General features: G+C 32.5%; 4 protein-coding genes and 1 long non-coding RNA gene across 19 annotated transcripts; 3 read left to right on the forward strand and 2 right to left on the reverse strand.

Moving 5' to 3' along the window:
* Nucleotides 1-12,552: 12,552 nt before the first annotated feature.
* LOC112280041 (uncharacterized) lies at nucleotides 12,553-21,388 on the forward strand. Of its 11 annotated transcripts, XR_016502360.1 has the most exons (13): nucleotides 12,553-13,307; nucleotides 13,810-14,157; nucleotides 15,119-15,745; nucleotides 15,928-16,048; nucleotides 16,280-16,376; nucleotides 16,520-17,012; nucleotides 17,285-17,454; nucleotides 17,885-17,986; nucleotides 18,120-18,268; nucleotides 18,452-19,450; nucleotides 19,776-20,017; nucleotides 20,300-20,840; nucleotides 21,037-21,388. XR_016502360.1 is itself a non-coding variant. In XM_024514976.3 (12 exons), exons 2-12 carry the CDS (start codon nucleotides 13,970-13,972, stop codon nucleotides 20,302-20,304), a joined length of 3,207 nt encoding a protein of 1,068 aa, XP_024370744.1. In that variant the 5' UTR covers nucleotides 12,553-13,307; nucleotides 13,810-13,969; the 3' UTR covers nucleotides 20,305-20,868. The 11 variants fall into 11 exon arrangements, 10 of the variants coding, with proteins under 10 accessions (XP_024370744.1, XP_024370738.1, XP_024370742.1 ...); XM_024514976.3 differs by lacking the exon at nucleotides 21,037-21,388 and having other exon boundaries at nucleotides 20,286-20,868; XM_024514970.3 differs by lacking the exon at nucleotides 21,037-21,388 and having other exon boundaries at nucleotides 20,300-20,868.
* Nucleotides 21,389-38,977: 17,589 nt separating this feature from the next.
* LOC141045249 (uncharacterized) lies at nucleotides 38,978-42,821 on the reverse strand. 2 transcript variants are annotated; one of them, XR_012217248.2, is made up of 5 exons: nucleotides 42,683-42,821; nucleotides 42,326-42,388; nucleotides 41,874-42,179; nucleotides 39,940-41,576; nucleotides 38,978-39,699 (listed from the first exon to the last, which is right to left on the reverse strand). It is a non-coding gene; the product is annotated as an uncharacterized LOC141045249 (long non-coding RNA). The 2 variants fall into 2 exon arrangements; XR_012217249.2 differs by having other exon boundaries at nucleotides 39,940-41,633.
* Nucleotides 39,652-45,757, forward strand: LOC112279879 (uncharacterized). Its single transcript, XM_024514610.2, has 7 exons — nucleotides 39,652-39,804; nucleotides 39,946-40,225; nucleotides 40,560-40,681; nucleotides 40,949-41,023; nucleotides 41,285-42,005; nucleotides 42,132-42,195; nucleotides 42,295-45,757. Exons 1-7 carry the CDS (start codon nucleotides 39,652-39,654, stop codon nucleotides 42,863-42,865), a joined length of 1,986 nt encoding a protein of 661 aa, XP_024370378.2. The 3' UTR covers nucleotides 42,866-45,757.
* LOC112280633 (sec-independent protein translocase protein TATC, chloroplastic) lies at nucleotides 43,348-45,833 on the reverse strand. 3 transcript variants are annotated; one of them, XM_024516319.3, is made up of 5 exons: nucleotides 45,512-45,833; nucleotides 45,186-45,277; nucleotides 44,511-44,833; nucleotides 44,110-44,400; nucleotides 43,348-43,859 (listed from the first exon to the last, which is right to left on the reverse strand). In XM_024516319.3, the coding sequence occupies exons 2-5, from the start codon at nucleotides 45,205-45,207 to the stop codon at nucleotides 43,623-43,625; spliced, it is 873 nt and encodes a 290-aa protein (XP_024372087.1). In that variant the 5' UTR covers nucleotides 45,208-45,277; nucleotides 45,512-45,833; the 3' UTR covers nucleotides 43,348-43,622. The 3 variants fall into 3 exon arrangements, with proteins under 3 accessions (XP_024372087.1, XP_090105462.1, XP_024372086.1); XM_090249336.1 differs by having other exon boundaries at nucleotides 45,505-45,833; XM_024516318.3 differs by lacking the exon at nucleotides 45,186-45,277.
* Nucleotides 45,834-48,191: 2,358 nt separating this feature from the next.
* On the forward strand, nucleotides 48,192-51,404 carry LOC112279881 (pectinesterase-like). Of its 2 annotated transcripts, none has more exons than XM_090249337.1 (3): nucleotides 48,192-48,525; nucleotides 48,872-50,032; nucleotides 50,131-51,404. In XM_090249337.1, exons 2-3 carry the CDS (start codon nucleotides 48,925-48,927, stop codon nucleotides 50,826-50,828), a joined length of 1,806 nt encoding a protein of 601 aa, XP_090105463.1. In that variant the 5' UTR covers nucleotides 48,192-48,525; nucleotides 48,872-48,924; the 3' UTR covers nucleotides 50,829-51,404. The 2 variants fall into 2 exon arrangements, with proteins under 2 accessions (XP_090105463.1, XP_090105464.1); XM_090249338.1 differs by having other exon boundaries at nucleotides 48,196-48,427; nucleotides 50,131-51,131.
* The last annotated feature ends 20,685 nt before the right edge of the window (nucleotides 51,405-72,089 follow it).

Genomic DNA, 72,089 nt, shown 5'->3' on the forward strand with positions numbered 1-72,089 from the left:
ACTTAAAGATGGAAGATTGTATGCCAAGATCGAAAAGTATGTATTCCATACTATTCAAGTTGACTTCTTAGGATACATTATTTTAAACAATGGTCTAATAATGGATTCTAAAAAATTTCATACAATTATAGATTAGAAGATTCCAAAAATAGTAAAAAGATGTAAAATATTTTTTGGGATTTGCCAATTACTATTGGATCTTCATCAAGAACTTTTTTCAAGTTGTAGCACTACTTATATACTTAACTTGTAAAGACAAATTCAAGTAGAATAAAAAAGCATAAGCATCATTTGAAGCTTTGAAGAAAGCTTTTACTTTTGTATCAATCTTCCATCACGTCGACTTCTCTAAAGTATTTTTTATAGAGACAAATGCATTTGATTTTGCCTTAGGTGCAATCTTATCACAAATAGGAGTAGATAACAAACTTCATCTAGTAGCTTTTTATTCAAGAAAATTTTTAGCAGTAGAGATTAATTATGAGATCCACGACAAGGAACTTTTTACAATCATGGATTCTTTTCAAGAGTGGCATCATTATTTAGAAGGTACTTCAATATAAATGCTAATATATGCTAATATGAAATACTCAAGATTCTTGTGATCTATATATATGGTAGATCACAAGAATCTTGAGTATTTCATATTAGCATATATTTTGAATCATTACCAGGCTCGTTGGAGCATGTCTTTGTTAAGATTTGAGTTCAATATCACTTATCGACCAAGAAAATAAGAAGGTTTGTCTCATGCCCTTTTTAGACGTTCTTATCTTATACCAAAAAAAAAAAAAGTAATTTTTGATCAATAAAAGATAATCTTACTGAAGCCAGAACAATTTTATCTCTGAACAATGAAATCAATATTGACTATTGATTTGACTTTTCTCAAGCAAATCCAAGCAAATATGTCTTCACATCTTCTTGTTCATAATATTAAAAATAATTCCTCTAAGTCTCAAGATACTTCCAAGTTTGAATTTAAAGAGAACCTTCTTTATTTCAAAGAATGCTTATATGGTCTAAAAAGAGAAGCATGATTATGTGTTCTTGAAGCTCATCACAATTTTCTTGCAATAAGATATTTTGGATATAATAAGACTTTAGAGCTTATATCCAAAGAATTTTGGTAGCCTAAAATGTGGAAGGCTATTAAAGAATTTGTGCAAATATGTGAAGTTTTTTGAAGATCAAAAACTCCTCATCATCATCTTTATGGACTCTTGCAACCATTACCTATACCAGAACAATCATGATCTTCTATTTCTATGGATTTTACCACAGAACTTTTAATTTCAAGTTTATATGATTCCATATTCATGATTGTAGATTATTTCACCAAGATGGTACATTATGTACTATGTATAAAATTTAGCACATGTGAAAAAATAGCTAAATTCTTCTTTGACAACATTTATTGCTATCATGGATTATCAAAGGATATAATATCAGATAGAAGAATACAATTTTTATTGAGATTTTAGAAAATTCTTTTCAAGATATTGAAGGTGGATATAAAACTATCTCCAGCTTTCTACCTTCAAACTAATTCACAAAAAAAAAGAATAAATCAAGTTTTAAAGTAATATTTGAGGTGTACCATCAACTATCAACAAGATGATTGGACAATTCTTTTGCCATTGGCAGAGTTTACTTATAATAATTTGGTACATTCTTCTACTCAACAAACACCTTTCTTTACAAATTATGATTATCATCCATAATTTGACATTTTTGACTTTTCAAAAGTTGATAATCTTGTGACGGAAGATGTGACAAAGTCATTGTTGGAGCTGCATGTAACAATAAAGGCACAATTAAAAGAAGCTCAAGAATGACAAAAAGCCAACATATATGTTTATCGCAAGGAACAACCTCAATTCCATGTGGAAGATAAGGTATGGTTACTTTGTCATAATATTGTAATTATATGTCCTTGTAACAAGCTGGATTATAATAGGCTTGGATCATTTCTCATTTGTAAACAGATCAATCCAGTTGCTTATTGATTACACCTACCGGAATCTATGAAAATCCATCATGTGTTCTATGAATCTTTACTTCAGCCATACAAGATAATGGATATATAAAGAAGGAGACAAATGCCACCACCTCCTATAGAAGTGAACAATAATGAAAAATCTGAGGTGGAAGAAGTTTTAGATTCAAGACAGTACTGAAATAGGTTAGAATATCTAATACATTGGCATGGATATGACATTAATGAATACGCATGGGAGCTATCTAAGAATCTAGTAAATATATCAAAAAAAATTAAAGCTTTTCATCAATGACATCTATTAAAACCAAGATGAAGAGTGAAGAAATTATTTACTATAAAGCAAAGCAAGCCTAATGGAAATTTTATTCTATCTTATATCATTGTTTCTTTGGATTTTTTAGTGCTTAGGAGATGGAGAACCAATAACTAGTAGATTCAACTCAAGAGCTATCATTTAATGAGCTATTAGATAAAATATTGTGACTATCATAACCTTTGAGATGGCAAAATCAAGATGAAGATCCTCAAGAATGACATGTTCATCTTTGAATAGATGGCAAGATACAATGTGTTTGGTACCACGACCTTGAAAAGAACTCCCAGTATTTAGTGATACTTTTGGAGGTAGGAACCACTTCTAATGGTATTACGAATGTTTTATTTGAAGGAAGTTATGAAGGCTTCAATAATGATCAAATATCAGGGTGGTCTTCTTCTCTAATATGAAAAATTATCGATGATTAAAAGGACCTATCAACTACCTTTGAAGGATATAAAGATCACAATATGTGGTAAATATAATTTAGTACATCTTAGACTTCATCAATATATAATCATCGCTCCTTGTGAAATTCGTCTCTAAAAAAGAGGGTAATATCACGGATATACATATTTATCCTAATAATTATCTAGATAATAAGAATATGTAGAAGTAAGTCAAAATAGATAAATATGATAATATCTTGTGGAAAACTTCCTAAAAGCTTTATAGACACTACTTTGCCTTTATACATGTCTATAGGTGATTGATAGGTTGAAAACTTAACCAACAAAGAGGCCATGTGTCGACATGTTGACCACTTATAGTACAAATTGGATATGTCATACATCTAGAAAACTTCATTACAAATTAGACATGGGTCTTGCAAGTTGGACATGTATTAGAGGTCTTGTAGCATGTTGCCATATAGCTCTTAGTTAAGTAGTATATATAGAGGCAAGAGTGAGGCCTTCTTCATTCTTTTCAACTCTTTTCTTGCTTTTAGTCTAGTTTCAAGAATCTTATATTTTTTAGTCTTTGACAATAGTCATTCTAGTTCTTTCTTAAATATACATACTTTCTTTTATTTTTTCATTTTTTTTTTGACATAGATTCCACAAGTTTATGTATCTTCTTCTAATTTGTATCTTTGATACTTTTGGCAATAGCCATTCTAGTTTCTTTTTTGAATATACATACTTTTTTATTTCTATTTTGACATCTTTCTTATGAGAGAAGTGTCACTTCTTTATTTGCCTTTATCAAGTTCTTGTCCTTGATAGTAGTTTGATATAAATTTAAGAAGATAAGCTTATGATTCTATGATTTCAAATAGAAATCAAGAAAACTTTGAATTATTTAATATCAAAAATTTAGTTGATTAAAGAAGAAAAATTTCCATAGGAAAAATTAGTTTTTTTTTTTTTTGGTGTCTTTTTAGGTATTGATAAAAGTAGAGCTTGTTTTGCAAGAAATTTTTTTAAAAAATTAGTAATAAATTAATAAAAATTATATAACTATATAACAACTATGCTACATGATTTGCTTAAAGTGAAACATCTACCAAAACAAGACCTTAATTAAAAAAAAAAAAACAATCTTCATTTATAAATGCATTGACATCTATATTCAAACCTTTGATAGTAAGATTAGTCTTAAAATCTACTATCACATGCATAAATCTATTAAAGATATTAGTTATAGTAAAATTCTATAGAAATAATATATTCTTATGATATTTTAAGAAAGAAAATAGATAGATCAAAGATAGTTATATGATAGAAATTAGAATATCTATTAATAGATATAAAAAGACTAAAAGTTCTTAAAACAAGGCTTAGAACAAGAAAGACATTGACAAGAGTGAGGAAGGCCTCATTCTTGCCTCCATATATACTATGCAATTAAAAGACTATGTCGTGACATTCTATAAGTCATCTAAGATATATATCCAATTTGAGAGATACATGTTCAACTTACAAAATAAGTTTTTAACATGTGTATCATATGACCAACTTATATAATAAGTGACTAATATGTGCAACATGTATCTAATTTATAAAGCAAGTAGTCAATATATCTGATACATGGCCAACTTATTCACAATTTTTTCAACCTATTAATTACCTATCAATACTTAAAAAGTCAAATCTACATCTAAGAAGCTTTTCTATAAAATATTATTGAATTTATTTATTTTTAACTAATTCTTCTAATCTTAGTAATTATTAATATAAATATTTATATTTATAATAAAAATCTCTCTAATTATTATCATTTATTATCAATCTTATATTATTTATATTAAATTTAGTTCTACTTAGCTCATTGCTTTAAAGCCACATGCTAAAAAATATTAAATTTGGTGCTATAAATGGATAAAATTCTATAATAAAAATTATATTTTTGAAGCTTTTTTTATAGAAGTGATATAATTTGAGGTTTGGAATACAATTTTATGTCACATAGTATTATATCTTTATAGAATTGTTAAATTAGACTCATTATTTAGTATGAAAATTAAAATATTTTGGATTTCTAAACTTCAAGGTGCTTGTATAATTTTTTTGTTATCTTTCTTTTAGATAGATATATATATATATATATATATATATATATATATATATATATGACATGGTAGTTTATCTAAAATGCATGCAATAATCTTATGGCTTTTGAGCTTGTAAGTGTATTTGGAAATATTACGCCAATTGAACTACCATAGAATTATTGAAAAGAATATTGTATAAGAATCATGGATATGTTTAATAGATCAAGCTTTGGTAGAAAATGTTGCAATAGAATAATTATCTAACTTCTACATGATATTAAATGAATGAAAAATCTAAATGGATCATTTTACCATAACATTGTAATAAATCTTAAATATTTAATTTTATCTAATCATTTAATAGTTTTTTATTTTTTTATTTTTTTATTTTTCAAAAATCTCAAATCTTTAACTATTACCTCTCTACTAATATTTTAGGAACTTTTTTTTTTTTTTTTTTTAAATGACTTTCTTACGAAATCTAAAATAATTATCCAATATTTAGATTTATAGACAAGTAAGAAAAAAAAATAGATGAAAAGAAAAAAATCAAAGTACAAGATATATAATTATTTTGTAAAATCATATTAATATAATGGAATAGGTGAGATTTATTTTATTTAACCAAGAATAAGCCTCCTATTGTATCTTAGTGACTAAAGAAGCACATGTTTTCACACAATTTTCTTAGACCTAGAAATTTTGATTTATGTGCATTGTTACTTCACGTTTGTAAGAAATGTAGATATTTTTGTCTAATGAGATTGATTTTTTTGTTAATTTTATTATTGAGAACCAACATGCATCTTTGAATGAATATTGGAAGGATGTTGATAGATATTTGTTTAATGTAAAGTACAAATTGTGCAACAATCATCAAATTTCTTGATTTCTTAAAAAATTGATTATCTTTTAAAGTTATAATTTTTTAGTTTAATCTTAATATATAATCTTTTATTTTTTATTCTCTTGATATTAAATTTAAATGAATAATTTAAAGGATAGAATAAAAAATAAAAAATAATATATCTATTTTACATATTGAAAAGAAATAATGAATATTTTTTAAAAAAAATAAAATAATTTAAATTCTTCAATATATATATATATGTATATATATATATATATATATATATATATATATATATATATTAGTAATATTTCTGGATTTTTGAAAGTTTTTTAAAATGTTGTATTCAATGTAAATTTTAGTCATACTTCTTTCTTTAGATCTTATATTTAATGCTTTCTAAATAAGAATTAATTTTAACGTATTAACATGGATATAGTTTTATAAAAAATCCTTGCTAATTTATAATGTAAATTTTATATATTTAAATATTTAAATATTTGATATTTAATTATTATTAGTTTTTAAATATTTTAAATCGCTCAATAATACCAAGTCTAAGCTTATATCCTATATTTTATTTTATCTTCTCTTAGTTTTTGTGTTGTAATATTTTAAATTTTTACATACATATTTATATATACATAAAAAAATTTAAAGATCAATATTGTGGTGGTTATTAGGGTATATTTCTGTTAATAGATTTAAATTTTGTTTTTTGTATTATTATAAGATATTTTTTTATATAATTGATATTCAAAATAATAAATTTATATAAAAAATGAATCAAACATAGTAAATTAATTTTAATGCCCTATTTTGTATTGGTTACTACACATGTTATAACTTTTTTTGGTTCCTTCTTGAAATGATGATACTTGTTCTTCTGGGTTAGAATTCCTTGGTACATTTGATTTTTTATTTTTATTTTTATTTCAATTTTTACTATAGGTTCTTTTTCACTATTAATTATTTATTTAAATAATCTTAGTGTCTTATAAATTATCTATAAAATATATATATATATATATATATATATATAATTTATTATACAAATTTTTCATATATAATAGACTAACTTTTTCCAACTTAAACTTAGAATCACAGTAATGTTTTTCTAATTACTCCAATTTATTTGGCTCTATATGTGTTTAACTTCTTATTTTGTATATTAAAGATTATGAATATTACTATTATGCTTGCAATTGTTCTTATATTGTAAGAGATGCTAGTGCATGCTACATCCAAAAAATCATTATTTTTATTATTATTTTATAGATCTTTGAAATGATCAAATTTTAAATATCTATTTTTGGGAATTTTTGGTGTTTTATTTTAACTTGATACTAGGAATTCCAAATAGACTAGAGTAGTTTCCAAAAGCAAAGCTGGATAGTAGAAATGTTTATGCTCATAACAGATAAACGAATTCTTCTTCTTCTTCTTCTTCTTCTTTACTTTACTACACTACAGAATGAGTTAAATTTTTGAGAATGTTTCTCTTGAGATTTTTTTTATATTTGTAGAGGATTTTGGTCTTAGTTTTTTTAAGTGAAATAGTATCAAATAAGATGATGTTTGGGAATGGTAACTTGAAGAAACATATTTTTCCATCAGTGCAAGCATGTGTTTCTCCTATATTAAGAAATTAATTCTCATCATGACAAAAACATTTCTATTTCATAAGTTCCACATGCTTATATTTTTAGAAATGGGTGGTTTCTCTTGACCCTCTACAAATATATCATTGCCAAAAATGTGAAAGATCTAAAGCCCCTGTCTCTCCCTGTGGAGGGTATATCTTGTATTGCATCACTCCCTTAATGGAGGACTTGTGTCTCTACATTTACAAGAGTAAGAGGTTAGTATTCAAGCCTAAGGTTGGTAAAATGGTGAAATTTGATATCCTCAACTTGTTGATTCTTCTTCTTTTATTCATGCCACATTGTATCTCATTCAAGGCATATTCTATCTATTCCATTCTTTGACTACTTCCACTTCATGTCATCCTACAAGAGCTATATGTACCACTGTAGATCTGACAAGCCTAACCTATAATCTAAAAACCAGCTTGCCAAACAACAAAACCTGTCACAGGTACAAATAAATCTTTCACTTCACTGTAGAACAGAGAGCACATCCCAAGGACATGATGTGAATATATAATCTACAGCTAGGGATATGGGCAATAATACACACACTGTCACAACCTAGAGACAAACTTGATGGAAAGTCTTGAAATCACTCAGGCTTTGTTTGCAAAGTTTGTTTGTTTCCATCTCTAGCAAAACCCACATCTCTACTGAAACACACACTTCTAAACTGTGTGAAACCTCACTTACTGTACTTAGACCCCTAGTAGTGCCTGTGTTTTTTTATTCTTCTTCTTTCTTCTATCTCCTGTGTTTCAGATCCAGCTACTCTAATGTCTTTGTCAAAAGAAGGAAGCATGAATGCTGTACCACAGACCTAAGTGGAACAACATGAAGGTTTAGAACATTTTTTTGAGGTGATGAGGGAGGCAGCTCAACTGTATTCCAACACAAAGTGTGAGAAGCAGGAATCGGGTACAAAGCAAAAGAGGGAATGCAGGGCTGGCATTATGAGGGAGATAAAGGTTGAACAAACCTTGGGCTTTGAACTGGTAAAGGATTCTGTGCAGAGCACAGCCAACTACTGTTTACAGGGGCTCTCTGAGCTCCTTTTCTGACACTCTCAAGGCCATCAAAATGCACAGCCAATTCAATGCCGTAGACTGACCCCTCTGGATATGACTTGCATTGGTGTCTACAGTGGCAGTGGATTTGAAGCTCACAAAACTTTGATTTGTTGTGTTTATTTTTATTGATTTTATTGATTTTTTTTTGCTTTCTTTCTCAGATTTGCAGGTAGTGCTCCTATTGAGACTTCATGCCATGGCGCTGCTAAGTCATGGCACAGTTTCCTGATCCTGCATCTTTTTTAACATAATTTACATAAATGATGTTACAAAAGTCCATAGGGTTGTTGACTTTGCTTTTGGTGATGAAAGCTTTACCAATTTTGTCAAAAAATTTGAGTTATCTTGCACCCAAAATGCAATTCTAGCACTTGATTCAAACAGACTTTTGATATGGCATCCTTATGTAAAGATGTTCTGTGTGTGTGTGTGTGTTTTGTTTTTGTTTTTGTTTTTTTTTGTTTTTTTTTTTTTTTTTAATATAGAAAGAAAGGAGAAAAGAAACTACAAGAGGTTCACAATTTATTTATTTATTTATTTTAAAAACTATTACAGAGTGAATTATGAATGTATGTATGTATGTATGTATTAAAAGGTCATATTGTTAAGGTACAACTACTATCCTTAGTCTGAACAATAAAATTTGATGATAATTAATTCACAATTTACAATACACTTTTACAATGCTTGAAGGTTTTAAATTCGTGGATAGTAGTTTATTTTCTAACATAAGATAAAATTTTAAATTGAGGTTACAAGACAAAAGATAATGAAAAAGGTGTTGTGAGTAAATGCTAGTTAAAGTTTTATTCACCATTGTTCACCAGAATAAAATCGTTTGAATCTGAATTCAGATTAGAAAAAAAAATTAGTAATAATATTTTTTTTCCACGTTTGGAAACCAAACAATGATAAGTATGCAGGTGAGAACTTATATGAAGATAGGATGAACCAGTGTTTGCATGAGAAAAACAAATAAAACATGATATTTTCAAAATGAAAAAAATGAACAAACAAACAAGTATAAATATTTAGTATGTTTAATAAAAATAGTTGTTCATTGCTCACATCACTAACAAAAAGTTGGACTGTTTCTTTTTCACAGAGATATGCAAGGCACTAATCATTCTTCTTAAAGATTTATACAACCTCCAAAGACAGGCTTTTCTTCAATTTAACATAAAATTCATATTTTTAGTAATTTTCCTCTTTACATCAAAGATTAGTTTTAGTATTTTTTTTCTTTAGACTAACACTCTTTCCACATGTAATGGTTCAGAGTTGTTAAATATGAAACGTTAGCATGTCAACAAATGGCAAAAAATTAAAGTTTTTCTAAAACTATTGGCTTCTCAGCACAGAATTGGACCTTGTGTTCTAGTCCAGCTGACCATTTGACTCCTGCAATCAATGTTTTATCCTACTGTTCTTGCTTATATCTTGAATTTACTGCTTCATTTTCATGCTTTTAAATCCCACACTCAATTTTTCATGAAACATGTAATATTTTTAAAAATAAAATAACATAAAAACTTAGAGCACATAAAATTATTTCGGGCCCATTTATTGATAAAGAGTAGGAAATATAAGGTATTCTTACTTGATGAGCAAAACAAAAAAAACATCCATTTAAAATATCTGAAATGACACTGAGAATTTGCACTTAAGATGGCAAGAATCAACAAGTTTTTGCTTTGACATAATAATCTAAGCACCAGCCTTTGCCCCCCCCCCCCTTCTCCCTCTCTTTTCTATTCTTGGGAGATACAATCCAGATACAAGCTTGTGCCTTGCTTCATCTTTGCAAAATCCATCCATTCAAGGTACTACTCTAAATTTTGTCCAGATTAGTATAAATATTGTGGAATTCTAATTCAAAGTCATCAACTTGAAAGGCTAGTGCTCATGGGTAAAGGTTTCATCTACTTCAGATAAGTCTTAAGTTAAATTCTAGTATCCACCACAATGTTGTATAATGTGAATTTAATTTGAGAATATATTGGGCATCTAATTGTGGAAGGTTTAGACAATTGTAGTTGGATTTACAATCAAAAATCAATGTATAATGTATTTAAAAATACCTTGTTTGCAATCTTAAATAATCTACACAAGTTTCAAAATATCCTAAATACATGTTATTTGCCTAAGAGAAATCTTAAATACAACTTAATAAACTCTAAGTAATTCGAAATAAATCCTAATTAATCATTACTAAATCCTAAAATATATCCATAAACTTTAAAAAAATCCTAAATAAAACTTAATTAAATCCTAATAAGTTCTAATTAAATTGTGACAAAATCTAAATTAAATCTTTGATTAATCTTAATTGAATCCTAACAAACTCTATTAAAGTTTTAAATAAATCTACTTGAATTCTATCAAATTCTAATAAAATTCTTAATTAAAAAAAAGATTCTAATCAACCATAATCAATTCTAAAAAAAACCTTAATTTAACCACCTAATTGACCTAAAATTTAAATCATAAATTCAATATAATTTTTTTTTCCAAACTTTTAATTTTTTACTTATAGATTTACCACAAAACTCATAAAATTCTCTAAATTATAAACCTTTCTTTATTTCTCTAAAATAAAGTCACTTAAATCTAATTAAAAAACTTTATAACTCTCATAGATTTATTACAAATCTAAATTGCCAAAAACTAATACATAAAAATATTTAATCTCCAATCTTAATCTTTGATTGATCAACAAACCTTATAAATGTCATATACACGTGGTTTTGTGCCTTGGGATTTGATTTCAATCTAGGTTCACAAATGATCTTTCTTAGATATTAATTTAAGATTTTTTTAAGTAATATTTTTTAGAAATCATCCTTGACTTTTACGTAAAGATATTTATAGACTTAATTTTGCTAATCTTTAAGGCCCTACAAAGACTAAGTCTTTAGTTAAGCTCTTCTATAATATATGTCTTGTTATTTATTTATTTATTTATTTATTTATTTTTATACAATAACTATGTTATAGTACAACATTGATTGACTTTCTCATTTTGGATTTAAGTTTTGATCCATTTTTTGTGCTATTACTTTGTTTTAGCTCTCTTTTATTTGTCTCCTTGTCTTTGCTCTCTTTGGTGTAAGATCCAAGTTTCTTGGATAGGTAAAATATAATAAAGATAGATAAATTAAATTAAATCAAAAATTACTTAACATACATATATAGATGAAAAAACTTTATTTACTATAGTAGAAATTAAGTATCTATTCCTTTGCAACCTTGCTCTCTAGAAAAAAGAAGGAAAAAAACATAAAATGAAAAAAATAAAAATAAATATATAACATCTTTATATCTATAGATTTGTATAAATAAAGGTGCATAACATAATATATAATAAGTTTTATTAAGTAGTTGTGCTTATAGATTTTGAAGATCATAGAGAATAATTTTATAAGACGTAATTTAACTGTTCCATTTATATACATTGTCTTTGCTGATTCTAGTATTTTTCTATCCATTTATGTTTATTATTATTATTATTATTATTTTCTTACATGTTTCAAAAATTGTAGCTAATCCCTAGTTGTTTCCAAATTTTATCTTCTATTGATCTCTAAAAAATGTTATTGTCTTCAATCATTTAATTTATATTTGATTTCTTATTCTTATATTGTAGAACTTAAGTTCATCAATCTAAACAAAGAGTTTAGTAGCTTGGAGGTTTATAATAGAATCATGGTGGTTTTAGATTTAATTCCAACCAATGTATGGTATATGATCAATTATGCTACATAATGTTTTAATAGCCCTCCTCCTTGGCTATCTCCACTTTGCCTTACCCTATCCAAAGGCCCTCCGCCTTAAGTCCTAAATTATAAATTTTAAAAGAAGACATACGCACATGAAAAAATTGTTAAAATTACCCAACATCCACTTATTGATGAATAAGAAAAAAATTACAGTAGTACAAGCTTAACACCTATTCCTCTCTAGCCCCCAAAATCCAAACAAAGGCATTTTGACATGCCATGTCTAGAAAGCATAACCCTAGAATATGTCCCCAAAACCAACATGGATACAAATAAAAGGACGAATGATTTTCATCCATATGTCTTCATCCGCTACAATTCCAACGCTGTCCTGTCAGAAGGAAGGGCTAACTAAGTAGCTGGAGATGCACCGTCACAGTGGACACAGGCAGAATAATAATTGAGAACTAGGTGAGTCGTGAGACTGGGACAGGAGTGTAGAATCGAGAGGTGAAGCTCGGTAATGATGTATTAGCGAAGGGAGGATGAGAACGACGTTTGGTGTCGTGAGGAGTCGAGTATTTGACAAATATCAGTGTGATATTTTGGAGTCTAGAGAATCAGGTAATGGCATGCAAGTGATTGGAGTCGAGTAGGTGGTTGCCTAAACGAGAGTCGAGGATTTTTTTTTCCATTCTGCGACTGATCATGTTGGTGAGGATGAAGGCCATCGCGTTGCATTAAGAACTGCAGAGCCATAGGAAAAGTATAATAGATGACATCTGAAGTTTTGAGAAGGTTAGTGATAACCGAGAGATAGAGAGTTTTGAACAGGAGTTAGTCTGAGAGTGATTTAGGTGCAGTAGAATCGGACTGAGGCTTGCGAGAGTAGTTCTCAAGATAGTGACAAGTAATGTTGGAGTGAAGAGTAACAAACTGGTGAAGTGTCGGACTACGTTCTCGCATTGGCTCCTTGGCATTCAGAGATCAGAGAGTGAAGCAGAGCTAACAGAGGACACTTGAGCTTTAGCAAAAAGATTACATCTTCAGGGTTCTGCTGTTAGGAGCTTTAGGAGCCAATACTTGAGCTCAACAATGAGCCTAAGGTTCCCGCGGAAAGGGTTGCTATGTTGGCGATTCGTGAGCAATTCAGACAGTTGCATGAGTGAGAAGTTTGAGCAACAGAAAATGTATTCGTGTGTTCTCGGTACGTGTTTGCAACTTACGACGTCAGGAATTATTTCCAATCAACACATTTCTCTGGCAGTCAGTCCACACTGAGACACTCTTGGTACGAATGATGCACTGAAAGAATGTATTCTGAAATGATGATTCCAGAGATAAGTTATATCAAAAAACGCAATGTGAATCCTCGGTGCTGTGACCTGGGGTGTTGGACTGTTCTAATTTAGGGTAGTTGCAAATCCGCGAGGCTTGGAGAGGTAGGGTTGCGCGTGGGTTGCTTGCGAAGGATTGTGAATTACGTTGATTTTCTTCGAAGAGCGTCTGAAACCTTCGACAGTAGTGAGGTTGTTGTCGTCCGGGATAGATTAGTCTGTACACCCTTGGAGTGCCTTCTTTTCTTCAAAATACTACTACAACTACAATCGAATTCTCTCGAATTACTCTGCTACACGTTATGCTTTTGAGGACTACGGAGACACTAAATACACCTTTTGAGAAATGATTTGATTTGTTTGCGATGGCAGTTCGTGGTGTTGCAGGAACATCTTTTTCGCATTTTTGTGTTGGGATTTCAGCTCGAACTCTATCAGGCTCACTTGAGAAGATTGCGTTCACACCGTTTTGACACCTGTGAAGATTTGAAAATTACAAATACGTTTGTCTGTGGAGGGCTAAGTGTTTTCTATGAGAGTACTGAAGAAGGCCACAAGGGAGAAAGTTGTGTTTCTGCCGCGATTTACGATGAGGAATCCCGTCTCGAATGGTTTGACTTGTCGTCAAGTAGTCGCAAACGACGGCGTTCAGTCCAAGTCTCCAATCTGCGACAAGGACATGGAGGAGAAGCGCTCTCCTTCCACACTGTATTCCATGAGGTCTGCTTTCTTCACAACTGTCAAAGACGAGGAAAGATATTTCTTTGTTCAATACTGTTGCGATTTTCCCTTAATTTATGGTATAATGAAGAAACAAGTTGGGTCTGTATCAATGGGAGGGGAATATAGTGACTACGTATGACGAGACTACTGCTGGAACATTCTAAAGAACTAGTACATGAAGTGAATGGCCTACTGCTTGTAGGAACGCGTAGATACAGGGGACAACCTGATTGCTGTCGGCTCTAACACGTCCAGTGAGATTATGTCATGTAGTGTTTTCTGTAACGATGAGATTTGCGACAGTGAACCTACGATCAGAAAAATTTCTGAAGGATGTCTGCATGTCTGCATGTCGTAGCGTATTCTTGCTGAATGCTGGTAGACAACCACATTTTTTTCGTAACATAACAATAAATCGTTCAGAATTCATTCGTGAGACGAAGAATGTCATCACGATTTCTGTGAACGCTTGGTGATTTTGTAGTGAATGGATGTTACTATTATCCTCCTAATCTAACTTTTGTCTGAGAAGATCGTGCATCTGAAGTTGCTAATTTGCAAGATTGTTTAGTTACACTTGGAATCCATTCCACTTAAACTCTTTGTGCATGATTCGAATAACGAACTAGACCTTGTTTCTTTACTCATTTTGGTGTGTTGCGATTCCACATGTCAGCCACTAGAATCACAATGCATTTGTATGTACTCTAGAACTGCAATGCAAGGCTTTGTTTTTCTCATTTGATGGTCAGTCTTGGCATACTGAAGAAGTTCTCTTTTATGAACACGATTGCCTATTAATAAGCTTTTAAAAACTTTAAAAACTCGTATGAGGTTCAAATTATGAACTTGTCCGTATCAAAATTTTGTATTCTCGTTAATGTGCTCACATACATTGAAAACATTTTTATAATTATTTTTTATTGATGTTTACTTCTCTAATTTTGTATTTCTTCAGAGGGTCTAGAACATCTGATGAGCTGGAACGGGACGGGGGATTGGTCGCTCTCAAATCTTCAACTAGAGAGTCAATCGTGGCCCCTCTAAACCCTGTGACGCCATTAAGATGGAAATCATCGAAACGTTTAGAAAATGAGAGAAAAAAGCTTCAGGAGGAGATCAAAAATAACGAGGCGGGGAAAGAGGAGATGAAGGATTCCAAGTTTGTTAATGACATCAAGAAGGAGCAAAACAAGACGAAAATAGTGTTAACATCAGAAGTGAATGGTATTAAAATATCCAACAAAGCTGACACATCGATTACTAATCATGCCACTTCGCAAGAAGAAGCTATAAGACCTTTGGTATCTTCAAACACTTCAGAGTCTGTGGTGCCAACACAAGCTGCGAAGACCTCTTTCAAAGGGAATTCCAGTAGGCACATGGGCGGTGCAACCTGGAAAGCAGCAGGAAATCAGCAGGAGACAATTAATCATGTCAAAGAAAAATCTACGGATATGAAACCCTCCCCCTTGAAAACAAATGGATGTATTGATGAGCGGCCTACAAACCGCAAGGAAGTACCACCTCTCAACGCAGAGCATGCAAATGACCAATGTAATACAGATGTTTCAGGGTTAGACAGGTAGTACGATCCTCATTGAAACTTTATTAGAAATTCAACATCAATTTTCTTACGTTGTATACATTTCCTGCTTGATTGCAGTTTTGCTCTTCATCCACTGTACTTGGAGGTTGCCGATCTTTCATTACACACGATTCTAATCTATGTTGCGACTTAAAAGCTTATTCTTATGCATCCTGCAGGAAGCCCCATACAGGAGATGAATCGCCAGTCATAACAGTTGACTTCCTGAGGGCAAGACTTTTAGCAGAGCGCGCTTCCTCAAAAGCCGCAAAAGATCGGATTGAGCTTCTTACAAAAAAGGTAATAAATTTTTATTAACTGCTCAATAATCGAACAATATATATGCTCTTGGATAACCTAATCCTCGATGGAAGTAGGAATATATGACCACGTCTGTACAAACGCCACTGTATCTGCGTCTCATGTTGTATTACTAATAATAAATTAGAGGTTACACATTAACCATGACAAATGTGTGAGGGTAACATGAAATAGGCCATTGTTATGAAGAGGTATCTATTGGTGTTTTAGGTGCTTGATCTGGAAAGAAAATTGGATCAAGAAATTCAGCTCAAAAAGAAGGCTGAGGAAGCAGCTCAAGAAGCTCTCTTAGAAATCCAATCACTAGGTCAGTGGTCATCCCATTTGTGGTTCACGTTGTTTTAATTCCAAGAGGTACCTGTTTATCACATCTATTGTCGTTGCATCCAGGTTGATAATGCTCAAGTACTTTATTTCTCATAATTAGCCTTTTCTCTACACGAGTAACAGGGGAACGAGCACCTACGGAGAGCTCGAAGTACACGGAATGTGATACTAACTTACTGGAGAAATCGATGGAACCAAGCCACACCTGCGAGACAGCTAAGAATATGCTATTGCCAGAGAAGGATGAACTAGTGACCCCTTACGAGGAAAATAATTCTAAAAATATAGATAAAGAGTCAGCAAATTGGGTTGAGGGAGAAATCCAAGTGATTGAAAATTGCGTGGATGACGCCAAGCCATGTGGTTGTGTGGCTTTGAAGCTAAGCGACATTCCGTCATCAACTCTGGAAATTGGATATGTCAACGATCAGGTGACAAGTGAGAACATAACTTCAATGCCCAAGCAGGAGAATGGTGAGCTTCAGACACTTCAAAGGTCGGGAAGTAATGATTCAAAGAAAGTCAAAGAAGAGACTCGTGTTGCACCGGGAGTGATATCTGCAACTGACGGCACAGTTGGTTGTGCTGACTCAGGGATTAGACGACAAGATAGAAGGTTATCCCTTTTGAATACTTGAATAATGAATTTTCGTTAATTTCTAGTAATATGAAGTACTGATGCCACTGGATATTTGGATTAGCTTCAACGTTTAATGCTTCAATGGAAACAAAATTGTACTTAATGGCATGATAAGATCAGCCTAGAATAGGACACACTACTTTTAAACTCCGTATTGAAAAGACCTCGACAGAGTGCAACGTTTCACCATGTCTTTGGAATTATAATTCCCCATCTTCACTTCCAAATATGTGGTCTTTTTTCAACAGGTTAATAGTAGAACTGCGGCTGCGCAACATGTGGGATCAGATGACACAGGAAATGGCCGCTCTTGCTGAAGACAAGAATCAAGAGGAGGTTGTTCGTGAAGAACTTTTTACCTGGATGGGCCAAGTTCCAAGTGTGCTGCAGGATGTCCTTCCAAAACTATCTGGTATAAGTAAGTCATTATTTTTGAGTTCTAGCATAGGTGTGAAACTCCCGCAGATATTGATATTTGTATTAATAAAATTGGTAGGCTGTCAAGAATGAATAAAATAATTGTTTGCAATGAAGTCTTTGAGGTAGTCTTTTCTACATCTAGCGCATATCGTACCGCATCCTGAACATCGTAGCCACATTCTATTTCGAGATGAATCGATCAGCAAACAATCATGAGAAAAACTTATTAAAAGATTACGGTTATATTCAACCCTCTTACGATTTGGTAGATCCCCCAGAAACGTATATGCCAGCTTCATGTAATGGTCCCTTTGCACGACAACCTCTGGCTTATGGTGATTGTATCACTCCTGCCTTTTTTGGTGGCGTGAAAGAAGGTGGTGCTATTCAAGAGAGAGGTCTTAACTGACGTCCGCTTGGCTTCTCAGAGGATAAGAAACTGTTGAATGATGCAAACACGGGGAAAGAGCAGTTGAAGGATGTGAATGCCTCGCCAACAACAATTGGCACCAGTACTACCAGAAAAGAAGGTAGCGATCGACTGTGACCTTCAACAAACCCCTTTCATGAAAAGAATCTTTTAAATTAAGCTAGATGACTTAAAAATTGGAGAATGTTTCTCAATATCAGTTATTTGACGAAATTTTGGTGGAACCGTCCTAGATGCAGGGGAAGATCATTCATTGGATGAAGCCCAATTTAGTAAATTACAGGCAAAGGAGTTGAAAAAGGTTGCCACGTTGATTGAGCGATTCGAAGCCCAGGAAAATATCCAGCGAGAATGGGATCAGAACTACATTCAGCAGAACTCGGTGTGTTCTTCTTTCTGATGAAAATCAAAGTTCATGATCTCATGATATCGTGATTCCTATCAAAAGTTCTACTTTTAGAATCTATTACGGAGTACTTAACGGAAACCTCGCCTGCTTTATCACTGATTAATTATGAGGTAAATCTGTGCTTGACAAATAGTGCAACATAATTCTGCGTTGCAGACAAGCAGGAGGGGTAGCGGGGAAGCCTCCATGAGTAAGACAAATAGCAGTCCAGGAACCCCTCATCCAAGAGAGTATCAACAAGAAACTCAACAGGAACAATCTCCAAGGACTTTGCCTCAGCTTCACGATCCTAGATATTATCGTCACATTACGGCCTCTCCGATTTCACCACACCATGGCACAAGAGAACATAACTTGTTGGCTGGAGGAGAAAACGGTAAAGTGGTAAGTTATTATTCTCAGAACGCTTCTCCTTCCATTTATCTAGATCCTCCAACAGTTGAAGAGATGGAGGGACGATCAGGTGAAGAAGGAACTAATAGTGGTGGGAATCACGGAACCAAAAACTCTATGCTTCATCATACACAATTTGGAATGGAGAGGCCACCGAATCCTTCCTATATTACAACTACTCATCTCGGATCATCATCATCAGTAACGAGTGGAGGGGAGAACAATTGCGATATTACGAACAGCCAGGTGGACAGGTCACAATTTCTGGAGCAGAGTAACCACTACCACTGTCCAAGTGCAAGCCTGGAAGAAAGACATGAGAGCCCTCCAGGCCATTCTGGAAGAATCAACACAGAAAGTGTAGAGCCTTCTAGATCACGATCTCTCGCTGGTTGGGTAAAGCAGGAAGAACCTCACATATTTGAGATGTCAACTAACAAAGGAAATAGTTCGTCTCAATGGGACGTATCTATCATGGATCGTCATCAACAACTTGGGAAATTGGCGACTTGTTCACAGGTTGGCAATAACAACGCATACATAAGGCCAGAAGTACCATGCAACTATCCTCTGAGAAATGACGAGCGAGAAGTTTACCGTGGACGAATGGAAAGCGTTTCAAGGAGTATGGAAGGGCTTGAGGGTTCTTGGAGGTCATTGTCTGATCCTGAGGGGTATGACATTTTACCTTATGCACACGTAGCGGACTCGGCTGATTCAGGAATCATTATATCAAGATCGGGCTCACAAACGCCCTTCCAGGTCCTTCCATCATCGACAACCTTTACCTTATTTTGTGAACATATATTATTACCTGATACGTCGTCTTCATGCTTCATCTCTATATAACTGCTTACTCGCTGAAAAAATGTGTTCCTCAGAGTTAGGTGGATGGGACTGATTTCTACCTTGTTCAAGGTTCTTGCTATTCAGGGTGTAGGAGGGAAGCATGCCATTTCATGTTTTCAACTTCGTGTGCACGGCTCTATCCTGGAAGCATTTGCCTCGTTCGCGTTTTCATTGCATGTATTCTTCTCTATCTTTACACTTTGATTTGCTCTTAATTCTGACATGATACTTTTCGCAGGTGCATGGAGGCTCAGCACGGTCAATCCATTACCAAGCTGAATATATGATGGATAAGTCTCTAAGCGTAGCTGATTATGGTCAGGAATTTTCAGGAGAGAATTTCCAAAGGCGACCATCAAGTAAAAGTGAAAGGACTGCAAGCAAAGTGAACGATTTGCTCAAAGCTTTACAATTAGCGAAGCTTAGTATTCAGAATCCCGGGGCCAGAAGAACGTCAATTTTAAACCTATATGAGCCCAGGTTCGAACATTTGCCTCCAGAAGACTAGCTCACTTGTACTGCAACCAATGTGTTTTCTCCTACTCTTTTGATTATATTTATTACTGGCGATATTAGATTTAGTTCACGTAGATTGAGAATAATGCTGCAATTGTGAAGTTTAATGGCTTTAAATGTCCTATCTGTAGAGATGACTGGGGAATAGAATGTGAAGAAACATTAGACTGTAGGACAACCAAAATCACAGGAACGAAACTAATTCAGTTTTTGCATATCCCTGTCTGAAAAGGTCCATTTGTTCAGTTTGAGCAGGTACACTGGAGGTGAGAATCACAATGTCGAGGCAAATTATGTAGTTGATGGTGGTGTTGGAATAACCAATGGATCCTCGGCTGCACCTAACGTTTGGTCAAACATGGAAGATTCGAGAAGATACTCAGTAGGTGAATATCGAGAATATGGATCAACTCGCTGCCTCCGACCTGAGAACTCTGGTACTTTCGATCAACTGATAAGTGCACGACGAAAAGAGGCTGAGGAAGACTGTTTCCTCGCAGATCGCTCAAGCCCGGCTTAAATGCACCTGAGAAGGTGGTGAACAAATTTTCTACTAGTGGTGGTATGCAGTATGTTTATCCCACTAGAAGATCGCCTTCTTTTTATTACTATCCAAGCTTATTATCCCACATCCACATTCTTGGTCCTATTGTGGAGGTGCAACCCACACAGATGCACGGCAGTTCCTTCTTCGAGTAAATCAAGAGTCTTTGACCAGCTGTGCCACTGGTAAATTTCAAGCATGAAAGAGTGCTTCATCTGTACAAATTGTCTGTATAAATGTAAGGTACGGGCGGTCAGAAGCGTTTATGTGAGTTGATTGTTGTTTAAAAACGTTCATTGTCCATTGTAAGTTGAATATGGTTGTACTGTTTCATAAACTAACCTAAAATTGCTTGCGGCAAGTACTGTGCCGACCTAAACGTCTCCTTGTCAATCTCAAGCCTGATATTGTAGCTTGCCTTGCTAAATCCACACAACAGATGAACAATCGCAGAAGAAAGACCTAGATTTCTTGTGAGACCAAGTTGCATCCGAGAAAATCTGGAAGCTCTTTGGCTCCAAGTGCTCTTGAAGCTCTCTTAAGCTCATGGCAAAAAACACATAAACAAAGAAAAAGGAAGAAGAAGAAGAGGACTAGTTGCGATGTTATAATGAATAGAATAGAACTTGTAGTGTGGTAGAGTCAAAGTTACAAAGGTTTGTTTTGGCTTGAAGTTGTGGGTACATTTTGTAGGGAACATCAGAAGTGTACAAAAGGAAATGGAATGGCTTGGCTAAGAAAGTCGTGTCTTTGAAAAAAATAAAGCATTCTTTATTTTATTTATAAAAAAAGTGTTTACTTTTTAATGATTTATAATATCCAATGTAACTTACCTTGACTGTTTTAGAAAGTTTACATTTGAAGAAAATTGTAAATACTTACTAATTTTATATTTAGTAATTTATATAATTTTTTATTAATTATCATATATATATATATATATATATATATATATATAAAATTGGTTAAATTTTTCAATCTTTCTTTGAAGTTTGTATAATGGATGAACTTTTGAAAAAAAAGAATTATTTCATGTTTAACAATAATATAAGAATTAAAAGAATTTATCAAACTTTATTTATGAAGTTCTTCAAAGGATATTTATTCTAATATGGAAATTGAATTTTGAAAGAGAGCATAATATATATATATATATATATATATATATGTATAATTATCTTCTAATATTATTTAGCTTTTAACAATAAAATTTTATACTATAAATTTTAAATTTATAAAGAATTAAGAGTATTATTTATAAATAATATCTAACATAATATATACCACTAATTCAAATAAATATTGTTGAAAACCAATATGACACCATCTTAAATATAACCACTTACTATAAAATTTGATTAAATAATCTATATATATATATATATATATATATATAAGAATATTAAATCAACCTACATAAATCTTAAATTGATTCAATGTCAACAAAACAAAATTATTGCTTCTACCAAAATAATTATTAAATAATTTTTATCATTTATCATTCTTAAAAATATTTCTTGTTGGCATCTCTCTCTTGCTAATTTTTCTTCACAATTCACCTCCTATACCTCCCCAACTTCTATCCAATATAAAATACTTGTCATACTACTTGTTTGTATCTTTACATTTAACCTCTCACACTCAAATTCCTTGCAATATGCACTTTGTGCTATATCAATGAAAAGCAAACCAACTCACCAATTCTACTTACAAGCTATCCAAAACAATGTGGCTTTGGACAGTCATAAGAAATGCCCAAAACTATGCAGCTACATACAATCACTAGTCTACCCAACCCTATGTGGCTTCAGGCAATCATTGAAACTACTCAAAACTATGTAGCTCTAAGCAGTCATTGGAATTGCCAAAAACTATGTGACTTGAGGCATTTATAGGAGTTGCTTGAAACTATGTGGCTCTAAGTAATTGTTGGAGCTACTTTATAAGCTGTTAGGAATTCTAACATTGGACCTTTGTTTGGTGGCTTTATGTGCAGACTAAAGAGAGAGCTCTACTATCTCATTTCTCTCTTGTTTGTCTCTTTGGAGGTCTAGGAATTCTACACTTGAAATGTCTTTTCTTTCTTATACTGCATCTTGACAACTTTATAACTTAAAATATGCAAACAAAGACACAACAATGAAGTACATTTTCACACGAGATTTTGGAAATGTACATCATTGGAAGTTTTAGAAGAAGAATTAAGAATATAGGATTTTGGTTGTATTAGATGGTTGAATGTGATCAATATTTGGTATGGTAGAAGAAAGAAGAAACCTTTGAAAGGGGTGATCTCTTCATGTTCATTGTAGAGTAGTATAAGAGAAGAATAAACTCATGGAATAGTCTTATATTATGGTCCATGTTGTTGCTTCAAAGCAAGTGAAGTTGAAAAGAAGTCTAATGTATTGGTGATTGAAAATAGTTTAAATCAAGGCATATTGCAAGCTTTGAAATTTTAGAGAAGAAGCTTTATGAATTTGCAAAAAAAATCAAGAATACTCTTAATCTGAAAGAAAGTATAGGTTTTTTTTTATTAGGATGGACTTTGAAGGAGGAGTTGTGTTAGCAGATGTCGAGATGGCCAAACATCTACTTCTATATTGAATTACAAGAGATTTGCATTTCACTTCTTTAGGAGTATAGAACAGGCTTGATATACCATGGTTTTTAAGCAATCCTTATTTGATATCTTTCAAAGACGTAGATTTTCATCTATACTAAGACTTATCAACTTGTGCAATGCATTTATTATTATGATGATGAATACCATGCATCCACTTTTCTTCACAAGCAAAGGTAGTAAGTAATGATTCAAATGTATATGAGATTTAAGTGAGAAATGACAGTCATAGAATAAAGAAAAGATCAAAGTAAATTAGAGCACTAATAAGTATTTTTATAGGATGTACCTATCTTTATTATCTATGCTCTTTCAGATCATTGTCAAAGAAGCATTTAAATTTTATTCAATATTTATGGCAAAAGAGATTCTAAAAGCAACCTCTTGGTCTAATCTCACAATTGATTTTATCAAAAGACATGATATCTTCGATGTGGATGGATTCTTATAGTAAATTCTTTCTTTATTACCATATAAATGATATATCATAGATGTATATCTACTATAATTATTATCTAGGTAATATAAATAGATAAAAGAAGATAAAAATAAATTAATTTTATAATACCTTCTAGAGAAGTTTTTTAGAAGCTTTCTAAATGTTATTTTGATTTTATATGTATTTATAATTGATTGGTAGGTTAGAAACTTGGTCAACAAGCTAACCATGTATCACATGTATTGATAGCTTGTAGAACAAGGTAACCATGTATCACATGTATTGGTAATATTATAGACATATAAGTGAAGAAGATTCTAGAAGATTCTAAGAGGTTCCAGAAGATTCTAGAAGGTTCTAAAAAATACCAATAGGTTCTAAGAAGGCTCTTGAAGGTTTGAGGAGGTTCCAAAAGATTTTGGAAGGTTCCAATAGATTCTAAAAAAGTTTTAGAATGTCATAGGAGGCCCTTGAAGGTTCTAAGAGGCTTTAGATGATTTAGGAAGTTGTTGAAGAAGGATCTTAGGTTTACTTTGTTCTCAAGCCTCATAGAAACTTCTCAAGAAGCTTCCTAGGATCTAGTATATATAGGAGTTTAGGCTGAGGGAATCCTCAATCTCGACAATTTACTTCTTGTGGTCTAACTAAGACCTTCTTGCTTTGTATCTAGTTGTTGTTTTAATGTCGAATTAATTCCATTTCTTAGTATTGAATCCTTGTCTTGTCTATGGTCCCTAATAGGTAGTTTATAGAACAAGCTAATTATATGGCGCCCATATAAAAAACTTGCCTTACAAGTTAAGATATGTCTCATACAAAGTTAACAAATTTTTGGAGGTCCTAGAGAACATTGCCACATAGATCTTAGGTAGATAGTATAAATAAAAGCAAGAGTGAAGCCTTATTCACTCTTATCAACTTTTTTTTTGCTTCTAATCTAATTTCAAGAGTCTCAAGTTTTCTTGTCTTTTCGTAATAGCCATTCCAATTTCTTTTTTAATATACATACTTCTCTATTTTTATTTTGTTGTATTTCTTTGAGAAAGTCTCATTTATTTATTTACTTTTATGAAGTTCTTATCTTTGATAAATTGACAAGAGTATGCTTATAATATTAGAACTTTATCTTTTCTTGATAAGACTTAAGTATATTATGATTTGAGATTAATTTCTTCTAAATTGATAATGTTTTTAGTATTTTTTTTTTTCAAATATTCTCTTCTATTTGTCTTAAGTGATATTAGACATCTTCTCTTCTTTAAGTGTTATTATAAAAAAGCTTTTTAAAATAAAAAGTGTAATGACACAAATACAAGAACAATTCAGAGAGTTAATACTTACAATGCATCAACTCAATTTACCACCACATAGAGTAAGAAGAATGATAGGGAGCAAAGTTGTAGAGATGATTGGAGCTACTTCAACATCTGCACCAAATCATGTCCCTTCTCCTATGCTGGAACATCCTTCCAATATTAGAAAACCAAGGATTGCAGTATTTAAAAAGTTTGATGGTATGAGATCTAAGTTTTGAGGATTTATAAATCAAGTACAATTTCTGATTAAACTTCAACTCTAAAGCTATTTAACTCTAAGATCGCAAGTTAGATTCATTGTTACACTCCTTTTAGATTCAATATTATCATGATTTTTATCTTTTCTTAAACAAAAAGATCCAATATTGAATAATCTAGAGACTTTTTTAGCAAAATTTTGATCAACATATGGAATAAATGATGCAATTCATATTGCAACTAATAAGATCAATATTTTGTAATAAGAAAATTGATTAGTAACATTATATGCTTCATAATTTTGACAACTTGTAATTGATATTAATTATGATGGTTCTACACTTCTTAACCAATTTTTCTACGGATTATAATATGAGGTAAAAAAATTAATGCTCAACTTACTTCATCTTCAAACATTCAATTAAACAATTGACTTTGTTATAAGATGTGATAATTGGCTTTTTGAATTTCAATCTAAAAGTCGCGTAAGTGTACTTGAATGTTATTATAATTCAATGATAATGCTAATATCTTTTCAACACACATATTTGAAAGTAGATAATATGCAAATTGATGCGATATGTTTCAAACCTCTTATTGAACAAGAAAAGGCTCATAGTCATCAAGAAGGATTGTGCTTGTATTGCAAAGAATCTAAGTACACTACTTAACATTGTTCAAAGAAGAAATGCAACCACAAAATAAAAAATATAATAATCAAAGAAGTAGTATATTGAAAAATAAGTTTGTTTAGGTATAATAGGAACCATGCAACTGAAATCTTATACAACATCTAATGAAGGTCCTATTTTTTCATCAAAATCCTCTCTTTGTTTTGCAATAAATGTTATTTTAGGACCTAAATATTATAAAGCCTCTTCTTTCTTAGATTCAGGAGCCTTAGTATGTTTTTTTGATAAAAAATTTACTAAAAGACATAGCATATTTTTAATTAAAAAAAAAAAAAAACTAAACCTGTTCATGTAGAAGTCATAGATGGTCATCGATTGTCTTCAAAAAATGTTACTTATAAAATCTTTCCTATATAAATAGCAATCAATTTAGCTAAGAACTTCATACACCATTCCAATATTCCAACAAGATCTCTAATTTTATTTATGAAGAAAAAAGATGAATCATTGCAAATGTGTGTCAAATATCAAGGATTCAACATAATCACCATCAAGAATAGGAATCCACTATCTTTGATATCTAAACTTTTTGATCAATTGAATAAAACTAAAATCTATATAAAAATAGATCTACAAAGAATATATAATTTGATATGCATTAAAGAAGGAGATAAATAGAAGATTGCATTTCAAACAAATGTATAGACATTTTGAATACAATGTCATGCCCTTTGGACTTATAAATGTACCAACAGCTTTTTAACATCTAATAAATGATATTTTTTGAGATTTTTAGATGATTTTATTATTTTTTGCCTAGATGATATCTTAATTTATTCCAAGAACTGAAAAAAATATAAACTTCATATTTATTATGTGTTACAAAAACTAAGAGATGTGAGATTCTATACCAAGATAGATAAGTGTGCATTCTACACTACTTAGGTCAACTTCTTAAGATACATTATTTCAAATGATGGACTTATGATAGATCCTAAAGAAATTCAAACTATTATGGATTAGAAGATTTCAAAAACAGTAAAAGATATCCAATATTTTTTGAAATTTGCCAACTACTACTAGATCTTTATTAAAAACTTTTCTTAAGTTATAATTCTACTTATATATTTTACTTATAAAGACAAACTTCAGTAGAATCAAGAAGCAAAAGCAATATTTGAAGCTTTAAAGATAGCCTTTATTTTTGCACCAATCTTATATCTTGTCAATTTTTTAAGCCATTTTTTGAAGAAATAGGTATATCAAATTTTGCTTTGGATGCCATAGTATTATAAATGAAAAAAAATAATAAACTTCATTCAATAGTTTTTCATTCAAGAAAAGTTTTAGTAGTCGAGATCAATTACTAGATTTATATTAAAGAACTTCTTACAATTAAGGATTTTTTCAAGAATGGTGCTATTATCTAGAAGGCACTTCTAATCCAGTCATTGTTTATATCAACTACAAGAATCTTGAATACTTTATGTCAACATGTATTTTGAATCATTTTCAAATCCGTTGGAGCATGTCTTTGTTAAGATTTGATTTAAAGATCACTTATTGATTTAAAAAATAACACAATTTATCACATATCCTTTTTAGACTTTTTCATCTTATATCAAAAGAAAAAAATATATCTTTTAATCAACAAAGAATAATTCTCTAGAAGTTGAAGCATTATCAACTTTAAACAATAAAATCAATATTGATTGTTGATTCAATCCTTGTCAAACAAATTCAATCAAGTATGTCCTATGATCCTATTATTCAAGATATAAATAATTCTTCTTTTGAATTTCATAATGCTTCCAAGTTTGGATTAAAAAATAACCTATTCTATTTTAAAAGAAACCTATACATTTCAAAATGAAAAGCACATTTACATGTTCTTTAAGCATATCATAATTTTCTAATGGCTAGTCATTTTAGATACAATAAGAATTTAGAATTCATATCCAAAGATTTTAAGTGGCTACAAATGTGAAAAGTAGTGAAAGACTTTATTCAATCATGTGACATTTGTTTAAGATCAAAAATTTCTTGTCATCAATTCTATGGACTTCTTCAATCATTATTCATTCTAAAAAAATTATAGACTTCTATTTTTATGGATTTAATCATGAATCTTTTAGTCTCAGGTTCTTATGACTCTATATTTGTGATATTAGATCACTTCACTAAGATGACATATTTTGTACCATATAAAAAAGCTATCACAAATAAAAAAAAATAGTCAAGCTTTTCTTTGACAATATCTATTACTATCATAGATTTTCTAAGGATATTATATTGGATAGGAGAACTCAATTTGTATCAAGATTTTAAAAAATACTTTTTAAGATTTTAAAAATAGATAAAAAACCATCTTTGACTTTCTATCCTTAAATTGATGGGCAAATAAAGCATGTAAATGAAGTTTTGGAATAGTATTTAAGATATACCACCAATTACTAATAAGATGATTGGATAACTTTTTTGCCATTGGCAGAGTTTGCTTATAATAATACGATATATTTTTCTATGAAATAAATAATTTTTTTTACTAATTATGGTTATCATCTATGACTTAATATTTTTGACTTTTCAAAATTTGATAATCCTTTGACAAAATATTTAGCAAATCATTTATTTGAGCTACATACAATAATAAAGGCATGACTAAAAAAAAGTTCAAAGACAACAAAAAAAATAATATAGATTTTTATTACAAGGAATAATTTTATTTCTATATTGGTGATAAGATATGGTTACTTTGTCGTAATATTAAAACTATTTGTCTTTGTGATAAGTTGAATTATTGTAGATTTTCTATTTTTAGATAATTCAATCCAATTGCTTATCAATTGCATCTATCAAAGTCTATAAAAATCCATCTTGTATTTCATGTGTCTCTTTTAAAGCTATATAAGACAATGAATATTCCAAGAAGAAGACAAATACTACCACCTCTTATAGAAGTGGATAATACTCAAGAATTTGAGGTGGAAGAAGTCTTAGAATCAAAGTAGCATTGACATAAGTTGGAATACCTTATTCATTGGCATGGATACAATATTAGCAAATGCACATGGGAGCCAACAAAAAATCTTACAAATGCAATAAATAAGGTCAAAATTTTTTATTAACAACATGTATTAAAATTAAAATGAAGTATAGCAAACCTTTTCTATAAAAAAAATATAATTTAGAAAAGATTACATTCTATCTTCTATCCTTGTTTGTACTTTCTGTAGAACTATGGCGTTAAGGATATTGAAAACCAACATCTAGTAGATTCAACTCAAGAACCATCATTTTCTGACTTATTGGATAAGACATTATAATTATCACAACCTTGAAGTTGACATAATACAGATAAAAACCTTCAAGAATAACATGTTCATCCTTGAATAGATGGCGAGATATAATGTATTTGATATTATGACCTAGAAAGAAACTTTCAATGTTTGGTGATTTTATTGGAGGTAGGAATGATTCTTGATGGTATTACAAATGATTTATTTGAAAGAAGTTATAAAGAATTCAACAATAATTAAATAATAAGGTGGTCTTTTTACTCTAGAATGGGACATTACCGATAGCTAAGAAGACCTATCAATTACCTTTAAAGGGAACAAAGATAAGAATAACTAGCAAATATAATTTACCACATCTTATATTTTTTCTATATGTAATCATTTCTCCTCATGCAACTTGTTTCTAAAAAAGAGAATAATATCAAAGATATATATATATATATATATATATATATATATATTGTTATTTTTATTTAAATAACATGAATAAATAGAAATAAATAAAAAAAGATTAATTTCATAATACCTTTTAGAAAAACTTCTTATACGTTGTTTTGATTTTATATGTGTTTATAATTAACTAGTAGATTAGAAACTTAGTCAATAAATTAACCACATGCCACATGTATTGGTAGCTTGTGGAACAAGCTAACTATATGATATCTATATAGAAAACATGTTATACAAGTTAAGATATGTATCATGTAAAGTCAACATGTTTTTAAAGGTCTTATAGAATGTTGTCACATAGATCCTAGATAGATAGTATATATAAAAGCAAGAATAAAGCCTTCTTCACTCTTGTCAATTTCTTTCTTTCTTCTAGTCTAATTTTAAGAGTCTTTAGTTTCTTTGTCTTTTGGCAATAGCCATTCTAGTTTCCTTTCTAATATACATACTTTTCTATTTTTATTTTGTTATGTTTCTTTGAAAGAGTCTTACTTATTTATTTGCTTTCATCATGTTCTTGTCTTTCACATAGTTTCACTTTTGAATCAATCAATTATATTTTTTTAAACATATCTAACTTCATTTAATTAAACTTCTATATTGATGTGATTAATTATGCCTATTGTTGTATTATAATATAACTATATTATAAAAATATAGTCAAAAATAAATTTCTAATTAATATTTAATCATCTTGGTTTAATAATAATTGAAGTTATTTAAACATGGCTTTTATATAAACTTTATTTTTTATTTTCTTGTCTTAATAACTAGTAGATTAAAAGTTGATTCATAGTTTTACCTTTTAGGTTGTAGAAACTCTTTTATTACCTTATAAAAGCCATAAATTAATAAAAATATGATAGAAAAGATAAATAATTAATATGATTGATATTAGGACTAAATTTGACATAGAATTTGACTTAAAAAATCTCAAAATAGATTGGATTGATATTCGAGGGTTGATTTTTTGTAGAACATGATCAAAATCAAACCTTTAGCCACTAAAACAGCCGCCTAAGGTAAAGTATGGGAGCATTTAGAAAGCAATAATTGGAATTAGAGAGCTAGCTTTAAATTCATTGTAGGAACATAAGGCTTATGTAATTATTTTTCAAAGGTAAGATCTATATTGGTGACTTTAAATTTATGCAATACAATTAAGGCTAGTATTCTTAGCTAGTTCATGTAATTGGTGTCACATCTATGATTCAAAATTTGACAATGATTAATTGATTGGATATAATAAGTGTACATAAATTTTTTATTAATCTAACAATGCAATTGAGAGATATTTAATTTTTGGTATAAGAAAATATTGAAAGTTGGCAGTTTGGAGTCAGATAGAATTTCTATGATATTTGAAGATCTATTAGTTGGAATAAGGTGAGATTTGGCATGATATTAGAAGACTTAAAGATTAAGCTATATAGCAATTTTTAACTGAACTTAATAGTTATAGAATGAGATATTACTATTGGAACATCTACATCAACTTTTAAGTTGGCAGCCAAGTGATATTAGTGTAGTTTTTTGACATTTTTTCACAATCTATAAGTTGGATTGGACTAAATTTTTTTGAGCCTATAGAAGACTTATAGTAGCATTCATATACAAAAATTTGCATTAATTAAATAGTCAAATTAGGAGTTACAACTTACTAAAGCTTATTAACAAGTATTTATTTATTTCTATATTCTCTATTCTTATTCTATGTAGTGGTCATTATATCCTCATGTTATCATTTCAAGAGAGCTTCTATTTGTCTTAATAGAATGTTACAATGCAAACAGAAAGTATGATATAGCCTTTTATGGTATTTTTCTTAAAATTTATTAAGCTTATAGTATTGTAGATGATATTATTTTTGTTTATTAATTTCATAAGTAGTAAAAATGCAAAGCAAATGCTATAGCTAGATAACTCAAATCTTTAATAAAAAATTTTCTAATTAATTATATTATTGAGATTGTGCAAAAAATATAATATATATTTTATTGAAGATTTTATCCATACATTATCTACATATGAGATTCTTCAAACAATCACTACATTGGTTTTTTTTGAAACATAAGCTACTATTCTTATTAGAAGTTTTGAACATCTAAATCAATAGTTGTATTGATTTGAACATGGATGGATAGTGCCATGAACACAATGAAAAGGAGCAAGCAATTTATGCACTTGGATTGATCAAAACCAAGCTAAGTATATTTATTGAAGCCATTCAATATCTTATTATATTGATTAATCTAATTGAGGTGAGGTTGGATCTTAAATATACACAGAGTCAAATTTAATCAATAAAATTTATTTATATTTTATCCTTGAAATTTCTTATTATGCAAAAAAATCAAGTTAATATGACTTATATATAGCATCAAAAGAATAACGTTTAGATTATTTATAAAATTATCATTATTTAATATGTGCTATAACAAAAATAATATTGGTAATCTATTCAAGGATCTTATACTTCAATATCTTTCTCAATATATAATATTCATAAATGGAATTATAATAACATGCATTGTTCATACTAATTTAGACCAAATCTTTTTTAGAAATCAAGATGATCATTTATATGAGTTAATTTATTCCATAAGCAATAGCTAGTAAAGCTAACGCCACAAGGTGTACCACATCAAGAGTCTAAGTAACCTTCTTTTTAGGTGCTCTTTTTTTACTTATATAATTTTATTAAATATAATTAGAATATCATTTTAATTAATTTATATTGCATAGTAAAAAAAATATGTTGTATGAACATTTAATCCTCAATTTTATCTCAATATTAATTTCTTCCTCTAGTACATGCATATGGATAGTCCCAAATTCATTAAAATTTGGTGCTATTGATGACATCTTTAAAGTAGTAATTGATGAAGAATAAAATATCTTCTACACTCATTCTTAAAAGTCTAACTTGTAAATGTTTGACCTTAATAAAAATAGAGAGGGTGTACCTAAAAATATTATAGAAGAAAGTTGTATTGGTGAGATGAAAGAGTCATGTGGTTAAAGTGGTGAAAACCTTCATATAATATGGACTACAAAGACAAATATTCTTTCTATTGTGCCAATATCAAGTTTAGAATCAAAGTGGCTGCACTTGGTTGCTATTATATCCAATAGATGCAAAATCCACTTCATAACTTCTACATCAATTGGTAGTGTGATAGATATAAATGGAAATTTTTGTATTGTAGGACAAAAGCCTTCAGTCTTTTGAGCTACGATGACTTGATTTGCTGCTTCTGTTGAGATCATAGGAAGTACTAGTATTTTTGATAAATCTCCTTTAGGTGTTTGTATAAATGTACAAATTAAAGTAGGTTTTTTAATTAAGATTAAAGCTGCCCATTATTCTAGTAGAATTTTGGTCCTCTTTGATACATCATCTTTCATATTCTCTTATCTACTTTTTGCCATTCTAATTTATATTGGTCCATCTTCTTTACTTTTGAATAGTATTTTCTTAGGTGAACAAGGCTCAACTTCCACAATTAATATGATTCTCACAAAAAATGGTGATAGTACTTATTATCATGGCCCTTACTTTAATTGACATTCCTCTTCTTTCAAAACAAGTGGCAGCAATTGATTTTTCAATCCATGAACATAGGAGTAGTTCAATAATCAATGAAGTATTTGACATTGTAGAGATTATTATAATTCTATAGAAAATCCCATATAGATAGTCTTTTATATTAGGATTTGTTTTTATTTTATTTTATTTTATTTTCTAAATTAAAAGGCACTAGATGCTTACTTTGTCCTTTCAATCAAGTAGATTGACAATGATGAGATGGTTTGTATTTGGCAACTGTAGACTTGGAGAGAGCTTGCCACTCAATACATACTTCCTCAACAAAGGTCAATAATCCTTAGTACTATGGATTTGATGAATTTTTTTTTTTTTATATTATATATTTCATTATATTTTTTATTTATAATAAAAGTTTTTTCTATTAATTAGATGTGCAATTGATGGCAGTTGTATAATTGAGTAAGTTTGTTATGAGTACCTCAAAAGAATCTAAAAATCATAGGAGATAGCTCTGTAGTTCTTCATGCCGTGCAGTATTCCTTTACATGCGTATGATTTATGGTTATTAGAGTGTCCATATTTGTCCTAAGCTAAATGTTGATTTTTGTAAGAAGTGGTCATTCATTAAAGTAATCTGGTAATATCTGATGTATCTTTTGTTCATCACGTATACATCTTCTAGTATTTGTTGCAGATTGCCTGTTGCAGCAATGTAAATCTTGGAAGATAAGATTCGTTCTCTTGAATAATTTCTACGAGCTGGCAGAATCAAAGGCGGGGTCACTATGGTAGAGTCGTGGATTTTGGTGATATATCTGCTCATGACGAGAAACATTCTAGTTCATTTGGAGCTGATGATTTTGCAAACATGGAAAATACAGTCCAAGTCATATTTGATGATCGCCTATGAAGCATCCCAGCCACGAGTAGCAAGGGCTGTTCTTCCAGGTTTTACGCTCAAGAGGCAAAGTCTGCCTTATATAGAGCCCAGCCTTGTCGAACTTGCAGCCATGGAGGTCAATTATTATCTTTTTGATTAATTTTATATTCCTGGCATGATCAGCAAACTTGCTTATAGGATTTCACAGGAATATCAGAATGTGAAATTTATGCATCCTTCAATCGATGATAATTGTTTATTTCTTACCTAGTCCCATCATTGCCTCTCTTTGCAAACCTCACATAAGCGAGTCATGGAATGTATACGATGTCTGTTAAGGTCTGATGAAGCATTGAGACTTCTTCAGCTTCTTCAACAATATCATGTGACTCAATTAACCCATAGTCTAGATCAAGCTCAACACCAGCAACTAGCCCAACTCAATTTTCACCAACTTGTTTGTTTTGGTGAAGGAGAGAAAATTGCTACTCAACTTATAGCTGCTCTCATGGGGGAGGTGCTTGAAATATCTGAATATTTTCCAATATGATCTTTATGTCATGAGCCGTATTACATTACTACATATAGGATATTTTTTGATCTACTTGTTGATCACTGGACATTCCTGTGTTGTTCTCTGCAGTATTACATTGCACCAAATGGCAAAGGCATAGTGGATGATGTCAACAAAAAGCTAAGGGAGGGCTGTCCAAGTTACTATAATGAGTCTGACTACCATTTTTATTCAGCTATTGAAGCCTTAAAAAGAGCAGCAAGCACTTCTAATGTTGAAGAGAGGGATGGGCTGGCCAAGGATGCTTTGGACCTTCTCAGCAGAGTTCCTGAAACTGCTAACCTTCTGAGTGTCTGCCAGCACTTTGAGGACATTCAATATTCTTCTCTATGTAATGTCCTATGCAATCATTGAAATTTGGTTACTATGTGTGAGAATTGAAGTTGTGTGCACAGCAATTATGGAAGTCCAAGTGCACCTACTTTTTGTTTTATTAGTGGAGATCCTTTTGTTTAGTTTCTTCATCTTCAACAAAGCTGTTTTTCTTATAGCATCTTTCATTTGTTTTTTTGTAACTTCTATAAGGCCATGGTAGACCTGCCATTAAAAAAAGCTTGTGCTATAGACCTTTTGAGGATGCATTTAATGGAAGTATCAAAGAAGAAAAATGTCAAGTAGCTTTAACAACTAGATGACAATGTTATGATGTAAGAACAAATGCACTTCAAGCCTTCAAGGGCCAAACAACCATAGATAATAGAAGCTCAAAGATTTCACTTCTACCTTTGTGCATGGAGCTATATTAATATTGATGAAACAATAAGAGAGAATTGTATTTAACAAATCGTACAACTTAGTGTCCAATGGCTTGACAATGTTTTCTACAAATATTTGTACCAAATTATGATTGAATTGGGGTTTACACAAGAAATTTTAGATCTTGGGGATCTTAACTTCATTAAGTTTTTAAAAAATGCTAGCAATTATCATTTCATAAAGGTGCCAATTATCTTATCAATTGATATGGTGTTTTTATGTGTCAACTAATCTTTTGTTGAGGTCAATATATTCTTATGTAGGATTTTGCAGGTTGCCTCAAATTCATATTTGTATTAATATATAAGGTAATTTTTTTATTTTAATGATCTCTTTATTATGGTATTATATATATTAGGAAATTCAGGTATACATGGATACATTTAAGTAATTAATATCTTCAATAACATCAAATATAAATATCTTATGGCAACCAATTTCAAAGGAGTAAGCTAAGTATTTGGAATTGTTATCTTGTTTCTATATCTAAAGACGATAACATGCATAGGGTGCTCATATATTATTGCAACTTGTAGAGCATAGACAACTAGAAGGTACTTTAGAAGTCTTACTTGATAAAAGGTATGCTTTTTTATCTTATATTGACTAAATTCCTAGACAATGATCTTAAGCGAGATTCTTATTGGATCTTTCTTTTGTTAAAAGCTAGAAGCTAGTATGTAAATTATGATTATTTGCTATATATATATATAAATATCTCACTAATATGATACTGCAAGTATGGACTAGAATTAGAGCTCCTAAAGATCTTGGTCTATCTTCAGAGTTTTTTGACACTTGCTTAATAGAACTTCTAGAAAGTAAGCTTGCAGTTTTATAATTTTAGGTAAAATTTAAGAAAGCTTTGGACTATTTAGTATCAAAAGCTTCATTTGATTAAAAAAGGATTATGACTATGGAGGAGGATGGTTTTTCTTATTCCATAACCTTTTTAGGCATTGATAAATATGAAGCTTGTTTTACAAGAGAAAAACTTGAGAAACTTGGTGTTGAATTTAAGAACATTGTTCAACTATATAACAACTATAATATACAATTTAAGCTTTTGGAGGCAAGTTCATGTTATAAACTATTAAATCTTTATAATCTTGTGTAATTGGACTCATTGTTCAATATAGAAATTGGAGCATTTTGGACCTTTGAATTGGAGAGTACTTATATCAATTCTCTTTCTTATCTTTCTTTGAAACACACACATGTACAAATTCTTCTATTTAAGTATTTTTTTGATTTTATATATATTTTTGGATTAGATTACATTAATGTAAATAAATATCTAAAAATTACTAGACTCATTGCTTACACTAAGCTATGTTATATATATAATGGTATAAATCAAAAATAGTTAATTGATTGTTGTTACTATTTTGGAGTGAGCAACATGGGAATTTTTTTTCTACTAATATGACAAATAATATGCTTATCCATTTGCAATATATATAGTAATCTTGTGGCTCACATGTTTGTTTAGAAATATTACACTTTTCAAATTATAGTAGAAAAACTAAAAAATAATATTATGCAAGAAACATAGACATGTTTACTTAATCAAGCTTTAGTAGTAGGTAGAGTGGCTTTGTTTTACAAAGAGTAGGCCATCTATTATATCCTAGTCATAGAAGGAGCATGCTTCTTCATACAATTTGCCTACATTTAAAAACTTTGGCTCATGTGTGTTGTTATTCCATCTCTGAGAAATGTTAGAATTCCTATTTATTGAAATAGGATGTTTTGCTAATGTCATCATTGAAAATCAGCATAAAGCCTATATTATTGAAATAAGTAATCACCTTCTAAGTTAATATCTAAATTATTTTTTTATACACTTGTTCCATTATCTTTATCCAAATTCTTTGCTGGCGTATCTACCTATCTCGATTTGAATCATATTTTGATAAACATTATATGCAATATGGTGAATTTTTTTTTAATTTCTTAAAAAAGTCCAATATATCCATGATATCTATTAGTGACCCATTGGTCAGATTAAATTGCATAATTATTACTCACGTATTTTTTTAGATTGACTATAATATAATAGGAGAAAACAAAGACTAGAATAGAAGTGGTAAGAGATGAAGATATCTCGCATGCATTGTTGGCTACTTGTAAAGATGCTATTGAATTTATATAGCATAGCTATGATCCCATACTTACTAATAGAATGATATTACCAAAACTTTCTTTGAGACTTTAGATTCTTTGTTTTGTATTCATTGTAATGCAGGAATGGACTTTGATTATACTTTCTATTCTCATGGGTTTTGGTGTAGTTGGAGACTTTCTTCTATTTGGTAATGGTCACCAAGCTCTTAGCAACCAAGGCATGCATGATAAGCTTGTAAGTATAGCCAATAGGTTCATTTCAATGCGATTTTTTTCATGTATTATTATTTCAAATTCATGTAGAGGTTTGTTATCTAAAATGCAAGGTTTGGTTTATTGACTTTTTCAACTTCTTCAATACAAGTCTTTATATTGTGCAATGAAAAAATAAAAGATGTTCTTCTATAAGAAGATAAAAATAGATGTATCTACTTGTAAATCATTATGTTGTTGTAATTATATTTTCTTGATGTTCAAATTGAAGGAACTTATTGATACTTTCTTCTTCTTGCAATTAGGTATGCATTGGGAAAGTTAGGTGGAATTCTTTCTAGAAATGCCTCAATATGAATGTAACCATGCAAAGGCATCAAACAATGAAAACTAAATTATAGTCTCATATTAGTCCACAATAAATGATAAATATTTAACTGTTCTAATTACATAATCACATTATTTGGCCTTAATATCTAAAATTGATTAAAATTAGAAATTTTTACATGTTGTTATACCATGTTATTACAAAGATGAGACTTGGCTTGATCATTGATATCAAGTCCAAAAGGTAAGAAAGCACAAAAGAAAATCCTCAGCAAGACAAGCAATTTTGCATATTTTATGATCTATAATGAAACTATGATATATATGTGAACTAAACTTTGGGCATTTTGGAAAGTTTCATATACAAATGAACTTGATACAAGTAGATCAACAAAAATGATAAATGTCTTAGCTAGGTTGCAAGCTTGTATTGTAAGGATTGACACTAATGTCCTAAATTTTTAGAAGATGTGGTAGGTCATTTAATAGTAATGGGTTTTTGTTGAAGAGGAGGGTTAGAAAGGAAGTTGAATGCCATAAAGTATGAAGTTTCTATAAAGAGTTGAGAAGATAGAAGTTGAAGAAATTGGTTAGTATGATAGATAATCCAAAATATTTTACAAAGTTATAATTAAAAAAATGTAAAATATTATAAACATTTGCTAAAAAATGTTTTAACATGTGAAAAAAATGTTAAATCTTATAAACATTTGCTAAAATCGTTTGGGTGGAGCATGGATGTGTAGATTTTATCAGCAACAATAGGAAGATTGAATCTGGCAAAAAAGAGACAGCTTCACCTGCAGGAAAACTTGCAATCGATTCTCGACTTAGTCCTGACTGCGGTAGTGCTTCCGCTGCATGCAAATGGGTCAGGTGATGCTGGTTCTGTTGAAGCAGGCGAGGCTGTTGTGGAAAATGATGAAGAATGTGTCGTAACAAGCGGGTGTGAATGTCTTTCACAATATTGAACATCATACAAAGCCATTGCCGAAGTATTTGCAAATCCTTCTCAATCTCAAGGGTTTTTATTATTGCCCAACGTTTTGTCCTTACACACGCTTCATCAGCTCGCAAGCTTCACCACAATTGATTTCCTGGTAAGGTGTTCATGTTCGTTTGGAGATTATTGAACTATGTTGACGTTGCTCTTGCTATCGTATTGTTGCAAATCGTGCAACGTTGGTGTAAATAGAGCGAGAAATATTAGATTCCGAACGCTGGTACGCATATTTTTGTTGGAGATGGGTTTATTTTTAGGCTTTTCTTGCCATGGACCGCAACCTCAAGAAGCACCTTTCTTGAAACATATAACTGGAAAGAGGCAAAGCTCAGCATGTTGGTTATCAATTCCCTGCACTAATTTTCGAAATGCACACTATCTGCCAGAAAGAATGTAAATCTGTTGTGCAGAAAAATGGACGTCTGAAGTAACATCCACACTGCGAAGTTCACTTGTTTTTGCTCGGAGATGAACAAATAGCCTCTCATCACTGTTTTACAACAATGCAGCGTCATTGGGAGGTAAGAATGGGGCGCGAGGAGATGGAAGGTTCGGAGAGCTTTCCTCGATCTCAACACAGACACGCAGGGATGTAGAGCACCACCTATGGCTAGCTGAGCATAGGCCCACTCTAGCTCTATTAGCTCCATCTCCACCCCACGCGAAGATGGCCCAAGAGGAAAAGATGACACGGAGGAAGGAAGATGTCGATGGCCTGAAAGCGAACACAAAGCAATATTATTCCAATCGGTGTATCGATGATTTGATCCGTTCGGGTGGAAGAGAATTCAATGACCTGTTCCGATCATTCTCGAAATTGGTTCTCACCAGAATTCTGTCTCAGATTTTTTGAGTTCATGTGTCCTACTCTACTGCATACCTTGATCTTTCATTTCAAAGCATTTCGTGGACTATGCGACAACCATTTTGATATGTTACATTTTGCGAGACGTACCTGCAGGATGTTAATCTTCAGAAGCTGCTAATCGATGCCATGGCAAAACACTTGGCCAAGAAGGAGAAGGATTTGGAGCAGAAGGATGTTCTAGTTGAGAGGGAAGGTCGGAAGCCAACCCTCGCATGGTTCAAAGTTGATAACGAGACTCGTCCCTCGAAGAATGAGCAGCACAGACGGCGCAGATGTACCAGTACAGCATCGAAGCCGCATCCACCTGAAGATAGAGGTCCTTGCAGCTGCAGAGAATGGCCACACTCCCCAAAGCAGCAAAAGATTTGCGATGGTGAGGAACACATCGATCCAGAGAAGTCTCGTGTAGAATCGATACTGCATTCGTCGGGTGGACCAAAGTAATGATGTAGCAATAGAGAGCCGCAATAGATTAATTGACATGAAAGCACTTTTATAACGCAAATCACCAATTCAAACATGTTCTATGACCTTGCATGAAAGCACGGCTATTAATAAGTGTTGCACTTGGCATTGATCTACAGTTTTCCAATACAGTAGTGTTAACATCCAGAAGTGATTAATCTTTTATAGAACACATTTAACTTTGTGAATTGCACTATAAAAGACGTCATTTCCTAAGCTGATGTAAGAACCTTTGGAAGAAGGCGTATGCAGGGATGTTGCATTGCAGATGCCTGTAATTTTACGAAAAGCCTCAGAACCGAGTCACAAGGCACAAGATCAAATCTACGACGCTGCAAAGCTGCTTGAAATTCATTTATCACAGGCATGATCCTGCATTAAAGTTCCAATCGTAGTCATAGCTGTGGCATTCTTGTGCTAGGAATTGTGAGCAGCTTTTCTTGAAGACGCGAAACATCACTTCGAAGAACCAAGAGATATAGCTGGTTCCTTTCATATCTTCGACTCCACTGATGATGATCATTCTCTCCACATCTGTTAGACTCATGTTCGAGTTTTCTGCATGATCTATTATATTTCTGCTAAAGAGTTGTTGATTCAAATTCTTAATACCTTTCTCGATGATCGACAGACTTCGTCAAGACGAGAATACAAAGCAGCAAAGCATGTGGAAGAGGACACAAACAATCTGCGAGATAAAGCGAAAGTAACCGTTCTTAAACGATGATTGAATTCTTTACAAAGATATTCAGCATACTTAAATAAAATTAAAGTCATAATTATGAAATCTGACTGTGGGATGTGTTGCGAAATTGTCAAAATACAATCGACTGGAAATCTTGTCTGAATTCTGAGGCTGGTGAACAAGAGTTTTTTGCAAAGTGTCTCATCCTCGAGGATTTAAAGGCTTTATCAGATTCTAGAATTTAAACAGGCAATGTTATGGAATTGTGAATGTGACTCACAGGCGTCCGACTATCGAAGGGTATCACAGACACAAATGAAAAGAACTCCAGACGGAGTTGAACCCCAACCTGATGGGCGGGGCGACGACTTGTCACAACTCACACGCCGTGAAGTATATGGCAAATCAAAACGAGAAATCTTTCCAACACTTAAATTTGAAGTCGAGGTATCGAAAACATCACAAGAGCATAGGAAATCTGCAGATAAAGTCGAGGTTCAACCTGACAAACCTCCTGACAACAGGAAGTTTCGAGGTGCATCCACAACGCGTAAGATACCAAAGCTGTGGCCGCCTGATGAACACTTTCGTAAAACAAAGTTAATTAGCGCAGAAGGCAACTCCGCAGCATCTACACCAAAGAGCTCACTCAATGAGTCAGAAGCCTCGTCTGACAATTCGAAACAAGAATATCTCGCAGCAGGTTGCAGGAATCGCAAGCTGGTGGAGATGCCAGCAAAGAAGCAGAGAGGCAAAACCCTTAAGAAACCCGAGTGGTGGCCGGTGACTAGACGTCCATACAGCGCATTTGAATTGAAATTGTGGCGCCGAGAACATGAGGATGCAGACAGGATAGCGAGAAAGTACTCACCCGAGGAAATGTACGCAGAACACCCCGTCAAACGTCTTCATTCACAATGTAGCCAAGGCTCACAGAAAAGAAAGACACAGGAGGTGGTGAGGCTCCAAAGCGTTCCAAAATCCATGTCCCAACATAACGATGGTAATTCCATCACCTTCATTAGTCTGATTTCATGCACTGTGTGGTAGCTTTGCTTTCTGGTATGCCCCTGGAAGGTATTGTAAGGACTCTTCGTGACAAGCTGACGCAGTGAGGGATTGATGACAGATCCATTGAGGCGGACTCTACAGAAACGAATTGCAGCAGCATTACCAACTGCAGAAACACCGAGGTTAAGCTTCAGCCGCTCATTTAAAAAATAAATAAAACATAAATGAGAATTTTAGATGAGGTTTCTGTATTTGACCTACTCGGCTTTATGGTTGTGTAGGAGGATGCATCAGAAAGTGAAGGAACATTACCAACCGATGGATGGGCCTCACGAATCATCACAACAAAGTCGTCAGATTAATACTCGCCGTAACCTGGTCGGAGTTGGTGAATTGAAACACACAAAAATTATCAGCAAGTCTACTCCGAAAGTTGACGATCAAAGCCAGAAGATGGATACAACTTGCAATCTTAACTCGGATTGTGACTGTCACTGTCAATTTAATGTCAGAAAGGCATCGAAAAGAAAATCAGGGCATGGTGGGCCTCATGCACTTCAAACCTCCAGACGTTCAGATGGTGGTAAATCTGGGCACAGCGATCGAATCCGTATTCATATGCAATGCACCAAAACAACCGAAGATCAAGTGTGTGGAATTTTCACACACCTCCAAGATCAAGTATGTGAGTTTGTCACGCAACTCCAGCCAGAGCTGGATGTAGAGGCAGCTGTGTACATCTTGGACCAGATCGAGGCACCGAGAGAGGCGCATGCTCAAACCAGTATCTCGTCACAGGGAAGAGCACAGCGACAGTTCCACGATCACGAATATGGAGTTTACATGGAATAAGAACAGAGGTATCGGACAAATTGGTCTCCACGATCACGAGCATAAAGTATACATGACAAGAGTAGGGAGCAAGGAGACAAATTGCGTTATACAGAATGGAATTGAAAGGTGTAAGACAAATTCTCCATCTAGCAGTCATACTACTACGCTCTGTTTTGTGGTACGGTAGTCTGACCACCACCTCGCAGGTGAAAAGCATTTGTTACAGATTCATTGCATTGGGTCGGTAGTAGACACGATATCTAGGGCAGTACAGGAACCTTCAGCGAAAAAATGGAGGATTTGCAACTATTTGCAATTTTGAAGTAGGCGCTGATGCTGTGCATGGTCAGTGAACGTTCTTCAACCGCATAAGTTATTTTCTGTTACCAAAATTACTAAAATTCTGTCGGTGTGTGTAAGTGTACACATGTTAGCTGATAAGATTATAGATCAAGCGCGACGTGTAAATTCAATGATTCAGCTATATTGTGACCAGTGGATGCATAGAAAACTCTCGGCAGTATATTGAAAAAAAATGCCTCAAAGCACAAGAAAAATTTGCTCAAGATACTGAGCTAGTGCTACTTGTACAGCAGAGCTTCGTCGTCTTCGTACGACGAGCGAGTCATATCACAGTTTACTCTTCTTTTTAGCTAAACTTCACGAATTTCAGCAATGCTAGCTTCGTGACCGATTTGGCGAATAATTTAAACATACAGTAAGGGAAAAGCAGTTCTCCCCATTACGAACAAGGCTAAGTAATAAGTACAGTTTCCTAATCTTCCAATTCCAGCGGCTCCCTGTTATTAATCAGAAGTTTCACAGCAAAAGCGCCACCCATGTACAGACCAATTAGTGGGCCGGCCAGTAAACATTGCGTCAAGGGGTCGGTTGAAGGAGTCAAGACAGCTGCAGCAACGACAGCTCCTACAACAACATATCTCCACACGGAGAGCATTTGGTCCCCTGATACCAGCCCTGTCTGGCCCAGTAGTAGTTGTATGATGGGCACCTGCACAGATCAAACAATCAGCCAAGCTCAACTTTTGAGGCACAAAGCATGCCAAAATAGTGATTCTTGCTCCAAGTCGAAACCCTCACAGAGCTCAGATTGATAAGACTTGCTTTCACAATCCAGTTCACTATCGAAGTGCACTAGAACAATAACATATAGGTATTTAAGAGCTCAGTTGACCTGAATATTTTTGTGACCAGAAAATACAAAGAAGAATGTGGTGATGCTGGCAGGGGTACGGACTGACCTGGAAAGACAGCCCAGTACTGAACATGAGCACTAACACAAACTCGAAGTATTGGTCGATAGACCAAAGCGATTCAACGACCCCTTCTGCGTAGCTGACGAAGAAGTTGAGAGCTGCAGGGGTGAGAATTGCATAGGAGAATGCCAAGCCTGCATAAAATAAGAAGGAGGATCCGAACACAACAGGGCCAAGCAACTTCCTCTCGCTTCGAGTTAAACCAGGGACCACAAACGCTATAATTTCGTATAATATTACGGGGCTGCCGAGGAGAAGACCGCAGTAACCGGACACCTGCAGTACAGAGAGGTACACGTTAATGCCCAAAGAATCGGGCACAATTGAGCTCAAAAAGCTCGATCAATTATGAAATCTTGCAAGGATGGAATCATAGGGCGTTGTACCTTGAGAGTGGTGAAGAAGTATTCGCCAGGGGAGAGCGCCAAAAATCGAACGCCGAGGGAATAAACAGGCTTTTCAAGGAGCACAATGAGATCCTTCGCAAAAACAAAACATCCGGCTATGGCCACTCCAACTGCTACAACCGAAATCAGAAGTCGGTCTCTGAGTTCTTCTAAATGGTCAAAAATGGTCATTTCTTTGTCGTCGGGGAGCTCCTCTTCTGGAGGATAGAGCCATTTCGATAAACCATTCTCTTCAGACATTGGCTCTTCATTCACCTCTTCTAACTCTTCTGCTTGCCGTTCCTCAGATTGCACCGCAGTCCCTGCAAAAACGAATTCAGAATATGAGTTCCTAATACAGAAGGACAAACGTGCCATGCCAAACAAAAACTTCTGTGCTTCAGTTGGAGATTCACAGAAAATAAGATCAGCTTGCATAATCACCTAATACAGAAAGCCAAAGTACTTGATACGATCACTCAAGGTAAGAAAATTGCGTCGAGAACATTGAAAGAATTTCTTTAGGAGTTCTGATGAGCAACATTTCTCAAGCTTGGTTCCATGACCATAAGAAATACTTCTACAAACTGGCTACCGGTCCTACTTTCAACAAACAACAACCCTCACGACCTGAAATATAATAGCAGGTTTGACACAAAAAGTATCATTACTTACCCATTCCTAGCTTCTGAACCATGATATCCTTTCACGAAGGAGCACGACATGGAAACACTTTCGTCAACTCAGAAGAACCATCCAGTAAGATCCTATACATTACCATTGAAAACTAAAAATCAACAGCTTAAACCTTGGAAATTCCAGCAGCAACAAGGTTTCTAGTCTAGAAAGGCGGCCACGTAAGGGCGAAAAACTCAGAACCCTACGCCCCGAGCAGCTGCACATTTTCAAAACCAGGTCTAATGTTTCCGCTTCGCAAAAGTGAATCATGCAATTGACAACCTAACATTCATTCTCAGGATCAATCGTACAGTACTTCTTACTCGTCTTGATTTGCTTCATATACTTGGGATGCGCAGCAATTCTAGCGAGGGCGCTGTCAACCGCGGCGAAACCTAATTGCCCTTGAATTCTCTTCATTGCGTGAATTCGCAGAGGACCCATGACCATAGTCGAAGCAGGAGCAGAGACATTCACATGCGACAACTTGGGGCCGCTTCCAACAGACTTCAGTGACATCGTCGAACCCAGCGATGCGGTATTCATGGCTGCCATGGCCGCCATGGCCGCCACAGTTTCAAAATCTTCTCACACACTCCCAATTCAAATGCGCAATCACAATCTCCCCTCAATTCTGCGACAAGCAGCTGCGAGTACGCGCGGTCATCCCCTCTGCCTCAGATAAGGGGCCACTGGACCTCACCCGGCGTTTCCACGGGCCGGTCCAGCAATGTGACTTCCCGGGACTCGCTGATCGTTCTGGGCCTCTGGTTCGGGGCCAGGGTCTTCTTCCAACTGGACTCCCTTAGAATTGGAGAATGAGGCTCCCCCTTGGGACCCGCCCATGAAAAATATCTGGGAATCCCCTCTCTTCCCTCTCTTTTCTCCTTTCTTGCAACTCAAGAAATTCTCTGGAATCTTCTCCAAAGTTAGAGAACGCTAATTTAGGGTTTGTAGTGCATTTTTTCGCCAAGCAAACTCATGGAGATGATGTAGCAAAATTTCAAAGAATAATTTCAAGTTTAAGAGGCGCTTCTGAACCTTGGATACAATGCTCTCTCTACAAATTATTGCTACGTTTGCCTTTAATTAATAAAAATAATGTATTTTAATTTTTTTAATTTTTTAATTTTTTTTATATGAATTATGTCAAGGACAAGAGTTATAAGAAATGTAAGGAAGACAAGAATAAGGTATCAGATTATAAAAAAAGAAAAAAAAGATATGAGATTAGAAACAAGATAACATTTGGGTTGTTCTAAATCTTCTATTGGCAAGAGTGACATATTCCTTGTTTTATCCTTATATTTATATTTTGGCAATTAGATTTTATCAAAATTATTTTTGAAAAAGATTCTAAGAATAATGAAATATCTTACAAGTATACAAAACCTTCCATTGAAACCTCAAGAAGACATATATAATCACATGTTGAATAAACTAAATCATATAAATCATCTTTTATTTAATAATATGTATTATTTTTTTAATTTAACTTATTTTGGTACTATATGAATTTATGTGATTTAAATAAATGTGATTGGTTTTTATTGGTTACATATTTAATAGTAGAGAAATGAATCTAGAGGTCATTTTTACTTTTTATGGTAGTTAGGATGGGTAGGTCAATTTAGTAAAATCTTGGGTCTATTTAACATTCCTCTAAATACAAGTATGAATATATACAAATTGTGCATTGTTTCTTCATGTTTCAAACTCATCAAGGATTTGCAATGAATAGTATTTTAAAAAATAAAAATAAAAATATGGACTCAAAGGAGACATCATTTAAGAAAATGAAATACTAAATATATTTTTTCAATTATTTTCTAATGACTAGGAATACCAATTAGTTCATTCAATAAATCGAGAAATGGGTATGGCAAAAATGTTTCAGAAATAAGCGTTACATTTTTCACACTTTTATTTCAATGTGTAATTTCTATAACATTTCATATTTGTCTTTACTGAGGATGAATGAAGTTTGCAGAACCACTGAGGATGAACGAAGCTTTCAGGATGAATGAAGTTTCAGGAACCAATGGAGATGAATGAATAGCTGTGATGAAGGGCGAAGAAGAAGAAGGAATAGACGGCACTTTGGAGTGCCGCTAGACGGGCTTTCGCAAGCAGCTGGGAAAGTGGGGCAGCGATCTCCAACTCCAACGGAGCCGATTCCGATTTTCCGTTTGCAGCCTTCGAAGGGAATTAATTCCAACAACTTTGTTGAGCACATAGTGAAAGGGATTCATTTTGCACAGAGGTGCTTTTGTCATATATATATATATATATATATATATTCATGGATGGTTTGTAAGAAGCATAGTGAAATCACTTTCTTCTTTTTTGTGCCCCCTGCGATTCAATCCGATTCAACAACATTTCGTGTTACTGTTTTCTGAATAGAACGGCAGTGTCGACGATGGAGTGTGGATAATGCTTCTCCTGACCTTGAGGACTTTGGAAAGTACGTTGACCCTCGATGCAATATGGATGCTGGAAAAGGACCTGAGTCTGGCCAGTGGCGTTCAGTTTCATTCGGAATCTAGCAATCCCCATTGATCCACAATTAGGTCGTTTGCAAAACACCTTCGGATGTACTTTTCCCATCCAGGTTCCATCCGTCGGCGATTCCTGCACCATCTTTGAGACGAACCGGAGGTTTGATAGGCCTACTTATAGATGCTGTAGGCTGATCCGGTGGGTACTATTTGCGGCTCTAATGCCAGGTGATCCCGGGCTGGACACCGACTCAGCGGCGCCCTTCTCTCGACTACACATGACGATGCCGGTCTACAGCCGCTGTTGGAAGCGTCTGGTCCGACGCAGGAAGGAGCGGAGGAGCTCCATGAGAACTAAGAATAGACCCAGGTTTCGCTGAAGAAGACCGCCCTCGTAGTGCTCCCTGGTACCCTGACTATATCTGATACTCACACATGAGTCGGCGAAATAGCCGGCTGCCTACTTCATGACTTGAAGAACATCAATCACCGCAGCCTCCGTCAGTGCATTACAATCGAGTTTTGGCGATCTGTTGAGGTTAATAGCGCGGCTCCTAACTGTGTAGCAGATCGGGTTGCTGAAATATAATCACTGGCGCCTTGCGTTTGCAGGTCCACTGTTGCTTTCAGTTCCGTTCCAAGTGATACTTGTTTAGCGCCTCGTCCGTGCTGATTGGCAAAAGTTGAATCCGTGGTAACAGCCACGAAAGGATACAGCAGAGTAGAAGTGAGTGACGGGTGCGTGCTTGCTCATTTATAAACATTCAGCGACTGTGTTTGCGGGTTTTTGGATGGTTGGTTGCGGAAACTTTATCGCAAGTTGACACGCATTGCAGGTGTGTCTCGGAATACTGGGGACTACATGAGTGGTCGAACATTTTTCTCAGATTATAGAGACGGACTTGCAGTTTGGAGATGTCTTTGCATTGCAGCGTTTTTGTTCCTTTGTCAAAAAAGAATCCGCACCACCTAATGTCTACCGTTTCTGGTGTAAATAAATTTTGTTTCCAAAGGATACTTCGTCAAACTTAGAAAAAGAGTGGAGAAATTTGTTGTCAGAAAACACGCACCATAATATTGCTCCCCATCGAGTCTTTGTAGAGGTCTAGAGAGTCAGGTTTAAAAGTTCCACCTTTTTATCACTGCTGGTGATGTTTATGTCTCTATTTCTTGATTGAGCAGCGGATGAGGAAGACTGCTTAGAGGTCGCGAAGGAACCGACAGCGGGATCCAAGATGGTGTGGAACAGCAGAGAGGATGAGATAGCGTTGTATGGAAGCGGCTCTTTGGAGTCTTCGAAAACTTCCACGAGACGCAAATGTACCGTTACTTTCGTAGTGCTACTCCTGGCCGGCATCTTGCTTGCCATCATTGTGCCAGTGACGCTCCATGCGCGGAATAGCAGCGATGACTCCGTTCCTGCCCAGCAGGCTGGACCCCCGGCTGGTGTGACGACTGCTTGCTCAGCAACTCAGTATCCAGACACCTGTAGTAATACACTGCAGAATTCCACTCATTCCGATGCGAGGATTTTCACTTCGACCACCGTGGCTGCGGCTTCGACAGGCGTAGACGAGACGCGCTTGAGTATCAAGAATTCTCAGACGCCTGAAAACGCACCAGCTGTGGAGGTTTGCCTAGATACTTTGACCTCTGCGTCTGCGGAGCTTGAAGTTGTGCTGAAAGATTTAAACACGACGGATAAGGCCGTTCTCAATGCCACGTTCGACGACATCAAGACGCGCCTCACGGCCGCTATGGAGTTCCATACGACATGTTTGGATGCATTGGAGGAGGTTGGAGGGCCGATTAGTCCTTCTGTGCAAGCAGTCAGCAAGAAAACAAATGAGCTCTTTAGTGTCGCCTTGACCTTCGTCAACGCATTCTCTGCATTCGGAGACGATTTCCTCGCATGGGCTAAATCCTTTGGTATGGATCTCACGCAATTTAATCGCCGGGGGCGTCGGCTGCTTCATGATGACTTGTACTCTACTGGCCACGAGCAGGACACCGTCGAAACTTTTCCGCTGTGGGTAGGCATGGAGCAACGGCGCCACCTTCTCCAAACCGTGCCTGCAAACGGTACCTACAACGTCACAGTGGCATGGAACGGCTCCGGAAAATATAGGAAGATCATGGACGCAGTGAAAAATGCGCCGATCAAGAGCTCGTCGCCTTACGTGATCTACATCAAGTCCGGCATTTACAAGGAGCAGGTCAAAATTAATTCTTCCTTGACCAACATCATGCTTCTTGGCGATGGTCCCGCGTACACCATCATCACTGGAAGCCTCAGTGTTGCTCTAACGAAGAGCATGACAACCTTCCTTTCCCCGACGCTAAGTAAGCATTTTTCAATCGTGATCTCGCTATATCTGCACTGCCATGGGTAGGATACTGAACTGAATCAATGACTCTTCATGTATCTTGGTGTGTTGCAGTCGTCGAAGGACAAGGATTCAAGGCAAAAGGTATCCAGGTACGCAACACGGCAGGACCCGCTGGCCATCAAGCTGTCGCGTTGCGCGTGAGTGCCGACAAATCATCATTTTACCAATGCACCTTCGACAGCTTCCAAGATACACTCTACGTTCACAATTACCGCCAATTTTACCGAGACTGCACCATCAAGGGCACCATCGACTACATCTTCGGTAATGCCTGGGCGGTGTTCCAGAACTGCCGACTCACAGCGAAAAAGTCCACAATCGTGGGCCAAGTTAATGTCTACACGGCGCAGGGCAAGACGGATCGTGGCCAGACCACGGGCATTTCGTTTCAGAGCTGTACGTTCGACGCCACTACCGATCTTGCCAGAAACTCCAAAGCATTCCCAACATATCTCGGCCGACCCTGGAAGGCCTACGCTACCACGGTCCTGTTACGGTCCCGAATCCTGGCCCATGTCCGTCCCCAGGGCTGGCTTCCATGGAACGCTTCCAACTTCGGCTTGCGGACCTCCTATTTCGCCGAGTACCAGAGCTCCGGCCCCGGCGCTCTTCCAAGCTCCCGAGTAGCCTGGTCGAAGCAGATCAAAACTGTTACTGATGCCAACAAATACCAAGCCTCTGTGTTCATCCAAGGTAATTCATGGGTAAAGGCGACGAATTTCCCTTACACCGGCGCTCTGTTTACATAACTCCCAAACTCGTCGTCCTCGATCATGGCACAATCAGCTGTGTCTGTTTGGCGCAGTCGTAGCTCCGGTGATTGTTTACCGACACCAGTCGGTGTCTAGACAAGATTCATACAACAAACCTTCATCTAGTGACCAAACCGATGACTGATCGTGAGATTCGGCAGATGGGTGCCGTAAACAGACCAATTGCTTTTGTGTTGTTGACAATCGTCGAATTCATTCAGGGTAGGTCAAGATCGTTTTGCGATCGATCATTCTTTTTCGTGGTATCAATAAGAAACTGTAAATACATTCGTGCATGCATCGAAGATGCGTCTGGATTCCGGCGTGCTCCTCCTGATTCTGTCGAAGGATTCAGCTTCTTATTGATCGTGTCGATCTGGTGTTTATTGTCCAGGGAATTGTTGTGCTTGTGTTGTAAGCATGCCATAATTTTATTACCGTCCAGTTGTTGAGGAGAATAATTCTTTCCTCGGAAACATCCAGATGTGCAAGATAGCGAGGTCAATGGTCACTTGGCATCAATTAAAGATGTTAGATTCTTTGTTTAAATCTGCCAAGTTTTTATTATTTTCATTCTTACTTTTCTACTGTGGATTGGTGAAATGTAGTTTGTTGTTTCAAAACAATAATTCTGAATACAAATATATTGGCCTGTTCCTAAGCAGCTTGGGTATTTTAATTTTTTCTTTTTTATTTGAACATGATTTATGGATTAATTCAATTTTCTATATTGAGTTAATTTTAATGCAAGTAATTAAAAGCAATTTTACTACAACAAAATAAAAATAAAATCAATAAATCAACCAATCATTTTTCCATCATACTTAATACTTGTTTTTAGAAAATCTAATATTTTAATGATGTGCATATTTTTTATAATTTATAAATTTTTGAAAGATTTTTTCTTTTATTATTTTCTTTTAAATTGTTTTTAAAAACCAAAACAACAAGGTGAATTTATAGAATAAAAGAAAAATTCAAGATCATTCAATGCATAAAACTTTTATGATTACAATTTCAAAGATATATCATTTATTAAAAGAATGCGTGTATATATATATATATATATATATATATACATACACACACATGGTATTTAAAAATATATATATTAGAAAAGTCAACACATAGCAATGTATATGATACAATATAAGTAATATTTAACTTGATAAAAAAAATCAAATATACATAAATTTATTTTAAAGTATAGTTAAAAAAAAGTTCATTTTTAATCTCAACTAAATAACAAAGGTATCACCTAAATTGATGTTTTTATATCCATACATATGTGTCCTAATTGTGTTTATAATCTTTCTAAAAATTAAGTGGTGAAATAATAACACAACTAAGATATTATGCCTAATAGAGTAAAAATATATATTTTGGATTGTAAATAATAATAAAAATATAATTTTTATTTAAAAAAATTAAATAATATATTGAGATAATAAGTATTTTAAAATATTATTAAGATCCAAAAATTGAAACAAAAAAAATATTTTAACATTTGATACATGTAACATTTATTAATTTGAGTAAGCATAGTTAATATTAATATATTTTTTACTAATACAAAAACACAATTTTTACTACTAATAGTGGTACTACATAACTACAACTCAACTATGGAAGTATTTGAAATAAGATTGAAGTAGAACATAATGGCTTACATGCCAAGAATAAGACTAAGCAAAATTAATACTTTATTATTGCAAATACAGACTAGATATTTTATTTTATTTTATTTTATTTATTTTTTTCCATTCTATTAGATAATGAGATAATTTATACAAATTATGATAACTTGTTTGCAATAAAAAGCTTAATGAATTTTTCTTAATCCTAACCTTAACAAGAATGACATCATCACAAAGTAGAAGAGCAAGTTGGATATCACAAATACCTCTTGTACTATACTTATCTTTTTTTTTAATAGCTCAATATCATCTTATTCCATGTGAGGTTCTTGAATATTTACAAGGTGTTGTTGATAACCTATTATTAGTAAGATTAAGTATGTTATTTAAATTACTATTTTAATATATTATATTACTATAGAAGGATCAGTTCTAAGATATTTCAATGTGTACATCTCCAGATTTATTTATTTTTTGCAATATGGCTTGTTAGGATGGTTATTTGGAGTATTTATAAGCCACTCTTTTATTTGGTATTTTTTTGGTTAATTTCATTTGTAATGCTCAAAGACCATTAAAGCAACAATGATAGTATTTCAATTAGAACAATTCTTTGTTTGGTGGTATAGTTGATGAGATCCTCAAAGGTAGGAGTTTCATTAAAGGTGAATTCTCCAAACTTTTATGCCATACATTGTGGATACAAGGTATGAATCTTTACACCATAGTTGGAGTATATAGAGCATATTTATGATTATAAAGGTGCAAAGTACAAGAGTTTTAGAATCCGAAAAAGAACAAAGGATTTTTTGCATTAAGAAATTAAATCAATCTAGCTTTAGGTTTTTAAGGTCGAATTATATTTTTGTTTATTTATGTTGATACTTTCTTCAATCTAGCTATTTTTTTGTTTCCAAAAAAATCAACAAGGTCTAATATCTTTTTGAATATATCTACTTATTTACAATAAGTGGGAATATAATTTATTTCAATTGTAATGTCTTAATTCTTGTCTCTAATTTAGTCGTGATCTAATTCAATATGCTTTGTTTTCTAATGCATAACTAGATTCTAAACTAATATAATATTACTCATATTAATGCTTAGTAATAGTATAAGACTATTGTCATTCAAATGTAGTTCTTTGAGTAACCTACAAAAATAGATGTTATTATAGAAAACTTTAGAAAGAACTTAATACTTGGCCTTTATTGAAAAGAGTGCAATTGATGACTGGAGTTTATTTGAATATATTATTGATACAAATTCTAGTTTGTAAAGAACTCTTAATGTAAATTTGCAAGAATTGACATCCCCTGTCAAATTTTATTGACAAATATGAATAAACCTCCCTTATCACTAATAGGATAGAGTATCTAGTAGTTTAATATACCTTTGAGGTACCATATAATTTTTTTTGTAGCAACCAAATGTAAAAGTTGAAGATTTTTTATATACCTTGATACCTTGTCAATTACAAATTTTATGTTCCAATGGCTGATAGTCAGATAGAGTAACTCTCTAACAAGACTTTGATTTAAAATTTTTATCAACTGCAAGTATTTTAGTTTTATACCATAATTTGGATATTGATGACAGTTTGCAATAAGTCAATTCAAATCTATGTAACAGAGTTTGAATATAATGTCTTGGATAGAAGTAAATGCCTTTGATATTATGTTGTAATTTTACATCTTCAAGTTTTGTTATTTTAAGGGTGTTTATCAACTTATCTTTGAGTTTTTAAATATGAATTGATGATACAAATTGATTATACTCCATTTGACTATATGTGCAAAGATTTTGAAGAAAATAATACCTTTTTTTATTTGTATTTCCAAGCAATTATTCTAACTTTAAATTTTTCAATGTTTTTACTAGATTTTGGCTTTGTTTTGAAGATCTACTTTATTGATATTAAAAAAAAAAAAAAAAAAAAAAAAATCCTTAGATAAGTCTACTAAAATTCAAGTGTTAATTTTTTATATAAATTCTACCTCTAGTCTAATTGATTCTTATTATCTAATATGTTAAATTTTCTTTTCATAGTTTTTAGACTCAATGTTTGATTTTATTTTAAGCATATAATTATTTTTATATCTAGTATTTCATTTTCTATTTCAAATAGAATACATTCATTGATCAACTTGATCTAGAAGTATTACTTAAAAAGTATACATAGACGTGTCTCTTGAAACAAAAAAAAAATGATTCACTTATTAATAGCAACAAAGAAATATCTAGGTTTTTGTCTTTTTTAAGTTTAAGATATTTAATTTTAGAAGCTTGATTATTTATTAATTTATTTGTAGAATCAAGTGAATTCTTAGATATTATATCAACTTCTAAAAATAATTCAAAATCGTTAAGTGGCATTTTACATTATCAATTCTAATAAATATTTTATCAAGTATTATATTACAACTAATACATATCTTACAATGTAAAGGATCAAATATTTTGTAAGCTTTTATTTGATCATCATAATCTAAGAATATGTACTTAATAATTTTATTTTAAAATTTTGATCTATTTTCTTTTGAAATATATCGATGAACAATCAATTTAAAGATTTGCAAGTAATTTACATGTGGTTTGGTTTTGTTATAAAGTTATTTTGGATTAGCTCTATTGGAATTTAGATTACTTAAGTAGTTGGCTATATAGATAGCTATAATCAATAGATAAGCAAAAAAATAATAGAAAATTAGTATTAAAGGTATTTTTTCTATTATTATTCTATTTTAATATTTATAGATTCTATTTTATTGTAGAATAAAAGCCATAAAAGGTATCTTCTTATTTTGTGATTAATAAAGAAATTATTGAATTTATATGTCAAGTATTTTCTACCTTTATTTGTTCTTAAGTTTTTTATTTATTTATTTTTTCTTTCTACTTGTAATTTGAATTTTCTACATTTTCTAAAGATTTTTTTTTTACTTTGTATAAAATAGATTCAACTTTTGTAAGAGTGGTCATTGGTAAATAAAAAAAAGTATTTAGTGCCTCTCAAGGATGGTGTTTCTATAGGTTCTAGTAAATCTAAGTAAATGAGTTGAAATACCTTTTCAACATGGTGCAATGAAGTTTTTAGAAATTTCTCCTAATGTTATTGTCTTACTACCCAATCTTTGTAGGTTTTTAAAATTGTATTGAATAATGACAAGTTTTTGCACCCAATGAACTTGTGATAAATATTAAAAGTCAGTACAATATAAATGACTATATCTTTTGTGCCATAATTGTACATTTTTTTTTAGTATAATTGAGTTTATTTAAAAGATTCCAAAATCTATTATTTTTTTATAGAATTAATAGAATCTATTTTATTTATTTTTTATTCTAATAGCTATCAATTTATTTTTATATTCTTTATCTAATATCAAAGACTATTTGTTTCTAAACATAATTAATTTTCCATTATCTTTCAAAAATCCTATTGATATTAACTTATAGTTTAATACTTGCATGTACAAAAAATTATACAAGTTTACTGCTTAAGATATTGAAGTTATATTTGTGAATCCAATGCCTTCAATCTTGAAGAATTTTTTATTAGTAGTCTTTATTTTTTTTTATGAAGTTTAACAATCTATCATTTGGAAGTTCAAGATTTTTCTAGTAAAATGATTGCTAGCTTCTAAATCAATATATCAGTTTTTGTTTTGATAGTCAATAAAATTGACTTTGGCTGTTGTATCAATATAACTTCTATAATTATATCTTTCTATATAATTAAAGTGAGAATTATAATATTATTTTTTTAGAAAATTTTATATAGTATAATTTAGTCATTTGCATATGTAACAATAATATGATTGATGTATATCCATTTGTTGATCTAAGTAGTTAAGACATGGATAATTATGTTCTTTCTCCAAAGTAGCTTAATAGTCCTCTTGACTTAATTTGGGGTTGATTGATCATGTGAGGTCTTAGTCCTCCAAAGTGATACAATACACTTTGAGTAAAACCTCTTTTCCTTCAACCACCTCCTTGTACAAAGTGACTTAGTCCTTGATTTCTAAGATAAGTGCCCCAAAGTTTCACTACCAATGCATCTTCTTCTTTCAACTTTTCTTACTACTATGCAATGAATTTTAGTAAGGAGCTTATCCATAACATCTTCAAATATGGTTTGTGTCATATATGTGATGTCATAAATGATGATTTTATAACTTTACAAGAGTCTACTGAATATAATATATATGAGTGTCTTGTCTACAATGGTTTTGTCAAAAGCCTTCAACTTCTTCTTCATATCCATTACTTCTATGAAATAAATATTGATGTGACTTCTTTCTTTCATTTTTATTCCATTCAACTTATTTGTTAATATCAAAATTTATTATTTTTTTCATATATCAGATATTTTCCTAAGTATGTTTCATGATTTTGTAGGATTATTGTATTAGGACATTGTTCCAATTAAATTAGCTTCAATTGACATGGTGAATCCTAATTAATATCTCTATTTTTTTTTGCTAATTAAGCCTCATTATACAATCTACCTATTATAGTTAAAAAAATGATGTGATTTATCTCTTTGATTCTAATATAATCCATAATTTTTTTCTCTTCAAGATTATAAACATCTTTAATTTTCAAATATAGTAATTCAGAGCTCCTATAATTTTGTTCAATTCTCCTATTTCATAATTCAATGACTTTTCTAGGGCTTCTATCAACTTTTTAGATTTGATATTTATCCATTAAAATATGTATTCTATATGTACTTCTATTGCTTTCTTTTTTAAATAGGAATAAAATCTCATTTAACATAATAGTATTATAATTATTCTAATACTGTGTTACAAATATACACAATGGATTTTTTTTCTATTAGACAACAAGAAAATTTATACAAATTAGAATAACATGTCATTAATAAAAAGATTAATATCATTCACTTATTCCTAATCTTGACATAAGTAACGTCATGACAAAATAGAGGCACATGTTGGATATCACTAATACAAACATCTCTTAGAAACTCAAATACCATCAATCTCTATATTACTACTAAAGACAACATGCTTTCTATTGTGATACTTGCACATGTTGGATTTATTTCTTGCAAAGCAATAATTACAAAATTATTTATTTTCTCTACTCCCACCTTTTGGTTATTTCAATATGAAAATGGTAAAAATTAAACACATTATACAGAGTACCACTATTAGTAGTAACTTAAAAATCATGTTTCCATAATGGTCAAGAGTTAATTTTTGTGTGGACTACAAAGCTTGTGTAATCTTAACTAAGAACATAGTGATCCAAAACTTGTTTAACCACCAAGAAGAAGAAGAATATCCCAAGTTCCAAATTCCACAGTGTTCATCCATAGATAAGACCTCATAAATATTCCAAGAATAATTTTTCAAAATTGAGATGCTCTTTGAGATTCAAGAGGAAGTACCACTGAGTCATGACTTAGATTGATAAAAGAGTTTTTATTTTGATTGAAAAATGGAACTATATTCTTAATGATGATAATTACTAATTACATAAATAGAATTTTTTTTATTATATCATAGCTTGTATAAGCTTTGTGGTTAGGTATCAAAACTTGCTTAAACTCTACTTTACTCAAAGAGCCTAAAAGGTGAATGTACTTTGTGGTTCTTTCCATGAAAATTTCACGAGTTACTTTACTTGGGTTATATGAATAAGCTTAATGTATTATTTATAATAGAGCATGTATCAAAAAAAAGTTGTCATTGTCTTGAAAAAATGCTACAATCTATAGTGATACCTAAGAGATGATGGTAAATAGTGATTAAGACCATTTTTCTCAAAGGTCATAATAAGGGGTTGGTTTTTTGTTGAATGTCCCTTATTATATGTACTAAAAGTTGTGACTTATTTGGCATTTAACTAAGACATTGAAAGTACCTTTTTTTTTTTCTTTAGGTATATTTTTATTTGTAAAAGAATGTTATTCATCCAATTTTGGTAACATGGTATCAAAGTTAGATGGAAAGTATTATAAATAAATATAAGTAGATAGAATTTGGCTGAAAATTTAGATGATTTGTTTGTTGCTACATCTCTATTATTGCTAGAATGCTATTAAATCTAAGGAGTTGTTAGAGCCCTGTTGGAGCTGCTAGACCTAAACTTTAATTCTATTGATGGTGATTTTTATTTAATTAAATTTTATTTATTATTATTAGTAAAAAAAATTAACTCCAATATAGCTTAATACTACTATTACTCTCTAAATATTTTATTTAGTAGATCATGTATTAATTATTTTCTTATAATTATTTATTACTACTACATTAATTTTATTTGGCAATGGTATCTTTAATGGCTCATTGCACTCATCAATTAGATGAAAAAAAAACTATGGCATATGAGCATTTGTTATGAAATATTTGATGCACATTTACAAACTTTACATGCATGTAAATAGAACATTAAAATGTCCTTTAGATATTGATGAAAAATTAAAATTAAAATCAAGAAAAGTAAAAATATAAGCATATACGCAAATATAATACTTCAAAAGAAATATGGGATATATTAGCTAAGATCTCCAAGCCTTCACAAATTATTACTAACATATTTTTAATAAAAAAAATGTATAATTTTTGATATGTGAATAAAGAATCTATGGAAATTTTTCTTAGAAAGATTTTTGATCTTAGGGATCAATATATTGAAGTTGGTGGTGAAATGGACAAATAAATTATGGCATTTCTTATACTTACCGTATTACCAAAATCTTAGAATTTACTTATTTAGGTGATTGCATCGAAGAAAAGAGAAGAAATCACAAAAGAAGTAATGCAATCTATTTTCTTTGAAGATGAGATAGAAAAGAAAGAAAAGTCTAATTCTCCATTTTTTGCTTTAGCACTGCATACAAGATGAAAGTAAGGCTTAAGAAGCACTATCTACAACAAAAACAAAAGCCTAAGATTGATAAGTCTAGAAGTACTTGTAGAGCTTATAGACTAAAAGAACATTGGCAAGGAAATGTAAAATCCCTTAAAACAAATAGAAGTAGTGTAATAAATATTGGAGTTGTTATTTTTTTAGCTCAAGAGGCATCATTTAATTCAAAAACAATGATTGTCTTATTGTCTCAATTACAGCATTATGTATGTATTAATAAAGTAATGGATATACACATCAAAGGAGATAGAAGTAAGCTTCTCAATTTTGATGAAAATACAACTATTCAACTCCAAGACTATGATGGTGGTATTAGCAAATCACAAGGCTCAAATGAAATGCATCTCATAATTTTAGATCCTACAAAAAAATACATTCTTGTGGTTGTAAAGGATGTCCATTGGATTTTTGGAATACGTGATAATTTATTATTAATTATAATTTTATGCAAAAAAGGTTAAAAATTTAATTTGGATGTCAATAGAGTCAATCGATATACATATAATAAAAGAAGCAGAGCAAATGAATTATATTGAATGATTAAAGATTGAAGAAGAGAAAGATAAAATACCTATATTATCACGGACACAGAAATATAGGCTCGAGATCTAACAAGAAGTTCAAGAAGAACTTGCAAGAATTAGATTAATCAGATGAATACAAGAACAACACTAGAGAGGTGAGCTAGAGCTCCAAGAGATGTGTTGTCGAGATAGAAGAACTCTTCAGCCTCGATTCTAATATATACTCCTATTTAGGAAGCTTCTCAAGCAACTTCTACCAACTAGGAAGCTTCTAGAAGGTTCTAAAAACTTATCTCTAGAAGGTTCTAAAGACTATGTCCCTAACATCTTCTACTAACTAGGAAGCTTCTAGAAGGTTCCAGAGACTTGTTTCTAGAAGGTTCTAGAAACTTGTCTCTAGAAGGTTCTAAAGACTATGTCCCTAACATCACCCCCTCTTTTAGCTTCGAGGTCTCTGAGAAGCAATGTTGTTGTTAATCAGTACCAAGGCAAGAAAATGAAGATCTGTCGTATAATGTCTGTTATGAACTCCAATTCTTGTTCACGAGGCAAGTGGTTCATTGGCCCTTGAAGCCAACGGTAGTGGCCCACGCCTTCGACTTCTGACCAAGCATAAACTTCCGTATCCTCATTTTAAAATTGTCTTACAAACATGCCTTCTAGCTGACCATCGTAAGCAAACTCGAACTCAAATACAATCACCAATGATCGGTTACTTGGTATCTTCCGTCGTCATCATGGTGTAGGTAATTCTTCATCTCGGGGTTGCCTTCGTGAGCTAGTTGGTTGAGATAATCTGACTAGCATAGTATCTATCTCTTGGCTATTCATATCAGAAGACCAAACTATGGCTATTGAAAAAATTCTACTTTATCTTGGAGAAAATAACTACATCAACTACGAATTTTGGTGGTGCTCTCCCCCTTTCTTATATTCTTGGGTGAGCAAGCTTGAGAAGGAAGCTATCATCGAACCAACTTAAGTTTAAGAGCATGTTGTTGATGAAACTCCTGTACCTTTTACGACACATTGGCGAGATTTTCAGCTGGCTCCCATGTTTGCTCATTAATGTCGTAGCCGCACCAATGAACAAGATATTCCAACTTGCCTCACCTTCGTCATGAATCCAGCACCTTTTCAACCTCGTATTCTTCATGGTTCTCGATTTCAATACTAGGTGGCAAACATTGCACTCTTCTAGAAAAAGACGACTCTCGATAAGGCTCCAATAGAGAAACATGAAAGACTAGATGTACCTTCATAGAAGCCGATAATTCCAGACAGTACGCCACTGGATTGATTTACTTCTCGATGATAAATGGTCCCAATCTTCAATAGTCCAACTTATCACATGGTCGCTTGGTCTTGATATTCCGTCGAAGAAGCCATGCTTTATCTCTAATTTTGAAAGTAGGTGCTTGATTTCGAAATCTATCTACAGACGCCTTGTAGGATTCTTGAGCGGATTGTAATTGAAGCTTCAACATATTTTAAAGCTCTGATAGTTGTTTCGTAAATCCTTCAACTGTTGGATTGTTATTTGTTGACGGACTCAATAAATCAAGCTTCGGATGATATCCATAGTTGGAAAAGAATGGTGTGTATTGAGTCGACGCATCGAGGGTGTTGTTATATGTAAACTCGGCTAGCGACAGATATGCGGTCCAATCGTCTTGCTGATAGTTGATGCTGCATCGTAAGTATTGTTCCAAGACTTGGTTCACCCGTTCCGTTTGGCCGTCAGTTTGAGGATGAAAAGCCGAAGAAAGCTTGATATCCACCTTCAGTATCTCAAAGAAAGATCTGCAAAACTTTGATACGAACTGGGTTCCTCGATTTGATACGATATCATCTGGTAGTCCATGATATCGATACACATTACCGAGAAAGAGCCTTGCTGTGACTTCACTGGACGATGTCTTTTTGCAAGAGACAAAGTGCGCCATCTTTGTAAGCCGATCTACAACGAAAAAGATGCTGTCAAATGAATTCGATGATGGTAGGTCTGTGATGAAGTCCATAGAAAATGAAGACCATGGTCGACGTGGAATCGACAATGGCTGTACGAGTCCATAAAGGTGATGCCAAGGATTCTTGGATCTTGAACAGATATCGCAAGAGAGGAAAAAATCTTTCACATCCTTCCACATTTGGAACCACCAAAAATCTCGAGAAATAAGCTCCAAGGTCTTGTTGAATCCAAAATATCCCGCAGCTAGAAAATCGTGGCAAGATTGAAGAACTCGGAGTCGTGCTAGTTCTTTTGGAATATACAAATGCTCCTCAAAGTATAAAAGATCTCCCTCCACCTTGAAGTTGTCGTCATTGGCACGTTGCTTGATATCAATGGCTACTGAATCTTCAATGGTTACGGCACGTACCTGATTCAGGAAGTCAGCATTAATTGGCACAATAGTAGCGTAAAGCCAAAATTACTCTAGCTTCAAGAACGTCATACATTGTTGATCAAACGCTGCTTCTCTAGCCTTTGGTACAAGATACGATCTCCTCGATAAGGCATCAGATAGTCCTTGTTGCTTTCCTTGTCGATAAGTGATAACAAAATCGAACCTAGATAGCGACATACTCCACCGAGCTTAACGTCGATTTAAAACTCGAGCCGATATGAAATACTCCAAATTCTTGTGATCTGTGTATACAGTTACTGGGTGTGCAGTTCTTTCAAGAAAGTGACGCCATTCTTGGAAAGAATCCACTATAGCAAGAAGTTTTTTATCGTGGATCTCATAATTGATTTCAACAGCAGAGAATTTTTGAGAATAGAATGCAACCGGATGGAGCTTCTTGTCTTCTGCCATTTGTGAAAGTATAGCTCCCAAAGCAAAATCTGAAGCATCAGTTTCTAAATAAAAGGTCTTTGTAAAGTCTGGATGTACCAAGATTGGAGCCGTAGTAAATGCGGTCTTCAGGGCTTGAAACGCCTTCTCCGCTAGAGGTTCCCATTCCAGCTTATCCTTGAACGTCAACCGAGTGAGAGGAGCAGCAACTTGAGAATAATTCTTGATGAAGATTTGATAGAAGTTGGCAAAACTAAGAAAGCATTGTACGTCTCTAACCGTCTTCGGAACCTCCCAGGACACGATTGCTTCCACCTTCTTGGAGTCCATCTTCAAGCCTTCCATAGTCGCAACGAATACCAAAAACTCCATCTCCATTTGGTGAAATAAACACTTCTCCAACTTGGCATATAATCCTCGCTCGCGTAGTTTCTTTAAGACCAAATGAACGTGCTTTTTATGCTCTTCCTCGTTTTTCGAGAATATCAAAATATCATCCAGGTAAATGACAACAAAATCGTCAAGGTGCTCTCAGAAAATGTCATTCATCACATGTTGAAAGATCGCTGGAGCATTGGTAAGACCAAAGAGCATGACATTATACTCAAAATGGCCATACCTTGTACGGAATGCTATCTTCCATTCATCTCCTTCCTTGATTCATACGAGGTTGTAAGCTCCCCTTAGATCAATTTTTGTAAAGATTCTTGCACGTCCAAGTTGTTCTAAGAGACCAAAAATCAAGGGTAACGGGTAACGATTCTTCTTTGTTACCTTGTTGAGGCCTCGATAGTCTATGCACATCCGCAACGAGCCATCTTTCTTCTTCACAAATAAGATGGATGCTCCAACTAACGATTTTGAATGACAAATGAAATTCTTGGCTAGATTCTCATCGATGTACTTCCGCAATTTTGCCAACTCCGTCTGCGATAGATTATAGATTGGGCCAAAAGGCGGTTGTGCTCCTTCCTGCAAGTCTATGGTGCAATCATATGGTCGGTGTTCCGATAGCATGTCGGCATTCTTCTTTTGAAACACGTCTTTAAAATCCTTATATTGCTCTGGTATACTTGTTGTCGAGATCTTCTCCCCGGTAGTTGGAGTCGCATAAATGACAAATGGTGTGCCTTCCTTGGATGATCTTATAAATGCTCTTGCTCCAATGAATAAGGATTTCTCTATTCGGGGTTTTCTACTAGGCTTGCTCTTGGATGGTTTTGTGGGAAAGGTCATCTTCCGCAACCTCCAATCTATGGATGGGTTATGCTTTTTCAACCAGGAAAGGCCAAGAATAACAAGATTTGATGGGATTCTAATAATATTAAAAATAATATGACTACTATGGTCCTTAAACGTCACTTCTATAGGTTCTGAGTCATGGGTGACACTACCAGACAATAAAGGTCGCCCATCTATGACCTCAACGTGAACAGGTTTGGATTTTTGTACTAAAGGGATCTTATGATGCTTCGCAAATTCTTCGTTTAAGAAACAAGCAGATGCTCCTAAATCTAATAATGCTAAGGTTCTCAGTTTCTGAGGGCCAATAAACAAAGGAATTGTAAAGCAAAGGGCAGGTTGAGCGGAAAGAAAGGAACCTGGTTGTTGTTGCGATATTTTACTGTCCAGCCGCACAGTTCCTATTGTGATTGGACATCCTCGTTTTCCTAAACAAACGTGCCCCTAGTCCTGACAATACGTCGATTTTGCTTCTTGGGATAATTTCCAACTTTGTGGCCTTCTTCACCGCAATACAAGCATAGACCTTCCTCCATACGCCGCTTTTTTTCTTCTAGAGTAAGGGATTTGACACGTATCGCATCAATTTACATGTCTTCTACCTCTGAATGTGAATTCATATTGCTTGCCGACATAGTTGAGGCGTGGCAAACCGAATGTTGTCTTGAACGTTGGTCTTGGCGGCTTTGGAATAGGCGATTATCGCACTTAACAGCTTGGCTAATAGCTTCGTTGAGCGTTTACAGATCAAGAAGAGTTAACAACAAATCCTTCACATCGTCCCTTAAACACCAATAGAATTGACTCATCAACGCTTCTTCATCCCAATTGATATCGCATGCTAATTGCTTGAAATCCGATGCATAGACTGATGTAGAGCACATCCCTTGTCGTAGTGACCGGAACTTTATTGTAGCCCATCGAACCTTGTCGTGTTCACCAAATGCTTCTGCAAATGCTTCCAAAAAGGTTTCAAAGTTATTTAGTATGGACAATTGTTTCTCAAACAAAGGAGCAAACCATGATAGAGCTTGCCCTGTAAGTAAGGTTCCAACAAGCCCAACACATGACTCCTCCATTAGATAGCATTCGGGCTGTAAAACTGTTATCAACCTGATTTGGTTGATGAATCCTCGAAACTTAGAACGCGTACCATCGAACTTGTTTGGAAGGCTAACTCGGGCCTCCTTATGTTGTAGAACCAGCCGTGCTTCTCAAACCTGAGGCAAAAATGTATTTCCAAGTGTAGAAGTTTGAGGATGGTGCAACCTAGATTGTGTCATCCCAGATGCTCCATCATTATCAAGCCTTGCCACGACTCCTTCAATCTCTGCAGTTCTTTATGATAACGTAGCGAGGGCATTCATGATAGCATCCAACTTGGACTTTGAACTTTCCGTCATACTAATGTCTTGGCCTCCGGCTATTCTAAGAGAAGGACAGAAATGACTCTACAAGAAGACAATATTGGTTTAGAGGAGGGTACTCCGCAACCTCTAAAATGCCTTAAGATTTTCAAGAAAAGGGGTAATCCACTCTCTCCAAGAAGAATAAGACTCCAATATTGTAACAAAAGAAGTATCAGTTTAGAGGAGGGTAATCCGCAACCTCTAAAATGCTAGTAGACTTCCAAGCAGAGGAGTAATCCATACTCTAACGAGGAAGAAACTAACTCTCATATCTGAGGTGAGTGCAGTCTCGATAAACTGCCACGGACAGAGAAATACAGGCTCGAGATCTAACAAGAAGTTCAAGAAGAACTTGCAAGAACTAGATTAATCAGATGAATACAAGAACAATACCAGAGAGGTGAGCTAGAACTCCAAGAGATGTGTTGTCTAGACTAAAGAACTCTTCAGCCTCGATTCTAATATATACTCTTATTTAGGAAGCTTCTCAAGTAACTTCTACCAACTAGGAAGCTTTTAGAAGGTTCCAGAGACTTGCTTCTAGAAGGTTCTAGAAACTTGTCTCTAGAAGATTCTAAGGACTATGTACCTAACATATATGTAAGTCATGTATTATTAACAAGGCCATTAGCAACCTTTCTCACACAAGCATAAGCATGCTAATGGTATTTTATATGTAATAGTATCTAACCTTAGTTATTTTGATACGGCTAGTTTTAGTGGCACCAAATGGTTAATTGTATAGATTGATGAATATTTTGGCTATTATAGCCTAGCATTTTTTCAAAATAAAGACCAAGTACATGTTGCTTATAAGTAGACTTGAGAAATAGACGTACAATAAAGAACTAAAAGGAAGATAAATTTTTTTTTCAATGATGAAGGCACTGAATTCTTGAATAATAAGCTTGATTCTCACTTCAAAGCTAAAGGTATTTGGTACATGATTACTCCTACATATATATATGAAATTATCAATATGGCAAAGCATATGATGTAGAGTATTTTTGGAGTACAAATACTTCTAGATAATATTAAGCTTAATTATCAATATTACACATTTATAACAAAATGTGTGACTTGAGTTCGTAATCTCCTTCTACTTACAAGACTTTGTAATAAAGCACCACATGAAGTTTTATACAATGAAAAAATTTCTTTTCAACATTCTAATTGCTTTGATTTTCTTGCTTGGTATTACATATCAAAGAAAAAATGTAAAAAATTTGATGCAAAGGTAAGAAAGAGTATTTTTGTTGGATATTCAAAAGTGGAAAAAAGATATGAAATTTTTTAATTTGAAGAAAAGAAGATGATCTTTAATCAAGAGGGGATTTATTTCAATAACAAAGATGAGTTACTTGGTGAGCCATTGATATCTTAAGAAAAAATTAGAGAAGAAATGGATCAAAGAAATAATCTTAATTTACTAGATTTTCAACATCCAAGTGAATTAGAAATATTGCAACCTCAATCTTCAAGATTACATAGGTACGATAGATTATATGGAGTAATGGTTGAAGAGAAAGCAAATCCTATATCAATAAAAATAGTGGAATTCTATCAACCAAAAGTGGAGGCAATCATTCAAGCTCTACCACCAAGATGTTGTTATGTAGGTGGCATTGATCTAACAAATATTATATATGGTAGTAAGATGCATCACGTGCCTTAGAAAAAAGACAACAACTTTATTTGAGGAGTTTATAACTTGTTGATTGAAACACTGGATGTGGTCTATATTGATGAATATGCAAAACCAAAGACTATTGAGCAAGCTATGAATTCACCTTTTAGCAAAGACTAGAATCATGTCATAAAGGAAGAACTAAATTCTTTGAAAGTTCATGGTATATGAAAATTTTTATTTTTATCGAATGGTAGGAAGGTTGTAGATTCAAAATAGATTTTTAAGAAAAAACTTTGTAGTCATAGCATTATTGAATGTTTCAAAGCATAATTGGTAGCAAAGGATTTTATTCAAATAAAGGATCTTAATTACTAAGAAACTTTTGTATTAGTTGCTTTCCTTGTAACAATTCATATATTTACTAAAATTAGTACTAATTTTAATTAAAATATATTACAACTTGATGTTGTTTCAACTTATATAAATAGCAAACTTAAAGAATTTGAACAAGAGTTTGGATAAATCCTTATTGAAACTTGGTGTGGTTGTGCTGAAAATTAGATCTTTGTTTGTATACAATATACATTAAAGAACTATTTCTTCCACTAATTATCTATGTCAATGATATACTTATTAGTGGAAAGAACATTGAGATCCTTGTGAAATACAAAGAAGAATTGCAAAAGTCCTAGAAGATGAAAGACCTTAGTAAACTTAGTGATTTTCTTCACATTGATTTTTTGCAAGATAAGAAAAATAGTACTATTAGTTTGAACCAAACTAAATATATTTATCAAAAGTTGGAGAAATTTGAAAGAAAAGATGCAAAAGCAATTGCTACACCAATAGTACAAAGTCATGTTACTATTAGAATGATAATTTTTTGGATACAAAAGGTATAAAGCTTTATCAAAAAGCTTTAGGGTTGTTATTGTACCTTGCAAATGTTACAAGGTATGATATTGCATTTGCTTGTCAACACTTTTCTTAATACATAATATATCCATATATTTTCCATTAGCAAGAAATAAAACAAATATTTTGTTATTTATAATGAACAAAATATTCAATATTGCAATATGGAAGAAAGGAAAAAAATTTGTAACTTGTAGATTTCAATGACGTATTTAGAGCAAGTTGCATAGAGACACGCCATTCAGTAGGAGGTTATGCATTTATATTGAAAAAAGAAATTATCACTTAGTCAAGCAAGAAACAATCTTTAGTTTCTATTATGTCAATAGAGGTAGAGTATGTAACTTTGGATGTTGTAGCAAGAGAGACTTTGTGGCTTTGTAAAGTACTTAGAGATTATGAAATTCTTAAATCAAAAAGAATTTTTATTTATGAAGATAATCACAATGCCATTACTATTGCTAAGAATCCAACACACCATAGCCACACAAAGCATTGGAATACAAAACTTCATTTTATTAGGCAATGTGTGGAAAAATGATAAATTGGTTTAGAATATTGTCCCATGGAATAAATGGTAGTAGACATCTTCACAAAATCTCTTCTTAGAGATAAGTTTCTAGTATTTAGGAATATATTAGGTTTTATTTCATTAAAGAATCAAGTCCTATTTTTGAAGAAGGAATGTTGAATATTCTATACTATATATACCAAAAGTTGTGACTTATCTAATATTTAATTAAAACATTAGAAGTGTCCTTACTTTAGCTTCTGGCACATTCTTGTTTGCAACAAAATGTTATTCATCAAATATTTGTAACGTTTTTGCTATTAGGTTGAATACACATAGTGGCAATGCAAGTCCATAAAATCTTCAAGTTTAATATAATATTCTTCTCTTTTTTTTTCTTCTTTAAAAAAAAAAAAACAAAACAAAACAAAACAAACAAACAAAAACAAGTCCTCTACATACCTTGCACATTACTCAATAGCCAAAAGCCCTTCCTTCAAGGAACCCACCTCTTGGACTTCCTGACTTAAATCACTAAACTCTATAACATCATTTCAAACAGTCAGAACCTGTGACAAATATACAAGGAATACACAAGTTGTGTGTGCAGGAAATGAATGATAGCACTGATACTACACAAAAAATGCACTTTCTACAATTATAAAGGAGGACACCACAGTGAATCAGAAAACTAAAAGTTTTTTAATAGAAGTGACTGAATCTCCAAAATCCTGTTCAAGACAAAATCTTAACTTTTCTCCTTCAGCTCAATGGATGCCATCTTGCCTTCATAGCTTGACTTCAATTGGATACTACAAATGGATGCTTAATTAAGAGGCATAATATATACTATGATAAAGGAGCCATTACAAATAATCAGGGGTTACAATTTCTTACTTTTTGTTGTGCTTAAAATATGTCACAAGAGAATTGTTCATTCATATGAGTGGCTGAGGAATTATGCAGTGAAAAGCATCACATGAGTTTATTTTTTAAAAAAAGATTTACAGCAAAGTGCTTAGAAAATTTTACCATAAAACATATATTTGTTAATTTGTATTAAAAAATTTCATGCTATTATTATTAAGAATATTACTGAATTTGTTTTACTTTAAAATATACATGAATAGCATTGGATTTTCATTGATAAAACATGATTGTAAATTTACACAAAAGATTTATATTCAAAAGAAAAGATTGTGCTCTGTATACTTACTTATACAAGTAAAACATTATAACAAAAAAAAAATGGTTCTCTACAATCTTTCATGCCTAAGTTCTAAAATCAATTTTTATTTAATTTATCAAAAACAATTTCAGCAATGTTGCTAATATTTTTCAAACATGGTATCAAAATTCATGATCATCTTTTGTAAGTTGAAAAAATACACAACGTTATTTTATAAAAGATAATCTTCTCAAAATTTTCAATGATTTCATTTAAAATAAATATAATTTAAATTCTTACATTTTTTATTTTTGTTATTTTGGTAATTTAAAAGATGCACTATTAGAAATTAAAAGAGTTAAAAAGCTTTAAACTAATAGTTGTAACTTTAGTTGTGTAAAAGTTATAGAGGTTTTTAGCAATTTAATATATATATATATATATATATATATATATATATAAATTAAAACATTTGTATTGGGAAAATAATCCACAAACTTCTAAAGTTATACTTCTTTTTGGAGAAGATTCAACTAAAACTTACAAGTTCTAACAAGATTATTTTGTGATCTTGTTGTGCTTTATAGCCATAGATGCTTTTTATAAAAACACATCAATGTAGGATTATCTAGAAAATTTTCTTAAAATATTATTATGCTGTATATTGCAAAATTTTACAAGTTTTTTATATTACATATATTATAAAATATAATTTTTTTAAATATATGTCATGTTTCATAAGGTTATTTAACTTATTCTTAAAAGTCTCTTGAATTTTCTTTAGACATTGTCTTTCTTAATGTAAAATTAAACAAAACATTAAAGAAGTATAATCTTTTTTATATTGCCTAGATAGGAATAAAGGTTTTATTTTTCTGTAATAATAAAAAACAAGAAAGTTTTTCTTAACAAACATTTTAAACATTATAAAATATTTATTTCTTTAAGTCATCTCTCTCTTTATTAACAAACTGGCTTATGTAACCACCCTCTAATAATGTGTTTTATCAATAAAGTTTAAATAAAAAAGAAAAAAATATATATTTTATATAAAAATTATCTAAAAACATCAAATATTAGTCTTAAAATTATATAAATATAAATATATATATATATTATAAAATATTTATAATATTAAAGGAACTAAATTTAATTTTATTTAAATTAAAAAACTTATAAACTTAATAGTAAAAGAAACAAGATTAAATAAACATAAATATGTAACTTTATCAATAAAAAAAATAAAAAAACTCCATATATATGTTTCAAAAAGAATAATAAGACACCAACTACACAATAATACAAAAGTGATTAAAAGCTTGTAGCATCTAAAAGTAAAACAACACCTACTTCTCCTATATGTATATATATATATATATATATATATATATATAACTTATTAAAAATTTATAAATATGATCAAATTAATTTTAAAAAAATTTCTAACAAATAAGGTGGACTTTTCAAGAAAAGAATAGAGTTCTAGAACTAAAATAGTGTTACAAAATCTTTAAAATATTTCAAATAAATTAGACTATTTAATAAATTTATATATATACATATATATATATATATATATATATATATATACATACGTTTAAAAATAAGTTAAGTCTCTTAAAACATGTTTGTGAGACTACAATTTGAATTGTATTACAATTACATTGCATAATTAAAAGAGATCCAAAGCAATTTAGAAATTTAATGATAACATATAGAGCTTTTGGTATAAAATTGTTTTTTGATTTAAAAAATCTTGATCATATTACCATTTTTTAGGAAATCTTCTACTAAAACATATTAGTTGTGATATCCCATTAAGATGTTCAATAATAAATCTTGCAACAACTATACAAAAACTTGCAATAAAAGCCAATAGGAATTTGTGGCACATTTTTTAAAGAATCAAAAAAAAAAAATCAAAGATTTTCTAAGGAGTATTTTAGAATTATTTTTAGTAATATGCAAACTAACTTAAATAATTTTATTAAAAATATTCAGATTTAAATGAAAAAAAAAACATATTACTTTAATTAATTAATATTATTTTTTCAATAAAAAAATATTATAATTATTATTATTATTATTATTATTATTATTATTATCTTTTAAAAAAGAAATTAGCACTAAAGTAATGATATTGAAAAATAAAGTTCATGTATTTATTCTTAGTCTTATTTAACTGAGTATTATGATGCTATTGCAATGTTATTTTTTATACTATGTACATCTATTTATTAATGTGTAGATTCATTTTATATTTTCTCAAAGCATTTATTTATTCAGGTGTAACTGAAAGTACTTTAAAAATTCATTAATAAAATTTACAATTATTTATGCAAATTAAAAATTATTGCATAGTTTAAAGAAAATATAAGTTTTGAAAGATTTAAAAGAATAATTTTTTATGTTGATTATAAAAAACCATCTACCTCAATATTAGATAGACTTTGAAATAGATTTTGTTTGCAAAATTTTCTTTTGTATATTTTTAGTTTAGACAAGTGAGGTATTTTAT

Source organism: Physcomitrium patens, chromosome 3, assembly GCF_059467195.1.
Source record: "Physcomitrium patens ecotype Gransden chromosome 3, ASM5946719v1, whole genome shotgun sequence".
NCBI classification, from domain to species: Eukaryota; Viridiplantae; Streptophyta; class Bryopsida; order Funariales; family Funariaceae; genus Physcomitrium; species Physcomitrium patens.

Coding starts and splice junctions, on each gene's coding strand:
- LOC112280041 (XM_024514970.3), top strand. CDS start 13,970: ATGAGAGTACTGAAGAAGGCCACAAGGGAGAAAGTTGTGTTTCTGCCG. Junction 17,013..17,284: donor ATTAGACGACAAGATAGAAG/GTTATCCCTTTT, acceptor TTTTTTCAACAG/GTTAATAGTAGAACTGCGGC. Junction 17,987..18,119: donor CAGTACTACCAGAAAAGAAG/GTAGCGATCGAC, acceptor GAACCGTCCTAG/ATGCAGGGGAAGATCATTCA.
- LOC112279879 (XM_024514610.2), top strand. CDS start 39,652: ATGGCCCAAGAGGAAAAGATGACACGGAGGAAGGAAGATGTCGATGGC. Junction 39,805..39,945: donor TCCGATCATTCTCGAAATTG/GTTCTCACCAGA, acceptor ACGTACCTGCAG/GATGTTAATCTTCAGAAGCT. Junction 42,196..42,294: donor CCAACTGCAGAAACACCGAG/GTTAAGCTTCAG, acceptor ATGGTTGTGTAG/GAGGATGCATCAGAAAGTGA.
- LOC112280633 (XM_024516318.3), bottom strand. CDS start 45,752: ATGGCGGCCATGGCAGCCATGAATACCGCATCGCTGGGTTCGACGATG. Junction 44,401..44,510: donor ACTTCTTCACCACTCTCAAG/GTACAACGCCCT, acceptor TCTGTACTGCAG/GTGTCCGGTTACTGCGGTCT. Junction 43,860..44,109: donor GTACTGGGCTGTCTTTCCAG/GTCAGTCCGTAC, acceptor TGATCTGTGCAG/GTGCCCATCATACAACTACT.
- LOC112279881 (XM_090249337.1), top strand. CDS start 48,925: ATGGTGTGGAACAGCAGAGAGGATGAGATAGCGTTGTATGGAAGCGGC. Junction 50,033..50,130: donor CTTCCTTTCCCCGACGCTAA/GTAAGCATTTTT, acceptor GGTGTGTTGCAG/TCGTCGAAGGACAAGGATTC.